Source organism: Lytechinus pictus, chromosome 10 (genome assembly GCF_037042905.1).
Source record: "Lytechinus pictus isolate F3 Inbred chromosome 10, Lp3.0, whole genome shotgun sequence".
Classification (NCBI taxonomy): Eukaryota; Metazoa; Echinodermata; class Echinoidea; order Temnopleuroida; family Toxopneustidae; genus Lytechinus; species Lytechinus pictus.
In genome coordinates, this window is record NC_087254.1 from 11,543,362 (window position 1) to 11,615,450 (window position 72,089).

General features: G+C 36.9%; 3 protein-coding genes across 3 annotated transcripts in view; all 3 read right to left on the bottom strand.

Moving 5' to 3' along the window:
• LOC129269843 (5-hydroxytryptamine receptor 7-like) overlaps positions 1 to 229 on the bottom strand; it is a 16,919-nt gene extending 16,690 nt beyond the window's left edge. The window contains exon 1 of the mRNA XM_054907309.2: positions 1 to 229. This exon is cut by the window's left edge and continues 602 nt beyond it. The gene's annotated coding sequence lies outside the window, so the exon portion shown is untranslated.
• Positions 230 to 15,881: 15,652 nt separating this feature from the next.
• Positions 15,882 to 29,705, bottom strand: LOC135155642 (uncharacterized). The gene is made up of 9 exons (XM_064105336.1): positions 29,409 to 29,705; positions 29,081 to 29,150; positions 28,049 to 28,267; positions 23,572 to 23,682; positions 22,278 to 22,523; positions 21,482 to 21,730; positions 20,404 to 20,661; positions 19,531 to 19,827; positions 15,882 to 18,519 (listed from the first exon to the last, which is right to left on the bottom strand). The coding sequence occupies exons 2-9, from the start codon at positions 29,139 to 29,141 to the stop codon at positions 18,368 to 18,370; spliced, it is 1,593 nt and encodes a 530-aa protein (XP_063961406.1). The 5' UTR covers positions 29,142 to 29,150; positions 29,409 to 29,705; the 3' UTR covers positions 15,882 to 18,367.
• Positions 29,706 to 33,728: 4,023 nt separating this feature from the next.
• On the bottom strand, positions 33,729 to 48,091 carry LOC135155844 (uncharacterized). The gene is made up of 9 exons (XM_064106125.1): positions 47,901 to 48,091; positions 47,582 to 47,651; positions 46,553 to 46,771; positions 41,900 to 42,010; positions 40,590 to 40,835; positions 39,477 to 39,725; positions 38,442 to 38,699; positions 37,562 to 37,864; positions 33,729 to 36,534 (listed from the first exon to the last, which is right to left on the bottom strand). Exons 2-9 carry the CDS (start codon positions 47,640 to 47,642, stop codon positions 36,383 to 36,385), a joined length of 1,599 nt encoding a protein of 532 aa, XP_063962195.1. The 5' UTR covers positions 47,643 to 47,651; positions 47,901 to 48,091; the 3' UTR covers positions 33,729 to 36,382.
• Between the last annotated feature and the right edge of the window lie 23,998 nt (positions 48,092 to 72,089).

The window sequence follows — 72,089 nt, forward strand, 5'->3', positions numbered from 1 at the left end:
GAACTTATGGGAAACTCAGTGAAGTACGTCATGGCCATATATATGAGGGTGTAATTCTAATTTTCGGGGAGACGAGGGCTTGCATAAATTATTGTAATCATTGTCTCACCGCAACAAGTTGCCGCGTTCACTCATTAGTTTGTTTATGGTTAACATGGTTAAGAATGCCAATCTAACTAAGATGTCAGTTCCACCAACGAAGCTACTCCAAACCGATCGATAGTCTGGCACTGGTAATAACGCTGCAGTATCTTTTGTCGGTTTGGCATTGCTTTCACCGACAGTGGCGTAACTACGGGGGGGGGGGGGGCATGGGGGGCACGTGCCCCCCCCCCCCCCCCCACCAATTGGCTGGCCAAAAAAAAACGGGGAAAAGGAGAAAGAGACGGAGAAAGGAGAAGAAACGTAGCGGGAAAGAAGAAACTATTGTTCATTATAATCATTATAGTTATGTTATATTACATAAGAAACATTTTCCATAACTTTATGAAACATAATTTGCTCAGGGCCTATGTCTTCATTGTTCCTGGTGCTCGCATTGTCTGTTTAACGAGATATATAATCCTGTTGTACTAAAACCTCCCGTTTTCAAGTCGATATTCACCAAATATATTTCCTCGCACTTCGAGTTATTATTGTTTTATGTATAGTGACATATGCTTCTTTTTCATGACTACTAAAAGTGATTGCCCCATTTAAGGTCTTAATATAAAACATTTCTTGTCCGTGCTTACGTTCGCATTATTGGTGATATACGTCTGCTCTTCATGAATTCCAAAAATCAGTCCTTAAAATGTCCCTTTTTCTAATCTGAATATCAAAAATGTTCAGCTCACGCTTTGAGTTCGCATCATTCGGTTGGTGAAATACGTATGGTCTTAGTGAATTCCTACAAACAAGCCTTAGAGCGCCCCTCTTCAGGTCTGATTTTCTTAAATTTTCAGCTCGCGCTTCGCGCTCGCAATATTTGATTTGTGAGATGCGTATTATAATCATGATTACAATGAGTACAAAAAGTGCTTCGTGTATTTAGATTTAATTCTAACAAAATCAGCAAGCGCTTGGCACTCGCATTAGATGACTATGGTGAGATATGTATACTTTTAATGGATTCCTTGAAAAATAGTCCTTAAAATGTCCCTGTTTGGGGTCAATACAAAAATTTCAGCGCATTGTTTGTTTCGCGAGACAGGTACGTATCATGATTACTAAAATTTGCTTATAATGTCCATTTTTAAGTCTGAATAACTAAAATTTTCAGCTCGCGCTTCGCGCTCGCATTATTTGATCAGTGACATACATATCCGTTTAATGGCACTGTCCTTAAAATGTCTATATTATGTCAGCATACCTGGTAATTGAGCAATTGGTAACTCAAATTTTTTGCTGGTGCCCCCCCCCCCCAATGCCGTGACCCACGGTACGCCACTGTTCACCGATATGACTGGGGCATAGTTTGATGACTTCTGCATGATACTTCCGTGTACAGTGTATATTTCCTGGTCAGCTGCGATGTCTCGTGTATCATATATCTCTTGACTTGAATGATCAGTCATGGCTATATGTAGCATAGGGGCACTTACCCCCCCCCCCCCCAGAATATTTGAAAGCTTATTTTTTACTGATTTTTTTTTTTAATTCACCAAAAGTATTCACAAAATCTGTCAATTTCACTTTAGAAAGTGCAAAAGTACTCCCACGAGGAGCTTGGTCAATTCGCTTCCTCACTGTTGATTTTTTTTTAAATTGCCCCCACAGGAAAAAAATAGCGGCGTACGGTCATTGTGTAGAGTTTTCGCTCTTAACAGGGCGTCAGTTTTCAGGATCCGGGAATCCGTTTTCAATTAAAACTTACTGTGAAACCACAACTTAAATGATATTTGATAGTCATTGTTGGGAAATATATATCGACAGAAAAGATAATGAAGCTATCGTGCTCATCCAGCATCAGCAATACCAGTTACAGAGCCACTTGTTGCAGTGGAACATTCGGTTAGAATATCTAGAATATCAAATTACTCCACCAAAAACAAGCACAAATGCAGCGATACTGATTATTCACTCGCAAATAAAATTTTAGTTTATTTCAAGCGTGATTTGATGTAACATATTTTCCCTTTGTCAATCCGAATCTAGAACACTTGCACAATTAGTATGAACAGTCACGCCTCCTGCATAATAATGTACATGTTCAATTTATTGATCGTAAAATAAATATGATAAGGATTAAGTTCATCCACTTCCTATAACCCAGGATTGAAACTTGTTTTGAGTAAGAAGTTAATGCGGGATGCAGAATAATCCGCGATATAAAGCAAACACTGAGGGACTTAATGGACAGTCGGAGATCTTGGTAATGCATTTGGAATAAAAAAAATCGATTGCTGAAGCTTCGTTTGTTATTTAGTGTAAGAAAAATCAACACTATCTGAATCACTTTGGAAACCAGAAACAATATTCTCGTTTAATAAACATTGGAGTAAAGAGTCAAAACGTTTGAGGGGGCCAGACATAGCGCAAATTTTTTTTTTTTTTAATAAAAAAAGTTTAGAGCGAGCGAAGGGAGCAAATAAGAAAATTCACTTTTTTATTACAAAATTAAGTTTTGTGATAGAATTTGATATAATATTCAGAAAATGAAATTATTTGACCATTCTTTCTTTCCTATTTTTTCCCTTTCTTCTATTTTTTTCTCCGTCATGATAAATTTTGGGATTCCATGGACCCTAAGCCCCCATCTGTACGCCATTGGCTACAAATGACATCATAATTCAAGACACATCGACTATACTGACTTCAGTGGCCCTATTCATAAAACTTGTTGTAATAACAAATTTGCAAGAACAGGGAAAAGCTACTAAAATTCTTCAATCGCATTGGCTCGTAGTATATTTGATATAGAAATTGTGCATTTGTTACTGTATAACAATTATTTGTGAAACGAAGCCCATACAGAGGGTCCGCTTCGTGTGTGCGACTGTAACGCGTTAAGGCCACCGCACACCTTACAACTGCTCGCGATCCGATTTTGGAACAGATCGCATTTTGCTCATTTTCTGAAAATGTGAATGAAACATATCATTCTAATTGAAGTTAAAATTAATTGAAATAATACTAATATACCCATTATGAAAGATTGCAAGACTTTTATTTTGGAGTAAAGGCCAAATTAGTTTCATATCGTAGCCAATCGTACGACTGCTATGACGTCATTACGACTAGATATTGAATTCGCCATTATTCTAAGAAGGATGATAGCATTGTCACAGATTTGAACATAGGTATTCGTACGATGACTTAAAACATTACACAGTAAGATATGCCAAGTCTCAATGTCAGCTAGCATCAAATTCTACTACATTTTATTCTGAAATCGGGTCGTAGACCAATCGTAAGGTGTGCGGTCGCCTTTACAGTCGTGAATTAAGATGGCGCCGGTACTCTCAATGTATTTTGAGGAAGTCAGGGGTCCGTTTCAGAAAGAGTGGCGATCAAACGGAACTCCCCCAAAAAACAATTGCATCTCAATTTTCAACCAATGAAACACGAATATTATAAGGACTTGCACTTCACGTTTTAGAGTTGGGATTAAACGCAAATCTCTCTGTAACGGGCCCTGGGGGGAGGGGGGGGGGGGGGGGTCAAAGGAAGTTGGGAAGGTACCCCTAGGAAGGCAGTCACATGACAGGTGAGTCGTAATAGACTACTGTGTTGTCGGTTGGTCCTGAAGCATATTCCTTTGATGATTTTTGTTAAAAAAAATATTGTGAAGTTTGGTTTGAAAATTTTGTTCTTTTCGTTATTCTGAAGCCTTTAACAATCCTAACTCCAACCCTGAGCGGTCGGAGATATTGAAACTGGAGCAAATGTCGCAGGAGTTTTTAAACATGAATGTTGGAAGGCATACAGAAAAAGAAAAATAAATAAAGCGACCGGGTGCAAGTTAAATTTCAACAACTGACCATATTGACATTATTCTTGTCAAATGCAACTAGGAATAAAGATGGCTGAAATACTTATGCAATCAGCAGACACTTTCATCTAGTAAACGGGGAAGTTTGTCCTCACGATAAGATGGCTTTAATAAAAGCAGTCAAACTAGAATTTAAAAAATGAAGTTGTCATGTAAATTATGCGTCAAAGAAATAAGGCTTCTACCTGTCTACAGAGTTATGAATTTCTTTTATGACGTCACAGACGAGCGACTGCTCCACAAGCCATGAGATGCATTTGTGCGGCGGATAATCACCAGACACATCATTTTATACCCGTTGTAGAGCTACTTCACATATTTTTGTATCAGGCAGAACTACATTTTTGTAAAGTACATATGAGACGCCGAATGTACCAATATTATATAGAACAATTATTTGTTATATAATCATTATTTATTAAATAATAACTATTATTTATATATAATTTACATTTTATTTGTAAATAACTACTATTATATAAAATATCATTTCTAATTATTTATATATAATTCCAAGTAATACCTCATTATTTGTAAATAATAATAGTTCGACATTCCATTATTTATAAATAATGATTATTTGTTTTTCATTATTTATAAATAATGATTATTTGTTTTTCATTATTTATAAATAATGATTATTTGTTTTTCATTATTTACAAAGAATGATTATTTGTTTTTCGTTATTTATAAATAATGATTATTTGTTTTTCATTATTTATAAATAATGATTATTTGTTTTTCATTATTTACAAATAATGATTATTTGTTTTTCATTATTTATAAATAATGATTATTTGTTTTTCATTATTTATAAATAATGATTATTTGTTTTTCATTATTTATAAATAATGATTATTTGTTTTTCATTATTTATAAATAATGATTATTTGTTTTTCATTATTTATAAATAATGATTATTTGTTTTTCATTATTTACAAATAATGATTATTTGTTTTTCATTATTTATAAATAATGATTATTTGTTTTTCATTATTTATAAATAATTTGTTGAGTTTTCCATTATTTATAAATAATGATTATTTGTTAAATAATGAAAACGTCTACTTCAGTATTTATAAATAATTTTTTCGAGTGCACCATTATTCTCATTATTTATAAATAATCATTATTTAATGTTCGAGTTTTCCATTATTTATAAATAAAGATTATTTGTTAAATAATGAAATATCTACTTCATTATTTATAAATAATAATTTTGTTTCAATATCCCATTATTTATAAATAATCATTATTTATAAACAATTTTTACAGTTTGCCATTATATACAAATAATCATTATTTATATACAAATAACCATTATTTATTAAATAATGCCATTATTTATTAAATAATGCCATTATTTATTAAATAATGCCATTATTTATTAAATAATGGAAAACTCGCTATAACATGCAAATGTGGGACCGCCCATGATATGAATATTCATGATGCGATTTCCTTTTTCGTGATTTTTCTTCACAAATTTTTGTCCATTTCCTCTTCATAATGACATTTCTTGAAGCAATTTTCTAGGGATATGGTCTGATTGTAATATTCTTCATTTTCTATATAACTTCGTCTTCGTAGAAATATCAAAAAGTGTAATTTTATACGATTTTTCCTACAGTTCACAATCCCCATAGGCGCGCGTGTATCGTAGGGACAACCGGTGAATCGACGGAGTGCTCTTCATCGAAATACTACGTTGGTTGGTCCCCGGAAGTGGCGGGCGGAATTTAGCCCGAATCCTCGATGGAAGTCGATCAAGTGCATATGAGCTGAGAGAGTGAAATATCAGTGTACTTGTACAGGCCCTTCTACTTTTTATAAATATTTCTTGTTGCTTTTTTTGTTAAGTTAATTTTTCCTGGTGTAGAGATAAGTTTCAGTTCTAATAACGCACTTCAAATACATTTTGGAGTGTCTGTTTGAGGCGTTTTCACCCTGGCCCCAAAATGCTCGCAACGACAATACGGGGACATGATGACCCCTAAATTTTTAAAAACTTATTTTTCTATTGAAAATTATCACAAAATTCACCAAAAGTGTGCACGAAAGCCTTCGTATTTCACTTTTAAAACTAAAAAAAGTGCCCAAATGACAAGCTTGGTCGCTTCGCTGTGTCGCTTTCAACTTGAGAACGTTTACGCGTCTGCTTCCCCCCCCCCCCCTCCTCCGAAAGAAATTCTGTATACGGCCATGCTCTAAAGAGCCTGGCACATTGATTTATGTATACTTCATTTTCATTATTTTTATCTCATTATCATCATGGCCTTACGCAGAATTTTTTCCAGGGGGGCCGGGGCCGGAGCATGACGCGCGTAAACTTTCTCAAAAAAATCTTGAAAGCGAGACAGCGACGCGACCAGAATTTCTTTCGGGGGGTGGGGGCAGACGCGCGTAAACGTTCTCAAGTTGAAAGCGAGACAGCGAAGCGACCAAGCTTGTCATTTGGGCTTGGTCCCGTGGCTGTCTCGCTTTCAAGAATTTTTTGAGAAACTTTACGCGCGTCCTAGCTGCTCCCCCCCCCCCCCGGTAAAAATTCTGTGTAAGGCCATGATGATAATGTGATAAAAATAATGAAAATGAAAAGTACATATAAATCAATGTGCCATATGCTCTTTTGAGCATGGCCGTTCACAGAATTTCTTTCGGAGGGTGGGGGCAGACACGCGTAAACGTTCTCAAGTTGAAAGCGAGACAGCGAAGCGACCAAGCTTGTCATTTGGGCTTGGTCCCGTGGCTGTCTCGCTTTCAAGATTTTTTTTAGAAAGTTTACGCGCGTCATGCTCCGGCCCCGGCCCCCCTGGAAAAAATTCTGCGTAAGGCCATGTTGATAATGAAAATGAGAGTATACATAAATCAATGTGCCAGGCTCTTTAGAGCATGGCCGTATACAGAATTTCTTTCGGAGGAGGGGGGGGGGGAAGCAGACGCGTAAACGTTCTCAAGTTGAAAGCGACACAGCGAAGCGACCAAGCTTGTCATTTGGGCACTTTTTGGAGTTTTAAAAGTGAAATACGAAGGCTTTCGTGCACACTTTTGGTGAATTTTGTGATAATTTTCAATAGAAAAATAAGTTTTTAAAAATTTAGGGGTCATCAGCATGCCCCCGTATTGTCGTTGCGAGCATTTTGGGGCCAGGGTGAAATCACCCCAAACGCCTCAAACAGACACTCCAAAATGTATTTGAAGTGCGTTATTAGAACTGAAACTTATCTCTACACCAGGAAAAATTAACTTAACAAAAAAAGCAACAAGAAATATTTATAAAAAGTAGAAGGGCCTGTACAAGTACACTGATATTTCACTCTCTCAGCTCATATGCACTTGATCGACTTCCATCGAGGATTCGGGCTAAATTCCGCCCGCCACTTCCGGGGACCAACCAACGTAGTATTTCGATGAATAGCACTCCGTCGATTCACCGGTTGTCCCTACGATACACGCGCGCCTATGGGGATTGTGAACTGTAGGAAAAATCGTATAAAATTACACTTTTTGATATTTCTACGAAGACGAAGTTATATAGAAAATGAAGAATATTACAATCAGACCATATCCCTAGAAAATTGCTTCAAGAAATGTCATTATGAAGAGGAAATGGACAAAAATTTGTGAAGAAAAATCACGAAAAAGGAAATCGCATCATGAATATTCATATCATGGGCGGTCCCACATTTGCATGTTATAGCGAGTTTTCCATTATTTAATAAATAATGGCATTATTTAATAAATAATGGCATTATTTAATAAATAATGGCATTATTTAATAAATAATGGTTATTTGTATATAAATAATGATTATTTGTATATAATGGCAAACTGTAAAAATTGTTTATAAATAATGATTATTTATAAATAATGGGATATTGAAACAAAATTATTATTTATAAATAATGAAGTAGATATTTCATTATTTAACAAATAATCTTTATTTATAAATAATGGAAAACTCGAACATTAAATAATGATTATTTATAAATAATGAGAATAATGGTGCACTCGAAAAAAATTATTTATAAATAATGAAGTAGACGTTTTCATTATTTAACAAATAATCATTATTTATAAATAATGGAAAACTCAACAAATTATTTATAAATAATGAAAAACAAATAATCATTATTTATAAATAATGAAAAACAAATAATCATTATTTGTAAATAATGAAAAACAAATAATCATTATTTATAAATAATGAAAAACAAATAATCATTATTTATAAATAATGAAAAACAAATAATCATTATTTATAAATAATGAAAAACAAATAATCATTATTTATAAATAATGAAAAACAAATAATCATTATTTATAAATAATGAAAAACAAATAATCATTATTTGTAAATAATGAAAAACAAATAATCATTATTTATAAATAATGAAAAACAAATAATCATTATTTATAAATAACGAAAAACAAATAATCATTCTTTGTAAATAATGAAAAACAAATAATCATTATTTATAAATAATGAAAAACAAATAATCATTATTTATAAATAATGAAAAACAAATAATCATTATTTATAAATAATGGAATGTCGAACTATTATTATTTACAAATAATGAGGTATTACTTGGAATTATATATAAATAATTAGAAATGATATTTTATATAATAGTAGTTATTTACAAATAAAATGTAAATTATATATAAATAATAGTTATTATTTAATAAATAATGATTATATAACAAATAATTGTTCTATATAATATTGGTACATTCGGCGCCTCATAAGTACATCCATCTTTCGCATATCTTTAAGCGTATAGACATCTGTTTGTGGTACTTTGCATTTACGCGCATTCAAAACCTTTCACGCCTTATCGATTTTCTGAACAACCAATTCGCATGATCAGGCTTTTGTTTACTAACTACTGACGAATGGCAGCTTTCGTTTAACCAATCATTTTATTTCAAGGCGTGGTTTGGTCGGGAAGATTTTTCGTAGAATCACTTTAGCCTTACAGGAGAAAGTCGCTCAACCTCGTTGTTTAATAACCACTCATGGAACTTGGATTTTTATATTTGGAGACAATTATACTTTGGATGTTTTATCCCTTGGATTAGCATCTGTGGACACACCTGTGGATTAATCTATTTGCTTACTGTGTGCCATAGAAAATCTTATTTTTTAAAGACAGGCTAACGCGACAAGTTTTATTTCATTGTTGGGATTGTGCAATAACTTTGGACTTTGCTTTGGCAGTGATTAATATCTGTAAAGACAACTAGAGCTCTAGTCGCGATGCGTCGTACGCCCTCACCGTCTACTTCGCTCAGTTATGATTTTTGGAAATTGCTCCAAAACTTTCATCGAGCCTTTTTTACATTTTGAACACAAGTTCCTATTTTGGATCATTGGTGTGGGTGAGTACATCTAGAAATATTAGTTTTTTTGTAACATGTAACGTATACAATTGTTGAACCACATTCAAAATGAAAAACACAATTATAATCACAATCTATTAAAAAGAATATAGAATTTATACAACGATTACATAATATAAATATGGGGGAGCTGCTCACATGGTTATGATAGCATAAGTCTATTAAAAAGTGTCTATTTCCTGATCAGTTGCGATTCTGTATAATTATGAAGAATCGTTGCCGTTCGCAGCAGCATCAGGGGCTGGGGGCAGTAGTAAAGAATTCTAAATTAATTTATCATTGCTACCTTCATTGAGCACTTTCCCCATGTTCATCGTTAAACTATCGTTAGGGTTTTATTATTATTATATATGTATATATATATATATATATATATATGTTTTTTACAAATGTATACATCAATGAATTCATACATACCAGTCACGTGTCTTGGTCTGTAAGTAGAACTATATCATAGTAGATCTAATCACTCACCGATTGTAATGTAGGGACTGAACTTGCAAATTACATATATGAAGAAATTCACTCAGACAGCCAGCAATGCTGTCGTTTGAGCAAGATTATCTGCTAAATCTCTGCACACCAAGACAAGTTCATCTCCTCGCAACTCCTTGCCAGTACTGCCATCCTTGTATAGACAGTATAGGCATACACAAAGGCTTATAAAAAAAAAGAGTACAAACCTGTTAAGCTTCGTAAACAAGTGCTAATGCCACGTTGATTTCCTTTCATCATGTTCATTGTGAGGCATGAATTTGAACGCTGTAACGCCTGTACTGACGTGTTTACTTAATTGAAGGGGAGGAATGAAAGCTCTGGAACAATTAAGTAGGCTTGTGTGGAAAGAAAAAAAATCAAAGAATAAGATCAAATAAAGTTTGAGAAAAATCAGACAAATAATGAGACAAATTATGAGCATTTGAATATTGCGATCACTACTGCTATGGGGATCCTCCCTCATGGTGATACAAACTCTTTATCCATAATATATTCTTTGAAAATCTGTATTACATGCCCTCCTATAGAAAGAATACAGTCATGATCTACTGATAGATGTGATAAAGAGGCAGTTATTATACGAAAGTAATGGGAAAGTTGTTCACATGTGATATCACACATCTTTGCCACATTGCCAATGGCAGGATCTACATTACAATAATGATCTAAATTTCATATGCTCATAACTTTCTTATCATTTATTCAATTGTTCTCAAAATTTCGTTGATCTGTTTCTTTGATTTTTCTGCTTTCACACAAGCTATCTTGTTCCAAAGGTTTCATTTTCCTTTTACAAAGTCAAAGGTACATTCCCCGCCTGACCCCTTCCCCCTTCTCTCTCTCTTTATTTATTTATTCATATTTCTCTCTTAACCTTTTACAAAATGCACATTTCATTTTATAATCCTGTGTAATTCATTTTATAATCTCTTTAAATCGTCTCTCAAATTTCAGCAGATTTGTAATTAGCTTAATTGGATGAGCCTGCGCCTATAAAATATGTTTTTAACATAATTATGGCGCAATATTAATGTTGTGGATCATCATCATCAATCCCGCCGTACATTGTTCCTTATTATCTGTTCTTGATTATTTATACTTTATACTTGTCAATACCTGTTCTATTGAATAAGCATCTGAATCTGTTGGTGCAAAGAAATAAGTATATTTGAACTTTTTCTGCATTTTCCAACCTGACCATCAGGAAACCGGCAGTGGCGTAACAGGCGGGGGGGGGGGCAGTCTACCCCCTCCCCCCGGCGGATTTCGCCGGGAAAATAAAAAAACGGGGAAAAAGAGAAAATGGAGGGAGAAAGAAAGGGAAAGCGGAAGGAAAGTTTGAAAAGAGGAAAAGGGAAAATAATTATGGAGAAAAAACACATAAAAAATGGAAAACGTAAAGGAAGCGGGAAAAGGAACGAAAGAAAACATGTGAGAAAGAACAAATCTTTCACAAATAGGCCTAATAATATATTAAAAGATGAAAAAATAACAATTTTCTTTAATGACCTCTCTTCTTTTTTCTCTAGTTCTCTTCATTTCTATATCTCACCTCCTCTCTCCATTCTTCCCTCACTCTCACTCCATCCCTCATTATATGGTTCTCTGTTTGGCACACTGCAAAAACGCCGGTGTTAATTTAACACCAGCCTTGTATCTACATCGGAAAACACCCGAGAGGTGTTGAAACAACACCAGTTTAGAATCAAACAGATATTGTTTTAGCACTAATAGGGGTGTTGCTTAAATACCTATCTGGTGTTAGCCTAACACCAAATCGATGTTGTTTCCACATCTCTCTGGTATTTTCCAATAAAGATACCAGGCTGGTGTTAAATTAACACTGGCGTTTTTTGCAGTGCACTTCCCCCTCCTTTAAATCTTTTCGACCATAAATGGAAAAGAGGATGATGATATATGAAACGAATATTTGGACGTGAAACATGAATTACAATACACAGGTTTTTTTGTCAATTTGTTAGGAGTTGGAAATGAATTTAATTTGGACTTGTGCTTAAAATATATTCGATTACAAAACTGGAAATAAATATTACATGAATGATGACGATCATGACGCTCTTCAGTGGCGCTATTGTGAAGTAGTCAGTAGATGGCGACCTTCAATCACAAACTGAAGAGCGCTGTGATGTTTGAAGCTGATCGATGATATTGATAAAAAGAAATATTACAGATTTATCTTTTTCCGTTTTTCAGTTCAGTTGGCTTATTTTCATTTCAACTTAAGTCAATTTAACAGTAAAAGAAATCATCACAAAGATATAAATGAATATGCAAATATATACAGTATGACATTATGACATTGATAAATAAATATTTACAATAGACACTAAACAATATGATGATCATATTAATAATGATATTTACAATAAACAAGATAATCATGATAATAATAGCTGTAGGATATTCATGATAAAGCATTTTGCATATAACTTATTTTATTCATCTTTTATATTTAAATAAATGTTGAGCGAATGGAGGGATCCACTAAAAAGCAGGGCTTGTTGAGTGTGGATTCATCAAAGAATACGTTAAAAGACAGATTTGTAGGTATAAGTATAAATGCAAGAACGAGAAGAAAAAATTCCTGATCTAAAAAAAAATGTGTTATATGATTTACATGTACAAAACAAGACGACGAAGAAGAATTATGAAATACATGGAATTAAATTGTGTCCTAATGCGAATTGCCACACGACCTAAATAATCATGACGTGTCTTGCTTCGAATAACTTCACGACGTAATTATTATAACAGTGTTCTAATCTGAATTACTACACAACCTTTATTATTTGATGCAGCCAATTATCTAGAGACGTTAAATATTTGGGCAGTAATTCTGTATTACGTTATTGGAATAATTCACTACGCGACGTAATTTCTAAGGTAGTATGTCTATTTGAATTAGGATGCGACGTAATTATTTAGATCAGCCATTCTCAGTTACTTTTTTTGAAGCTCCACATTTCTTGTTGAGAATCTATAATGCTCCACTATCCATTACGCGAACAAGCGAAATATTGCGGGGGGTGTCCAGGGCCATGGTGGGGGTCGAGGGGGCAGAGCCCCCGAAGCTTTGGAATATGGGCTCTAATTAATATCAATAGAAGAAATACAAATACCAACAATCTACACAATTAATTAAAAGAAAAATGATTAGCTACGTTTTCACACAGGGTTGGCATATTTCCCGCTTCGGAGGCTTATTTCCTGGACGCCGGGAAATAAGCGGTATTTACCGGTATTTACCGCTTTTTTCCGGTATTTACCACTTTTCACCGGGAAATACCGGGAAATATTATTTTCCACTCACTTTTCTATAGGGATTGTCAAATTTTGAACATAAAAGCAAAGGTGGTGAGTATGGTTGCTCTGGTGTGTACCATTTGTGTGAGTGTGTGTGTGTGTTTGTTTGTTTGTGTGTGTGTTTATTTTTGTGTTTGGGTGTTATCTATGTCTGTTATCATGAAATGCTGGAAAAAATACAATAAAATACTAAACAGATCCCAAATATACATCTAATTTAGATATGATGTTCTTCATTAAGTCAGTCAATAATTACCATATTCATGAATACCTACATGTACAGTACATGTATTAATGAGCATAAACTTGTATTAGCATTTAATGAACAAAATCAGTGCTATATCCTTCTTCGTCATACATGTATATCGGGGATATCCTTGTCTCAATGTGCATCAGACGTTCTTTTGAAATTTTGTTGATCTCACTGATTAAAAAGAGAAGCTATTGTAAAGGGAAACAATGTAGCATGCTCCAAAATTGATTTGTTTACAATAGCTTTCAATCAATATGAATATGACAAACTGTACAAGTTATTTATTTTACATTTCCCATGAAACGTTCAGTAGCTAAAGTATGTCAATTATGTTGTTATTGTATTCATTTTATTGTCTCGCCAACCTAATGACACATAACTCCACAACCGTAACTCGCTTTTCAACCAAACTTGGATGGTAGATGGACTTGGGGGACCTGCATGTTATGCTGCAGTCAGAGGTCACATGGTAAGGTTAAAGGTCATTTTCAGGTCAACGTTAAAGTTTACATGCAAGACTCTCTTATGACACCTAACTCCGCAACCGTAACTCGCTTTTCAACCAAACTTGGATGGTAGATGAACTTGGGGGACCTGCATGTTATGCTGCAGTCAGAGGTCACATGGTAAGGTCAAAGGTCATTTTCAGGTCAATGTTAAAGTTTACACGCAAGACTCTCTTACGACACCTAACTCCGCAACCGTAAGTCACTTTTCAACCAAACTTGGATGGTAGATGGACTTGGGGGACCTGCATGTTATGCTGCAGTAGGATGTCACATGGTAAGGTCAAAGGTCATTTTCAGGTCAACATTAAAGTTTACATGCAAGACTCTTATGACACCTAACTCTGCAACTGTAAGTCTCTTTTCAACCAAACTTGGATGGTAGATGAACTTGGGGGACCTGCATGTTATGCTACAGTCAGAGGTCACATGGTAAGGTCAAAGGTCATTTTCAGGTCAACATAAAAGTTTACGTGCAAGGCTCTTATTTCAAGTGTTATTCCATCCCAGTCATTTCAAAATGAAGTTTCGATACAATTCTGTTGTGTGCCATCGCAAATCACAATATTTCTGGTTATTTTCATAAGTGGGCGAGACACAAAATCGCTTTTGCCTTGTATTTCTTAAAGGAAACAACTTTTGATACCTCTTTCCACTTTTGTGTACATTTGTATAAGTTATGCTTTTTAATTTTTGTGTTTGCTTTGTTTGTTAAACTTCTTTTAAAAGTTATATTAAAAGAATTGCAACATTAAAAATGGCATAATCCGAGTTGTGTAATTATTTAGGCTACAAAAGGATCTTTTTCTGTAAGCAATATCTAAATTAAAAAACCAGCAACCACTAGTACACACTGATACATGTACACACTAAAACTCCTTACATACAGTAGAATACTGAGCTTTATTCACACTTAAAAACAAAATCATATTGTAATGAGATACAATGGCATGTAAAAAGTTAAACCCCGGGAGAAATATTTGTTTATGTTTTAATATGATTTTTCAATTTCTAGGAACATAATTTGAGTTTGTGTACGTATGTGTGGACTTAGATCCTACATGTATGTGTGTTTGGGTATGTACATGTATGCAGTATGGATTTTATCTGTTTGTGTGTTTCTACTATGAGTTTTGTGATTCTAATTATTTCAGAACACTATTTTCATTTTGTTGAGGTAAAAAAAAAACTAAAATCATAAAAAAAAAGAATTATAAATCATATTTCCCGTTTTTTACATATTTACCGGACGCCCATCTTATTTACCGGACGATATTTACCGGTATTTACCACCGGTAATTACCGCTACCGGTATTTACCGCCCAACCCTGTTTTCACAACATAGGCCTACCAGCATTGTAGAAAAATCTGTATTTTTACAGCAAATTGATGTCAGCAGAGTCGCCATAAAATGTGCGTATTTTCTTTTTACAGTATTGATGTTAATTTTCCATGAATTAGAAAGAGAAACATAATAAAATCAGAGTTTTTATAGAGTAGGCCTATATATTTAGTTAAAACAGATAAAATGTGTTAGTCCTGACCAATGTATATTTTGTTTCTCTCACTTGAATATTTCTAGGAAAAATATACAACACTTCTGTAATTTTGCACACAATTATGGAAACTTTGCTGACAGCATTTGTTGTAAAAATACAAATACTTTTTACAGTGAGTGATACCACGAGTTCAGACTGTTCTGCACCAGATCTAGTGGCTGAAGCAAGTAGCGTAATGAGTAAAAAATTGAGGGGGCCATGGCGGCTGGAGCTAAATTTCTTAAAATATGCGAGCAATCAAAAATGTTGAACTTTTCAATACCAAAATTTATATTATGGATAGATTTTGACATAATATTAAGAAAATCAATCAATGTTCCATTCTTACCCTTTCCTTTTCTTTCTTTTTCTCTTTTTTTTTTCTTGGCCGTGAAACATTTGGGGAGCCCCCAAGCCCCACCCCCATCTGTACGCCATACATTTCCTAATTTTGCAAGGGCTGAAAAAATCAGGCGTTGCACTGCACTAACGCCCCATACTGCCCCTCTCTCTCTCCAACTCACGTGCAGTATCATTCATTCATTTCATGTTAAGCAAGAATGTAGGCAATCACGGTAGAGACAATCCGCGGAGCATATTTCACTTTACCAACTTTGGAATTTAATCGGCTTCGGAAACAAAGTTTCAGTGCTTGTTAATATGTCTCAAATTCATTATCTATGAACAGGATTTTCTTTGAATATCATATTATTTGATGTTTAAAACCAAAACATATACTCTGGAAATGCAAAATTACTCGCCGTAGAAATAGCAATCCTATGAACGGGGCTTTCAAATCACTTGTGTGGCACAGAAACTTTGTACAGAATAGAATAAATATAAATAAAAACACCATATCGATCCTCCATAATAGGGGTTATCGAGTGCTAAATTATACAAAATCTTAGGAAATCAATTAGCATTTAAGTGTCAAGTAAGGATTATTTGTTTTCTCTTTGGAACAAAAAATGATCATCAAATCCCCAATTCTAGGTTAGGCCTACTGGTAGATACATTTTTGCACCCCCAATTTTTCCATATATTTTATTTATTTTTTATACCGGCTCTCACGCGCCACTCTGCAATCTGTCTGCAATGCTCGGTGCGCCACAAGTGGCGCGCGCGCCACCATTTGAAAATCCCTGATTTAGATCCTGCACTGGCGTAGAGATGGGGGCTTGGGGGCCATGCATGAACCCTCCCCCCGACCAAGAAAAGAAAGAGAAAGGGAAAGTTAAGGGAAGGGAAGGGATGAAATATGATATTATTTTTTTTTTATTATTTTAAAATCGATCAACAAATAAAAAAAAATTGGCCTCGCCTGCATAGCAAAGAGAGACTGTATATTATAGGCTTTTCCGACGGCGGCGGCGTCTTCAACAATGAAATCTTAACCAAGGTTAAAGTTTTGAAATGCCATCATAACTTTGAAAGTATATGGACATATGGGTAATCAAGTATCGGTCTTAGGTCACATGATCAGGGTCAATTGTCATTTAGGGTCGATGTACATAGTATTTCTTTTGATAATTATGAACGATGTTTTTGTGAATAATAGTTTTCCAAGTCAGCACTGTTGTTATATATTGAATCGCGTAATGTATATAGCCGAGATTGCCAGCGGAGTTCACCTGTTTATGAAAAGAATTTTACAAAAATTGCTCGTGCGCCAATGTTTGACTCATTACGCCACCGGTTTGTGTTAATCCGAATTACGACACGACGTAATTCCGAGTTCTGACGGACCCATGCTCATCCGTGAAATTTAATTAACCAATTACGCCTTTAACCACTTTTCTTTACTTCATGCTTTGTTTTTTATGATCAAAATGGCTGCATCACCAGCTTAAAGATGCAGTTTAGAAAATGAGATGTAAATTTTTACGTTGCACATGGCATTGATTAAAAGACCGAATATCAACGGACCCAATGTAGATCCTTGCAAGACGCCTGATTCCACCCAGTTGTATTCTTTTCCATTTATACCAGGGACTTTGCACGAAGGAAATAGGGTAGAATTATGTCAAACCTTTTGCCCTCTCGCATGAAATTTCAGTGGAACATACATGCAGAAGTGGAATAAGATGGCCTGAACAGTAATCAAGGGCGGTGCAAAATAGGGGAGGGCAGGGGGTGGCTGCCCAAATAATGATTTTTCGTCCAGGGAAAAGGTTTACAGCTTAATAAAGAGAATGTTGGAGATGTTTCAAATTAATGTTTATCAACACTGATTTCCTTCATCTTATGTCCTTAGTTATTAATTGCAGCTTCATGGAATAAAGGCAAAGTAATTTGAATGTACAAACAGCATGAAAGATCAGGAAAATCAGCATTCTTGTGCAAACCAATTTCTGAGAGCTTTTAAGCCCTTGAAAGGAATTGAAAAATGTATCAAATATATTCATGAATATTGTGTACGACCTATATACAAAAATGGTAAAAGATCAACCGCAGTACGGTTTTGAAATTGGGAGGGGACTGACAATGCAACAAAAAAATCACAAACAATAGAAATCATTACATTTTTGTAAACGTTTTGGAAAAAAAGTGGGGCTGAAGACCAATTTAGACAAATTGTTTTATTCGATCATGACGGATTATGAGGGCATTACTGATCACATCTTGCAAAGTCTTAACATGCGAGTATGTCGTATTATATGACCCGTCTTACAACCAGCCTTGGGTAAAACGGCCCCGCCTACAAGTTGTGAGACAATACAATATTGGATTTTTTCCCCCAGATAATAATGAATTTTAATCAATATGTGGTCACAACATATACCTCGATGAACAACTTCCTCATGACTCTAGGGTAAGAATGGCGCGGCTGGGAAGTTAAGGGGTCCATCTTATCCCCACTTTCCACCACTTTTTATTGACTGGTACCGTACGATGGGTTAAGTACTAACTGACAAACCGTGGACCTGTATAAAAGGCACATTGCATCCTCCAGCATGAATATAGAAGATTGCGTCATTACGCAATTCTCATCTGGTCCGCCATTCGGTTGATTTATTTCCCAGTCTGAAGGGAGAAATAATGATCAGTATGATCAGAGTAATTATGTATAATAAAAATAATGTATATTCAACAATTGAATTTAAAACTATTTTGTGGATAGGCTTGGAACCCTGCACATACTATATTTGGAATGAACTGGAATGCTGTCGAAGTGAAAACTTTTAGGCAATTCCAGGGGCCGCGGAACCGGGGATAGGGACTTCAGCTACCACATTTCTCGATAAACGTGCATAAAATCATCTGATAATCTGATTGTAATTTTTTATAATTCATTCTACGACTATAGGCATGGTACGGGAGTCGGTGAAAGCAAATTTGAACAAAAGATTAAAAGTAAAAAAGAAAAGTGATGCAGGTTATCTATAATTACCTTTGTAACAGATCTGTATCTCCTATACTCACTCTTTATCAAACTTCTGCTTATAGAATGTAAATAAAAGCAATACATCTAGCAAACTGCAACGGCAATTTAAAGCTAGCTAAAAAGAAAATGTGCAGGGTGCCACCCAGCCTTGTGCCCAAATCTTTTTATGTTGTCAGAAAACTATTTAAATCACCAACAATATCAAATAGAGATTAAGCTTCGAAACTTGCATGGATCCTAATGATGAGCTCTTGAGTAAAATAACAAAAGAAACGGGAAAAAATTATTTTGCTAACAACAGTGGACATCGCTGTAGAGAACAAACATATGACTGGGAAAAACGATTTGAGTCACCAGGCCCGTAACCAGGATTTTCAAAACATTATCCTGTAATCGTTGGAAATGGAATAAACGAAATGAAAAAAAATAATAATAATGTGACCGCGAAGCGCGAGCTGAAATATTTGATATACTGACCTTTTCCTGAAATGCACCTTCTCTTTCTTTTTGGCTCTTGGCCAACGGGGGGGGGGGGGGGGGGTCCGCAGGTCCTATTACTCCCCCCCCCCCCCGGCTACGAGCCTGGCCATTGTAGCGTTTATATAAATGTACATATACATATATCCTATCCCGGATAGGATCGTACTCACTTATTAGTTGCAATGGTGTTCCTGTTCCCGAGCCATCAACATCGCATACGAACACCCCTTCATCGACCTCATCGTTACAGTTAATCCAAATCCAGAAACTAAAAAACTTCAGGTCGATTAACTCTTGCATTTGTTTGAATTCGCCTTCAGAGCTTAAATGTAGGAGGGACGGCGTCTTCAATCCTGCCCGGGTGAGGACGGAATTCATTGCACTACAGCGGAGTTTGGACTCGTACCAATCAGACCAACCATTAAGTAGTTGGTAGCACTTCGACGATGAACATTTCCAGCTCGGATCTATGGTGGGAAAAGTATTTTTTTTTAATCAACGGTATAAAAAAAAAACACGCCCGTACAGCAGTCAGACATTTTTAGGGGGCAGACATGGCATTTAAGCAAAATTTGTATTTAAAAAAATAATAAAGCTATAAGCGAGCGATTTTGACATTTTTCTAATACAGAAATCAGATATTTGATAGATTTCGACAAATACCCGGGAATTATCACCCTTTGTTCTTTCATTTTTCTTTCTTTTTCTCCTTTCATTCTCTTTGTCATGAAAAATTTGAGGGTCCATGACCCCAACCTTTACGCCATTGTCCCTTACAAGTTTTTGGAATACGTTTTCTTTCCAATATCTATTCGATTTATTATTAGGTCTATTAATACAGTAATGATAACAATGGACCTTGACAACATGATGCACATGTATAATCATACAAGCATCATTGTCTTGATAAGTCAGTGTCCTCTTTGATGTCTCCAAAGGGACATTCTGCAAATGACAAATTACGACAATGATGGATTTCCATAGTTAAGTTTGACCGGATGAATCACAATTTTTTGTAAGACACGACACATATATTCACTCACCTTCTGATCGAGCAGTGAGGTTGAAGGAACAACTGGTGTTGGTTAGTCCACTGTTATCAGTAACTGTGTAGACGACTGTGATGGTATTACCAACCGTGACATCCATACCAGGCTCATGACTAGGAATAATTGATGCGATCCCTGCTTCATCCATACCTATCGGTGGTCTCCAGGTGAAAGCCTGGGTGAATTCCCCAACAGGAACCGTAATGGTCTGGTTTGCGGGACACCGCGTGACCATCGGAGGCGTGGTATCAACTATCAATGCAAGACAAGTTCCATAGTGTTTCATCATTATCATCATCATCATCATCATCATCATACTCATCATCGTCTTCATCATCATCGGTTATATCAATCAGAATTTGCTCTCTTTAGAAGGGTTATACTGGATCTCGCGCCATGACAGTCACTCTTCCACTTGTTTCTTTTCTTGACATCTTTCTTGTTCAGACCAACCTTATTGCTTTCCTTAATTTTTCACCCTTATCATTTAATACAGGCTTGTATAAATTTGGGGCACATCCACTTGTCGATTCGTGCGAAAATAGTTCTAATGTTAATAAGTAAACGAATAATTTTATTTGGCATATCTAGAAATCATAAAAAGTTACCTCCTATTGGTCGGTTTGGTAAGAGCTTTATATCCTAAGGTGTTAAAAATCACACCCCATAGTTCTAATGTTAATAAGTAAACGAATAATTTTATTTGGCATATCTAGAAATCATAAAAAGTTACCTCCTATTGGTCGGTTTGGTAAGAGCTTTATATCCTAAGGTGTTAAAAATCACACCCCAGGGATCGGACATAACACCAAAGAGTGTAAAAGCAACAACCGAGGGTGTAGCAATAACACCCATAGGCATGATAGGGTGTTGAGGTAACACCGGGATTAAAAAAATACAGTTGTCCTCTGAGTGCACCAATCAGTACCACATTTTTGACGGTGTATATATATCATTGTAATCCAAGATCTACGATTAACAAAACCCCCTGAAGGGGAGGCACCAGGATATATCGATAGGCAGGGCAAATCACCTCCTGATTCCTATCAAGAATATTTTAATGCAGTCTCACCAGCATTGACGGTCACATTGAATATGCAGGATGCATTATTCCCACTCCCATCGGTAAACACGTACTCGACGACGGTTGACCCTACTACGAATCGGTCCCCCGATTCGTGGTTGTGTGAAACAAGGGCCACGTCGCCAGATATATCTGAAGCTGCTGGCTGGGTAAATGCGACTGAGGTATTGGGAGTACCAAGCTCGACAGAAGTGATGATGTCTTCAACGCACCTTACATCTGGCGGAGTTGTGTCCACTATAGAAAAGAATGATAGAGATAATATTTTCGTCAATAGCACACATTCGGGTTTTAAGAACGGACTTCGGGATTCGAATCTTGCCATATTATTGACTTTGCGAAAAATTACGAATGTACGACATTTGTATCGGACTTTTAAACCTGTTGCACTGTTTAAGAGATTTCATCTTAAAATGTGGGGGGGGGGTTATTTAAATATAATGGCCACGTCTAGACTACAGGATACGACAAGCCGCTGGTTTTTTTTCGCTTTAAGAATCGGTTTCTGCGCAATTAGAAGATAATTTCCCGCTTCTCCTTGACACAAATTAGATGGCACACATCAGACCAAGTCCTAATTATTTGACCATTTCTTGCCTTGAATTGTTTGGGGAAAACATCTCTGAGACGTCGCTCCAACTATATAATAAAAAGGGCAATGTAATTTTGTCTAGAGACGTTTCCTTTGTGAGACCGAAGAAACTTTAAATATTGCAGACGCCTTCGTAACATGTTGTTTCTGAGAGGTTACAAAGACGTCTCTTTCAGTGAGATAGGGCTTTACCGTAATGAGTGTTGATGTTAAAGGAACAAGATTCGTCAACCCATCCACTCCCATCACTGACTGTGTAGCCGACTTTCACTGTCTCATTGGTAACCTTGAAGAAGTGTCCAGGATGGAGGTTGGCTCTCACGGTGGGTGCACCCTGTGTGTTGGTGGTGTTAGGTGGAACCCAGTACGCCACCGTACATAAACTCCCTAGTTCTACCGTATGGTTGAAGTCTGGAGGGCAGTCGAACACAACCTGGGCTGGAACGAAATCAGAGGGTGTGCAGAACTTAGACTTTGCAGTAATTAAGGATCTTCTGTTTGAAATTCTCAAAGGAATCTTTCAATGGACTCTGATTTTCTCATAATTATGCATCCTATTCAATTGGAATAATAAAATCCCAGAATGCGTCTCCCATCGTGTTCACAATCTGAAATACAGTTTGAAATAATGTTCACACTGCCGAGATCGATGGCCAGGTTTAAAATTGAGAGTCTTAATTCACAGGGTCCACTGCGTGAACGCTCCCACTCTAGAGGGGTCCAGTTGCCCATGGTGTGAAATTACCTTCGCGTTTTTTAAACTTATGTTATCACTGCATGTTAACATCCTATCATGGAATTAGAATGGTGAGGGGAAACCTGACAAACTATTTGTTTATGGTATTTTGAGATCGAAGGGTGATAACTTGTTTAGGGTCAAGTTTGAAAGCCAATCGACGAGCATGGTGTCTACCTAAACACCTCCCACCTCCCGGCCTATATTCTCTTACCTATCTGGCAGCTTGAATACTTTGTATAGCTTTAATCCCGGTCATTTCTTATTTCTACTGCCACAGTATAAATGACACCCATAATGTCTGGCAAAAATATTTCCCTTGCAAAGTAACCGTACTATTACCAGAGAACTTCTAGTAAGCAGTACAACGACTGAAAATAAATTTTCTAAGCAATAATTTCCCTTTGTGTTTGGCTTTTATTTTTACATTTTTACAGGTCCCACAAATTAATTTTGTGTAAAAGAAAGAAATGATCCATGATATCTAGGGACTATCGTATACCTGATGAGGAGGGAGGGGGTCTGGGGCTGACATATTTTGATGGCTTTTTTTTTTAGTTGTCAGGATTTTTTGACAGAAAAGTGCTTTGGGAAATGGCAATGACCTTTGTCCTCTTTTCAATTCTATTTGTAGTTGTCAGATTTTTTGTTTACTCCTCTGACGAGGTTTTTCAGGTACTTGTTCTAGGTTCCACTTATGTTAGGTACTTATCATAGACCAAAGCTTGCAGAATGAATAGAATTTCCTACTTGTTACTCTCTCTTCGCAGTAACGTCCGGTGAATAAAGGTGGACAGTGGCAGACGAAAGCTGTGATTGTCTCCTCGCACCAGCCGTTTTCACATGGATTACTTACGCAATCTGTGGATGAAATGAAACAATTATCGACTGTTTTCTAAGCCTAATTTATTTACCCGTACAGCCAATCACAGCTCGTCGTTTAACTTTCACTGTGTTTCTTATGTTCTTTTTTTATACATTGCTTCGTTCTAGCGTTCTGTTTATTCAGGCTATTTTGCTCTGTAAAGCTTTAGTAGATCCGTTTTAATGCTATTTTGCAATCTTAATTTGGGATAGAAAATAATTGGGTTTTCGTGTTGTTGTTGCTCCTTTCTACTTTTTAAACACTAAAAGCATTATGGACTAGATCGTGAAAATGTTGCAACAGAAACGAATGCATAAATAGTTATTCTTTATCTGCCATAATTGTATAAAACACGGCATAATTTAGCATTATCATGTTTCCATTATAACAAGTAAATTAAAAACGACATTGCATAATGACGGAAAGATGTTTGTACACCTATACACATATAATAAAAGAAGGTGAATAATCAACACTAAAGGTTCCTTCAGAACATCAGGTAATATAATCCAAAATATTATTCTTTAGACATGTGAGATACCAATTTACAATTTGCTCTCCTGATTTATATAAACAAATTTCCTTCTTATCTTTTTTTTAGAAAGAGTGAAGGGCGTGGGAATAGTTAAAGGTCAAGTCCACCCCAGAAAAAAAGTTGATTTAAATACATAGAGAAAAATCAAACATGAATAACGCTGAAAACTTCATCAAAATCGGATGTAAAATAAGACTAGAAATTTGACGTGTCCAAAGGACACAGACGCCCCCGCTTAACGCGATCAGAAATTCATTCGATACGATTGAACTTAATATCGTGCAGAAACCAATATGCATACATATAATGAATAAATTTATACCTTTGACCTAAAGACTCACCCTTTCCATAATAATCTCTGACAAAAGATATGACAGGTCGTTTGATATGACCTGACTGTAGTTTGGTGTCATCTATACCCAGACACCAAACATTTAATAACTGGTGAATATTTCCAAAGTTATCATGCGGAAACAAACTCGCAAATGAGCTGTTACCTTGGACTTTTGACCTGCGGACTCCAAATTCGAAGTTAGCCTGTATTTTGGTGTCATCTACCTACACACCCAAATTTGTTTAAATCCGTTGAATATTTCATAAGTTGTCATGCGGAAATCAACTCGCATATTTAATGAGCTGTGATCTTTGACCCGCGGACTCCGAATTCGAACTAAGCCTGTATTTTGGTGTCATCTACCTACACCAAATTTTTGTTAAATCCATCAAATAATTTTAGAGTTATTGCGCGGAAACCAAGTGGGGGGGGGGGGGGCAGACGGACGGACAGGGGCAACGCTTAATGCCCCCTCCGGACTTCGTCTGCGGGGGCATGAAATTTATGACATTTTAAAGTTTTGCCTATTTTTCAAAAAACAGTTCTATGCTCAACCCAGTGATAGGCAATGAGAGTGTTTATGCTGTCACTCACTCACTGTTTCTTTTGTTTTTTTATTGTTTGAATTACACAATATGTAATTTTTTTAGGACCTAAATACCTGAACCACAAAATGTTAAAATAATGGAATTCCACGTGTTCAGGGAGGAATTAAACTTCGTTTCACATGACAATGACGAGAAAATAAAAATATTTCATATAATGAAATACAAAAAGAAATAGTGAGTGGGTGATGTCATCGGTCCCCTCATTTGCATACCGAACAGGATGTGCATGTAACTGTTTTGTGAAATTAAGCGAAACTTTGAAATATTATAACTTTGTTATTTTGCATCCGATTTTTAAGGAAATTTTCAGTGTTATGCTTGTTTGAATTTTCTCTTTTTATTCAAATCAGCTTTTTGTTGAGGTGGACTTGTACTTTAAGTTTGTGTGTAAGGGTGTGGGTGTATGTAGGGGTGTGTGGTTGCGCACGTGTGTTTTGTGTGTATGTATTAAAGGGCATGTGGTTGTACGTTGAAAATCATCTGATGCCCGGGGTTTCACAAAAATAGGACTGTGGTAACTTTGTCCTAATTGTTACTACGACGGAAAGCTTGATTATGATTGGCTGGTAAGTCGTGTTACCATGGTAGTTGCAGTTTACCCTAGTTGTAACTATCTATGAAACGGGACCCTGAAAAAAGAAAGTGCCACTCACACATTCCATGTGACACACCCGTATCCACGCAAAATAATATGGAAACAATAACACAAATGTTCAATTCAATTCGCAATATACAGAATAATATTAATCAAATACAAATTCAAGGAGTGATACGTAAAGAAAAGTAGTATGTTGGATCTTTAAAAACGAGGAAATGAATTGGTATTCAACTCAGTTCAGTTCTTATCATATCTAAAACAATGAGTGCATATACACATATATCAGGTACACATCAAATACATACACTAAGAAAAACATGGAAAAAGAAACTACACACACAATATTTGAATAATAATTCGGTCCATATTATGATGACAAGAAACCACACACACACACACAACCTCACACACTTGATCTTTGAATAATAATCCGGTCAGTATTTTGATAAAGACTAAGAAATGAAATAGGATTAAAAAAAATAAAACCATTGTCCTTGTAAGAGAGTCTCTAAAAAAGAAATTATGATTTGGAGGCTATCTAGCTAATCAAAGTTGGTATGTTAATGTAAGGGACAAATAGAAAGAATGTCAGGGATATGAGCCCAATAAAAGCTTTATAATCCATTCACTGATATTTATAATGCCCGATGTTATCAAGATGATTACTTATAGATATTAATGGGTATAATTTTCGTTTTCAAATTAGACTGATTACTGCTTTGAAGGTAATTATATTAAGATATGAAGGCTATATAGGGGCACATTTAGTTTGACCATGTAGTAGTTCCATGGTTTGACTGAGTGTTTTGAACGTACACCTGGGTAGAATGGGATTGATTTTCCCTATTATAATATGTATCTTAAATGCGTGACGCTTCATATAAACGTGCTTAATACGCAAATGTACGATGTTGATTTCTCATCATCACTCAACCTTTGATGATTACACTTATTCCATATTTCAACGTGAGAAAGAAAGGGGGGAAACGAAATGAAAGGAACTTTTATATTCTGAGACAATAACCAGCAAGTATATGTAATTGAACAAGAACTCATCAGCAGTACGATTTTGCTCGGTGATGTGTCGTTTGTAATTACTGTAATTACAATTGTACCCTGAATACACAAGCCGATCTCGATACCGTCTAAATTGCGACAAATCAAACAAAATCAAAATTGGCCCCATGGTTATTTATCATGACAAATAGAGAGCAGTTAAAATAAAATCAAAAGTGATCTTCTTTTCATGATCGGAGCGTTACTAACTACAGGAAGGCTCATCTTTTGAGCTGTAACCATAACAAAACATCCGGGCCCTGTCATACAGAGTTGCAATTGATCCAAAATTGATCAAAATCAACTATATGGAAATCCATCATTGTAATTTCTATACAGAAAATTTGCAGAACGTTCTTTATAACCAAAGGGGAACACACCAAACTATCAAGACAACGATGAATGTATTAGTAGACATCAACTGTTAATATTTTTAGCAAACATGCATTATAGATGTTGGCGTTGCTGGCTTTCCATAGTTGTGGTTGATCGGATCGCAACTCTTTGTTAGACGAGACCCCGTAATATAATACGTATATCGAACCAAACCCACATACACACACCCACTCGCACCACACTTATACACACACACCCTCACGCACACAATCATTACCTTGATCCACTCGTCTCCCCCGTCACACCGGAGAAACCAACTCCAGGGGAGCGTTTCTTCAACATTTTCGTCCGACAAGTTGTCAGATCTGACATCTTTCCTCGATTCTGATTGGCTGAGAGGCAATGTTACTATGGTAACTGTCGCATAAAATGGTACTTGTCGGATAAAATGGTACTTGTCGGATAAAACGTCCGACAAATCCTTTCATGAAACGCTACCTAGGTCCCCGTCTTACAAAGAGTTACTGTATGGAAATCCATGAATGCCATAATTTTTTCTACAGAAAAATCACACAAATTCATTTGCAAACGAAATTAAAGAAGCACACTGAATTTTCAAGAAAACTTTGAATGCATAAATTATATACCATATCTAGCAAATATTTTGAACAAACGTTCATTTCAGATGTTGACGTTGCTGGCTTTCTATAGTTAAGGTTGACCGGATCAACCGTAACTATTTGTGAGACGTGATCCAGAACGACTAAATCCATTACGTCATGTCTAATGACATACCATTGGTAGATTTGGATTCGGATTCGTTAGTGTGGCTTTACCATAAGATATTAATTGCCCCCCTCCCCCTCCCAAGCTAAATGATCTATCAAAAACTCACCTGGAATTTTGCAGATACGTAACCCCGGTGAAATTTCGTTCTTTCTACCTTGGTAACAGCCAGAAACAACTGAAGAAATCGGGATCAACTTGGGGACGGTCTTCAACCTACCCGACCCAGGATGTTCTCTCTCGGGACACGCTTCAAACATTGGTAAAGTGTAGTTGATGCGATTGCCATCCTTGCACGAGTAATCCGCCGCAGCTAAAGCAAGGTAGACTGCGGGAGAGAAAAAAAAAAGGGAAGAGAAAATCGTAATGAAGACTTTTCAGGCGCGGATCCGGAATTCGACTTTCATGGGGTGCGAATCTGTCAAAAAATATGACAAGCAAAATATTAAAAAAGGGTCCCCAAAGGATCATCACTCACGAAAGATGGTCAGTCCGTCTCCGGAAAAAAATTGACAAGAGTAAAAAATATTCTCCCATCGCTCAATTAACGGGGTGCAGTATAATACAATAATCATATTCAAATTTTACGGGCCGCGCCCGCACCTTTCGCCCACCCATGGATCCGCACCAGCACTTGCTTTAGTCATGAGAGTTCTTTGTTGAAAATCAGGAATGTCAGATGATACTTAAGACAAAATAATCAAACCCTGAAATATCCATCATCTGAATTAATCCACTGACGGACACCTTGATATGTTGTTGGGTTGAAACTCATTAGAAATGAGCAACCGAAATAAAAGGAGCAAAACACTAAAACTTCAGCAAAATTGCATCATGAATAAATTCCCTTTTTAAAAGTATGCTGGGTTGGTTTATGATGCCACGTCCACTTTTCTGTATTCTATTTTTCAATATCAGGATTATGTGCTAAATAATATAATGTATATTTTTGAAATTGTTAGAAATGTATAGTTTCATTAATAATTGTATTGAAGTCATCTCTCAAAATTAGTTACAACGATGAAAATTTATAGGGCCTCTCAAGGGTGAATTCCTATTTTATACTTGGAGCAGAAAGTGAATATGCTTTGAAATACTCATACTTATCGAAACCCCTCATAAACTTGAAAATATAAAGTACCTGTTATTACATGCGGGATCAGTGGCTGAACCACAGTGATGAGCCTAAATTCTGGAACCATTTTGCTTGCCTAGTGAGAGAGAAAAAAAAAAGTTACAGTTCAAACGTTGAAGTCGTACAGAAGTGAAGTAGGTAAACTAGCTTTATTTCTCGGTGATGCCAACATACGTCAATCATAATACGCACTTATAACTTTTTTGTACTATCAAATGAATGTAAACATACAGGTATACATACATGCAATATCAAACACTGTGCATGTTGAGTAAAGAAAAAAAACACTAAATGATAGACATAAATGAATAAAGCAAAGAAGATCTGTACTCACGTTGCACACACAAGAGTTATCAAATCACCATCATATCGTTGGTACGAGGATCCTTATGGTGCTGAATTTCTGTTCACCCCCTAGATCGTGTTATAGTGATGAGGTAAACTGACGTAAACTACGGACTGAACTTGGTCGTCGATTATAAAGTATACTTGCTCTTTGTGCGCCGGATTAATTTAGACATGTTCGTCTGATAGTTCTTCGCAATCAACTTTCATCGATACATAATCATGATTATTATAAGTAGTAATCATATAGCATGCGCAATGCTAATTTGTTACTTCGGATGAAAGCGAAGAAGAACACCAACGCAATTCAAGTGCTGTCGTGCTTAAATAATTTAAGTGCAGCTCTCCATTTCATCACCATAATGGATTGCATCAGTAGATTGAGTTGCGTAATTTTGAGGGTGCCAAACGTGGCATATTGGGGAAATGAAATTTGTTTTAAAACCCTGACGTTTTTAATACAAAACTCTAATTTGGTAATATATCTTGACATGGTATTAAGAAAATGATACCCCCTCCCCTTTCATTTCCTTTATCTTTTCTATTCGAGATTTTTTAATTGGGGGAGTGGGGTGGTTCCATGGCCCCCAAGGCCAATGGATAGATTGTATTTCAGTCTGTTTAATTCGTCTATAATAGGACAATACCGTGTGTGTTATGATTATGCATATAATAATAATAATAATGATAACGGTATATTTACTCAGGGTGACCACTGTCATGACTGCAGTTCCGAAAACTGGCTTCCTAGCGGGCCCTGCTTTATTAAGATTACCTCGGCTTTGCTGCACGGCTACCTAGCTCATGTAGCTAGGCTCTCAAGCAGTTGAGGAATTTCTTCGTACCGGGTACCCATTCATCTCACCTAGGTTGAGTGCAGCACAATGTGGATGAATTTCTTGGTGAAGGAAAAAACGCCATGGCTAGGAATAGAACTCACATCCCTCACATAATTACTAGACTACTACGCCTGGACATTGACCACGTTGACAGAATAAAATGATGAAATTCCAATACTATAATTTTTTTTATATTATGAGTGTGAGACTGGTCTGATGAACAGTTCTCAATATAGGCTTCCCATGAAATATTTATATAATATTGACTGGCCTTGAGGGGAACATCAAATACTAGTTGCTGCCAGCAAAATAATCATAATGGCCCGAGTCTTTAGACGAGGGCAATATGGGTCTTTTAAGGGCAATATATTTTGATGTTCCCTGAAAGAAGAGTCAGTCAATATTGTTATATTCATCCAAATCAGATATCTAGAGCAAAAATCATGATAATGATGATATTTCTTTTAAGAATACAGATATTGTATCATCAGAGTCTATAGGCCGTGGGCCGAACGATCAAAAGTGCTTTAGTTTTTAACTTTTGCTTCAGTTGACCCTGAGGTATTTTTGATATACTAAAAAAACGAAGAAAAATACATTGATTAGGAAATAGCTTGTTCCCGCAGTAAACCCGCTGCAGTTAGAAAAATATGAAATTTAGAACTCCGGTTACATCATGCTGCCTAGTTATTGTACGAGCCGCACGCACATGCGCACTGCAATTGCACAGCGGGGAAATGTGAGCGCTATAGTACAGTCGAACTTCGAGTCGATTTGGTCAGCAATAAACAGTATTATTATTTATACTCTCAGTATATCGTGTCCCTGGAAATCTCAATAGACGTTAATCACCTATCTTTAGTTGTAAATCATCGAAATACATGAATATTTTATAATAACATCCTCAAATTTACGAAAACAGTCGAGAAAATTGTTGCTTCGCGTGTCGAACTGAAAAAAATGCGTTGCCAATTTAGCAGTATACACATATCGTTAGTAGTGCGCTGTGCTGCGGGTCTGTATTATGCATTATGATGAAAATATGTATTTAAAAACTGTTTTAATCACAACAAACACTTGGAAACGGACATATAAACTAGTCTTTATAGAATTCTGGTAAATAGCATAACATTTCGCCGTGGACTTATTTCAAGAAATGATAGCAATTCCCTTTTCAAGTGACAAAGAAGAAGGCATATTGTCCTTTGCATTTGTCTAGACCTGCCTATTGATCTTTGTGTTTCTGTGTATGTGTAGTTGAAGAGAGAGTGAAAAATGAGAGATTACATAGTGGAAAGCGAAATAGAGATAGGGAAAAATGGAAAGATAAATGTCCCTAAAATTATTCCAGGATAAAAGGGTTGGGTCATATATGTCGGGTGGTGAAACAATTTTGAATAATCATGATTATTGTGATGATCATAATGATAATAGTGATAACATTTATTAAGTTATACCATTGTGATGATACTAAAATCCTCCAAATTTAAATCAATACATATTTATCACTGTCTTTTATAACATTGGTTCGAACTATTCCCTCTCACTGGCATAGGCTTGTCCAACTAATTACCAGTACAACTCCACTGCATGTCTTCCCTCCCCCCTCTCTCCTCTTGTATCTACACCTCATACAAATTTTTCTTCCTCTTCCCATTCCCTCTCTTTTCTTCCCTCCTCTTCTCAAAGAAGCAAACATCATCATTAGTTTGTTGTCTGACAATGATATCCATCAGTACCGTCAGATAAAGAACACTTTGTCAGGAGAAACATATAAGTCTTCATCCATCCACCTTCCCCTGGTCTTCATTATTATGAATAAAGTTTTAAAATTTCTGTTCACAAAATAATAAAAGGCACACATTTTGTATTCATCAGATTCTTAAAATATTATTATAAAAAAAAATCCTTTCTTCTTTATACAATCATATCTGACAATGGAAATTATTACATTTACTAGAAGTAACATGGTTACGTTATTAGGAAAACTGAATCTTCCATCAGGGGCGGATCCAGGATTTTCCAAGGGGGAGGCAAATTTTGGAGGAAATTTTTGACATGCAAAAAAAAATATTTTCAACAAAAAATTAAGGATATTTCGTACCAGAAAAAAATTGACAAGCAAAATAAAAGGTTTTCAACAAAAAATTTAGGATATTTCGTACCAGAAAAAAATTGACAAGCAAAATAAAAGGTTTTCAACAACAAATCAAGGATATTTCGTACCCAAAAACTTGACAAGCCCCCCCAAAGTTCTTTTGTTATTTTGCTTCTCAAAAGAGGGGTGCCCCCCTTTGGATCTGCGCCTGTCTTCCAATGAACTTACCAAAATGAATATCATGCTTTTACATTAATTTTCCCTCGTTCTTCGTCTATATTTTTCTTTAGTATATCTTATTTCTCTCTCTCCTCTCATCCCTTCAATTGTTTTTTTTTCTCTCTCTCTCTCTAACTACACGCAGACACAGAAACACAAAGATCGAAAGGCAGGGCCAGAACAACTACACAACCTTTATTTTGATGCAGCCAATTATCTAGAGACGTTAAATATTTGGGCAGTAATTCTGTATTACGTTATTGGGATAATTTACTACGCGACGTAATTTCTAAGGTAGTATGTCTATTTGAATTAGGATGCGACGTAATTATTTAGATCAGCCATTCTCAATTACTTTTTTTGAAGCTCCACATTTCTTGTTGAGAATCTATAATGCTCCACTATCCATTACGCGAACAAGCGAAATATTGCGGGGGGTGTCCTGGGCCATGGTGGGGGTCGAGGGGGCAGAGCCCCCAAAGCTTTGGAATATGGGCTCTAATTGATATCAATAGAAGAAATACAAATACCAACAATCTACACAATTAAAAGAAAAATGATTAGCTACGTTTTCACAACATAGGCCTACCAGCATTGTAAAAAAAAATCTGTATTTTTACAGCAAATTGATGTCAGGAGAGTCGCCATAAAATGTGTGTATTTTTTTTTTACAGTATTGATGTTAATTTTCCATGAATTAGAAAGAGAAACATAATAAAATCAGAGTTTTTATAGAGTAGGCCTATATATTCAGTTAAAACAGATCAAATGTGTAAGTCCTGACCAATGTATATTTTGTTTATCTCACTTGAATATTTCTAGGAAAAATATACAACACTTCTGTAATTTTGCACACAATTATGGAAACTTTGCTGACAGCATTTGTTGTAAAAATACAAATACTTTTTACAGTGAGTGATACCTCTAGTTCAGACTGTTCTGCACCAGATCTAGTGGCTGAAGCAAGTGGCGTAATGAGTAAAAAAATGAGGGGGCCATGGCGGCTGGAGCTAAATTTCTTAAAATATGCGAGCGATCAAAAATGTTGAACTTTTCAATACCAAAATTTATATTTTGGATAGATTTTGACATAATGTTGAGAAAGTCAAACAATGTTCCATTCTTACCCTTTCTTTTTCTCCTTTTTTTTCTTGGCCTTGAAACATTTGGGGAGCCCCCAAGCCCCACCCCCATCTGTACGCCATACATTCCCTAATTTTACAAGGGCTGAAAAATCAGGCGTTGCACTGCACTAACGCCCCATACTGCCCCTCTCTCTCTACAACTCACGTGCAGTATCATTCATTCAGTTCATGTAAAGCAAGAATGTAGGCAATCACGGTAGAGACAACCGCGGAGCATATTTCACTTTACCAACATTGGAATTTAATCGGCGTCGGAAACGAAGTTTCAGTACTTGTTAATATGTCTCAAATTCATTATTATCTATTAACAGGATTTTCTTTGAATATCATATTATTTGATGTTTAAAACTTAACCAAAACATATACTCTGGAAATGCAAAGTTACTCGCCGTAGAAATAGCAATCCTATGAACGGGGCTTTCAAATCACTAGTGTGGCACAGAAACTTTGTACAGAATAGAATAAATATAAATAAAAACACAATATCGATCTTCCATAATAGGGGTTATCGAGTGCTAAATTAGACAAAATCTTAGGAAATCAATTAGCATTTAAGTGTCAAGTAAGGATTATTTATTTTCTCTTTGGAACAAAAATGATCATCAAATCCCCATTTCTAGGTTAGGCCTACTGGTAGATACATTTTTTGCACCCCCCCCCCCCCATTTTTCCATATATTTTATTTATTTTTATACCGGCTCCCACGCGCCACTCTGCAATGCTCGGTGCGCCACCATTTGAAAATCCCTGATTTAGATCCTGCACTGGCGTAAAGATGGGGGCTTCGGGGCCATGCATGAACCCCCCGATCAAGAAAAGAAAGAGAAAAGGAAAGTAAAGGGAAGGGATGAAATATGATATTATGTTTTTTATATCATGTTAAAATCGATCAACAAATAAAAAAAATTGGCCTCGCCTGCATAGCAACGAGCAAAGAGAGACTGTATATTATAGGCTTCTCCGACGGCGGCGGCGTCTTCAACAATGAAATCTTAACCAAGGTGAAGGTTTTGAAATGTCATCATAACTTTGAAAGTATATGGACATATGGGTAATCAAGTATCGGTCTTAGGTCACATGATCACTTTCAGGGTCAATGGTCATTTAGGGTCGATGTACATAGTATTTCATTATGATAATTATGAACGATGTTTTTGTGAATAATAGTTTTCCAAGTCAGCACTGTTGTTATATATTGAATCGCGTAATGTATATAGCCGAGATTGCCAGCGGAGTTCACCTGTTTATGAAAAGAATTTTACAAAAATTGCTACATGCGCCAATGTTTGACTCATTACGCCACCGGTTTGTTTTAATCCTAATTACGACACGACGTAATTCCGAGTTCTGACGGACCCATGCTCATCCGTGAAATTTAATTAACCAATTACGCCTTTAACCACTTTTCTTTACTTCATGCTTGGTTTTTTATGATCAAAATGGCTGCATCACCAGCTTAAAAAAGCAGTTTAGAAAATGAGATGTAAATTTTTACGTTGCACATGGCATTGATTAAAAGACCGAATATCAACGGACCCAATGTAGATCCTTGCAAGACGCCTGATTCCACCCAGTTGTATTCTTTTCCATTTATACCAGGGACTTTGCACGAAGGAAATAGGGTAGAATCATGTCAAACGTTATGCCCTCTCGCACGAAATTTCAGTGGAACATACATGCAGAAGTGGAATAAAATGGCCTGAACAGTTATCAAGGGCGGTGCAAATTAGGGGAGGGCAGGGGGTGGCTGCCCAAATAATGATTGTTCGTCCAGGGAAAAGGTTTACAGCTTAATAAAGAAAATGTTGGAGATGTTTCAAATTATTTTTTATCAACACTTATTTCCTTCATTTTATGTCCTTAGTTGTTAATTGCAGCTTCATGGAATTAAGGCAAAGTAATTTGAATGTACAAACAGCATGAAAGATCAGGAAAATCAGCATTCTTGTGCAAACCAATTTCTGAGAGCTTTTACACCCTTGAAAGGAATAGAAAAATGTATCAAATATATTCATGAATATTGTGTACGACCTACAAAAATGGTAAAAGATCAACCGCAGAACGGTTTTGAAATTTGGAGGAGACTGACAATGCAACAAAAAAATCACGAACAATGGAAATCATTACATTTTTGTAAACGTTTTGGAAAAAAAGAGGGGCTGAAGACTAATTTAAACAAATTGTTTTATTCGATCATGACGGATTATGAGTAGTCTGCTGGGCAAACCCTTCGCTCGAGTTAAGGGTCTGAATGTGCAGCCTACTCGTGCCTTGTGTACTGAAGGCTCTCTCTGTATTGGAACAGCAAGTTTTGTATGTGCTAGTCTTTGCGTGGAGGCACACTTGTTGATCAAAGTTCCAATGAGGGTCTGTGCCTGCAGACTAGATTATGAGGGCATTACTGATCACATCTTGCAAAATCTTAACACACGAGTATGTCGTATTATATGACCCGTCTTACAATCAGCCTTGGGTAAAACGGCCCCGCCTACAAGTTGTGAGACTATACAATATTGGATTTTTTTCCCCAGATAATAATGAATTTTAATCAATATGTGGTCACAACATATACCTCGATGAACAACTTCCTCATGACTCTAGGGTAAGAGTGGCGCGGCTGGGAAGTTAAGGGGTCCATCTTATCCCCACGTTCCACCACTTTTTATTGACTGGTACCGTACGATGGGTTAAGTACTAACTGACAAACCGTGGACCTGTTGAAATGGCACGTTTCATCGTCCAGCATGAATATAAAAGAATTCGTCATTACGCAATTCTCATCTGGTCCGCCATTCGGTTGATTTATTCCCCAGTCTGAAGGGAGAAATAATGATCAGTATGATCAGAGTAATTATGTATAATGAAAATAATGTATATTCAACAATTGAATTTAAAACTATTTTGTGGATAGGCTTGGAACCCTGCACATACTATATTTGGAATGAACTGGAATGCTGTCGAAGTGAAAACTTTTAGGCAATTCCAGGGGCCGCGGAACCGGGGATAGGGACTTCAGCTACCACATTTCTCGATAAACGTGCATAAAAGCATAAAATCATCTGATAATCTGATTGTAATTTTTTTATAATTCATTCTACGACTATAGGCGTGGTACGGGAGTCGGTGAAATCATGTCCGCAAATTTGAACAAAAGATTAAAAGTAAAAAAGAAAAGTGATGCAGGTTATCTATAATTACCTTTGTAACAGATCTGTATCTCCTATACTCACTCTTTATCAAACTTCTGCTTATAGAATGTAAATAAAAGCAATACATCTAGCAAACTGCAACGGCAATTTAAAGTTAGCTGAAAAGAAAATGTGCAGGGTGCCACCCAGCCTGGTGCCCAAATCTTTTTATGTTTTCAGAAAACTATTTAAATCACCAACAATATCAAATAGAGATTAAGCTTCGAAACTTGCATGGATCCTAATGATGAGCTTTTGAGTAAAATAACAAAAGAAACGGGAAAAAATTATTTTGCTAACAACAGTGGACATCGCTGTAGAGAACAAACATATGACTGGGAAAAACGATTTGAGTCACCAGGCCCGTAACCAGGATTTTCAAAACATTGTCCTGTAATCGTTGGAAATGGAATAAACGAAATGAAAATTAAAAAAAATAATGTGACCGCGAAGCGCGAGCTGAAATATTTGATATACTGACCTTTTCCTGAAATGCACCTTCTCTTTCTTTTTGGCTCTTGGCCAACGGGGGGGAGGGGGAGGGGTCCGTAGGTCCTATTACCCCCCCCCCCCCCGGCTACGAGCCTGGTCATTGTAGCGTTTATATAAATGTACATATACATATATCCTATCCCGGATAGGATCGTACTCACTTATTAGTTGCAATGGTGTTCCTGTTCCCGAGCCATCAACATCGCATACGAACACCCCTTCATCGACCTCATCGTTACAGTTAATCCAAATCAAGATCCAGTAATAAACAAGCTTCAGGTCGATTAACTCTCGCATTTGTTTGAATTCGCCTTCAGAGCTTAAATGTAGGAGGGACGGCGTCTTCAATCCTGCCCGGGTGAGGACGGAATTCATTGCACTACAGCGGAGTTTGGACTCGTACCAATCAGACAGACCATTAAGTAGTTGGTAGCACTTCGACGATGAACATTTCCAGCTCGGATCTATGGTTGGAAATGTATTTTTTTTTAAATCAACGGTATAACAAAAAAAACCGCCCGTACAGCAGTCAGACATTTTGAGGGGGCAGACATGGCATTTAAGCAAAATTTGTATTAAAAAAAATAATAAAGCTATAAGCGAGCGATTTTGACATTTTTCTAATACAGAAATCAGATATTTGATAGATTTCGACAAATACCCGGGAAGTATCACCCTTTGTTCTTTAATTTTTCTTTCTTTTTCTCCTTTCATTCTCTTTGTCATGAAAAATTTGAGGGTCCATGACCACAACCTTTACGCCATTGTCCCTTACAAGTTTTTGGAATACGTTTTCTTTCCAATATCTATTCGATTTATTATTAGGTCTATTAATACAGTAATGATAACAATGGACCTTGACAGCACGATGCACATGTATAATCATACAAGCATCATTGTCTTGATAAGTCAGTGTCCTCTTTGATGTCTCCAAAGGGACATTTTGCAAATGACAAATTAAGACAATGATGGATTTCCATAGTTAAGTTTGACCGGATGAATCACACATTTTTGTAAGACACGACCCAGATATTCACTCACCTTCTGATCGAGCAGTGAGGTTGAAGGAACAACTGATGTTGGTTAGTCCACTGTTATCAGTAACTGTGTAGACGACTGTGATGGTATTACCAACCGTGACATCCATACCAGGCTCATGACTAGGAATAATTGATGCAATCCCTGCTTCATCCATACCTATCGGTGTGCTCCAGGTGAAAGCCTGGGTGAATTCCCCAACAGGAACCGTAATGGTCTGGTTTGCAGGACACCACGTGACCATCGGAGGCGTGGTATCAACTATCAATGCAAGACAAGTTCCATAGTGTTTCATCATTATCATCATCATCATCATCATCATCATACTCATCGTCTTCATCATCATAATCATCATCGGTTATATCAATCAGAATTTGCCCTCTTTAGAAGGGTTACTGGCTCTCGCGCCATGACAGTCACCCTTCCACTTGTTTCTTTTCTTGACATCTTCCTCGTTCAGACCAACCTTATTGCTTTCCTTAATTTTTCACCCTTATCGTTCATTAAAGGCTTGTATAAATTTTGGGCACATCCACTTGTCGATTCGTGCGAAAATAGTTCTAATGTTAATAAGTAAACGAATAATTGTACAGTAACATGCCCCTGACGACGGTTATGATACTCAGAGTGCAATGAGCACCAAGGATAGATTATGCAACATAGTTTTATTTGGCATATCTAGAAATCATAAAAAGTTATCTCCTATTGGTCGGTTTGGTAAGAGCTTTATATCCTAAGGTGTTAAAAATCACACCCCAGGGATCGGACATAACACCAAAGAGTGTAAAAGCAACAACCGAGGGTGTAGCAATAACACCCATAGGCATGATAGGGTGTTGAGGTAACACCGGGATTAAAAGAAAACAGTTGTCCTCTGAGTGCACCAATCAGCACCACATTTTTGACGGTGTATATATATCATTGTAATCAAAGATCTACGATTAACAAAACCCCCTGAAGGGGAGGCGCCAGGATATATCGATAGGCAGGGCAAATAACCCCCTGGTTCCTATCAAGAATATTTTAATGCAATCTCACTAGCATTGACGGTCACATTGAATATGCAGGATGCATTATTCCCACTCCCATCGGTAAACACGTACTCGACGACGGTTGACCCTACTACGAATCGGTCCCCCGATTCGTGGTTGTGTGAAACAAGGGCCACGTCGCCAGATATATCTGAAGCTGCTGGCTGGGTAAATGCGACTGAGGTATTGGGAGTACCAAGCTCGACAGAAGTGTTGATGTCTTCAACGCACCTCACAACTGGCGGAGTTGTGTCCACTATATAGAAAAGAATGATAGAAATAATATCTTCGTCAATAGCACACATTCGGGTTTTAAGAACGGACTTCGGGACTCGAATCTTGCCATATTATTGACTTTGCGAAAAATTACGAATGTACAACATTTGTATCGGACTTGTAAACCTGTTGCCCTGTTTAAGAGATTTCATCTTAAAATGTGGGGGGGGGGGTTATTTAAATATAATGGTCACGTCTAGACTACAGGATACCACAAGCCGCTGTTTTTTTTTTCGCTTTAAGAATCGGTTTCTGCGCAATTAGAACATAATTTCCCGCTTCTCCTTGACACAAATTAGATGGCACACATCAGACAAAGTCCTAATTATTTGACCATTTCTTGCCTTGAATTGTTTGGGGGAAACATTTTTGAGACGTCGCTCCAACTATATATATATATAGAGTGCGCGCTTTAGTGTTGTGGTTCATGACGCATTTTTAAAGTTGATCTTAATCAATAAATCACTTGACAAAGCCCTATGGGCGAAAATTCGTAAAATACTTTTCATTTGTTTATTTGTTTATGATTGTTTATTGGACCATCTCCGAGCAGAACATTTCCATTTTGTTTATATATATATATATATATATATATATATATATATATATATATATATATATATATATATATATATATATACATGTAAGTCTCCGAGACGTCGCAGCGACTACTAGGAGACATTTTCAGCAATATCCACGCAACAACAGGGCAGTGTAACTTTCATGACTTCTAGAGACGTTTCCTTGGTGAGACCGAACAAACTTTAGATATTGCAGACGTCTCCGTGACATGTTGTTTCTGAGAGGTTACAAAGACGTCTCTTTCAGTGAGATAGGGCTTTACCATAATGAGTGTTGATGTTAAAGGAACAAGATTCGTCAACCCATCCACTCCCATCACTGACTGTGTAGCCGACTTTCACTGTCTCATTGGTAACCTTGAAGAAGTGTCCAGGATGGAGGTTGGCTCTCACGGTGGGTGCACCCTGTGTGTTGGTGGTGTTAGGTGGAACCCAGTACGCCACCGTACATAAACTCCCTAGTTCTACCGTATGGTTGAAGTCTGGAGGGCAGTCGAACACAACCTGGGCTGGAACGAAATCAGAGGGTGTGCAGAACTTAGACTTTGCAGTAATTAAAGATCTTCTGTTTGAAATTCTCAAAGGAATCTTTCAATGGACTCTGATTTTCTCATAAATATGCATCCTTTTCAATTGGAATAATACAATCCCAGAATGCGTCTCCCATCGTGTTCACAATCTGAAATACAGTTTGAAATAATTTTCACACTTCCGAAATGGCCAGTATTAAAATTGTGAGTCTTAATTCACAGGGTCCACTGCGTGAACGCTCCCACTCTAGAGGGGTCCAGTTGCCCATGGTGTGAAATTACCTTCGCGTTTTTTAAACTTATGTTATCACTGCATGTTAACATCCTATCATGGAAGTAGAATAGTGAGGGGAAAAGTGACAAACTATTTGTTTATGGTATTTTGAGGTCGAAGGGTGATAACTTGTTTAGGGTCAAGTTTGAAAGCCAAATAGACGAGCATGGTGTCTACCTAAGCACCACAGCCCCGCCCTCCCACCTCCCGGCCTATATTCTCTTCCCTATCTGGCAGCTTGAATACTTCGTATAGCTTTAATCCCGGTCATTTCTTATTTCTACTGTCACAGTACCTGTATAAATGATATTCCCATAATGTCTAGCAAAAATATTTCCCTTGCAAAATAACCGTACTATTACCAGAGAACTTCTAGTGAGCAATACAACGACTGAAAATAAATTTTCTAAGCAATAATTTCCCTTTGTGTTTGGCTTTTATTTTTACATTTTTACAGGTCCCACAAATTAATTTTGTGTAAAAGAAAGAAATGATCCATGATATCTAGGGACTGTCGTATACCTAAGGAGGAGGGAGTGGGTCTGGGGCTGACATATTTTGATGGCTTTTTTTTTAGTTGTCAGGATTTTTTTGACAGAAAAGTGCTTGGGAAATGGCAATGACCTTTGTCCTCTTTTCAATTCTATTTGTAGTTGTCAGATTTTTTGTTTACTCCTCTGACGAGGTTTTTCTGGTACTTGTTCAAGGTTCCACTTATGTTAGGTACTTATCATAGACCAAAGCTTGCAGAATGAATATAATTTCCTACTTGTTACTCTCTCTTCGCAGTAACGTCCGGTGAATAAAGGTGGACAGTGGCAGACGAAAGCTGTGATTGTCTCCTCGCACCAGCCGTTTTCACATGGATTACTTACGCAATCTGTGGATGAAATGAAACAATTATCGACTGTTTTCTAAGCCTAATTTATTTACCCTTACAGCCAATCACAGCTCGTCGTTAAACTTTCACTGGGTTTCTTATGTTCTTTTTTATACATTGCTTCGTTCTAGCGTTCTGTTTATTCAGGCTATTTTGCTCTGTAAAGCTTTAGTAGATCCGTTTTAATGCTATTTTGCAATCTTAATTTGGGATAGAAAATAATTGGTTTTTCGTGTTGTTGTTGCTCCTTTCTACTTTTTAAACACTAAAAGCATTATGGACTAGATCGTGAAAATGTTGCAACAGAAACGAATGCATAAATAGTTATTCTTTATCTGCCATAATTGTATACAACACGGCATAATTTAGCATTAACATTATTCCATTATAACAAGTAAATTAAAAACGACATTGCATAATGACGGAAATATGTTTGTACACCTATACACAATTAATAAAAGAAGGTGAATAATCAACACTAAAGGTTCCTTCAGAACATCAGGTAATATAATCCAAAATATTATTCTTTAGACATGTGAGATACCAATTTACAATTTGCTCTCCTGATTTATATAAACAAATACCCTTCTTATCTTTTTTTAGAAAGAGTGAAGGGCGTGGGAATAGTTAAAGGTCAAGTCCACCCCACAAAACAGTTGATTTAAAAACATAGAGAAAAATCAAACATGAATAACGCTGAAAACTTCATCAAAATCGGATGTAAAATAAGACTAGAAATTTGACGTGTCCAAAGGACACAGACGCCCCCGCTTAACGCGATCAGAAATTCATTCGATATGATTGAACTTAATATCGTGCAGGAACCAATATGCATACATATAATGAACAAATTAAGACTTTTCACCTAAACACTCACCCTTTCCATAAAAATCTCTGACAAAAGATATGACAGGTCATTTGATATGACCTGACTGTAGTTTGGTGTCATCTATACCCAGACACCAAACATTTTTAATATCTGGTGAATATTTCCAAAGTTATCATACGGAAACCAACTCGCAAATGAGCTGTGACCTTGGACTTTTGACCTGAGGACTCCAATTTCGAACTTAGCCTGTATTTTGGTGTTATCTACCTACACACCCAAATTTGTTTAAATCCGTTGAATATCTCATGCGGAAACCAACTCGCATATATATAATGAGCTGTGACCTTGGACTTTTGACCTGCGGACTCAGAATTCAAACTTAGCCTGTACTTTGGTGTCATATACCTATACACCAATTTTTTTAAAAATCCGTTGAATATTTCATACGTTATCATGCGGAAATCAACTCGCATATTTAATGAGCTGTGATCTTTGACCTGCGGACTCCGAATTCGAACCAAGCCTGTATTTTGGTGTCATCTACCTACACACCAAATTTTTGTTAAATCCATCAAATAATTTTCGAGTTATTGCGCGGAAACCAAGTTGGGGGGAAGGGGCGGACGGACGGACGGACAGGGGGAACGCTTAATGTCCCCTCCGGACTTCGTCTGCAGGGGCATGAAATTTATGACATTTTAAAGTTTTGCCTATTTTTCACAAAACAGTTCTATGCTCAACTCAGTGATAGGCAATGAGAGTGTCGATGCTGTCACTCACTCACTGTTTCTTTTGTTTTTTATTGTTTGAATTACACAATATGTAAATTTTTACGAATTTGACAATTAGGACCTAAATACCTGAACCACAAAATGTTAAAATAATGGAATTCCACGTGTTCAGGGAGGAATGAAACTTCGTTTCACATGACAATGACGAGAAAATAAAAATATTTCATATAATTAAATACAAAAAGAAATAGTGAGTGGGTGATGTCATCAGTCCCCTCATTTGCATACTGAACAGGATGTGCATGTAACTGTTTTGTGAAATTAAGCGAAACTTTGAAATATTATAACTTTGTTATTTTACATCCAATTTTTAAGGAAATTTTCAGTTTTATGCTTGTTTGAATTTTCTCTTTTTATTCAAATCAGCTTTTTGTTGAGGTGGACTTGTACTTTAAGGTTGTGTGTAAGGGTGTGGGTGTGTGTAGGGGTGTGTGGTTGCGCGCGTGTGTTTTGTGTGTATGTATTAAAGGGCATGTGGTTGTACGTTGAAAATCATCTGATGCCCGGGGTTTCACAAAAAAATAGGACTGTGGTAACTTTGTCCTTATTGTTACTACGACAGAAAGCTTGATTATGATTGGCTGGTAAGTCATGTTACCATGGTAGTTGCCAGTTACCCTAGTTGTAACTATTTATGAAAACGGGACCCTGAAAAAAAGAAAGTGCCACTCACACATTCCATGTGGCACACCCGTATCCACGCAAAATAATATGGAAAAAATAACACAAATGTTCAATTCAATTCGCAACATATAAAACTAATATTAATCAAATACTAATTCAACGAGTGATACGTAAAGAAAAGTAGTATGTTGGATCTTTAAAAACGAGGAAATGATTTGGTATTCAACTCAACTCAGTTCAGTTCTTATCATATCTAAAACAATGAGTGCATATACACATATATCAGGTACACATCAAATACATACACTAAGAAAAACATGGAAAAAGAAACTACACACACAATATTTGAATAATAATTCGGTCCATATTATGATGACAAGAAACTACACACACACACACACACACAACCTCACACACTTGATCTTTGAATAATAATTCGGTCTGTATTATGATAAAGACTAAGAAATGAAATAGGATTAAAAAAATAAAACCATTGTCCTTGTGAGAGAGTCTCTAAAAAGAAATTATGATTTGGAGGCTATCTAGCTAATCAAAGTTGGTATGTTAATGTAAGGGACAAATAGAAAGAACGTAAGGGATATGAGCCCAATAAAAGCTTTATAATCCATTCACTGATCTTTATAAAGCCCGATGTTATCAAGATGATTACTTATAGATATTAATGGGTATAATTTTCATTTTCAAATTAGACTGATTACTGCTTTGAAGGTCATTTTATTAAGATATGAAGGCTATATAGGGGCATATTTAGTTTGACCATGTAGTAGTTCCATGGTTTGACTGAGTGTTTTGAACGTACACCTGGGTAGAATGGGATTGATTTTCCCTATTATAATATGTATCTTAAATGCGTGACGCTTCATATCAACGTGCTTAATACGCAAATGTACAAGGCTGATTTCTCATCATCACTCAACCTTTGATGATTACACTTATTCCATATTTCAACATGAGAAAGAAAGGGGGAAAATGAAATGAAAGGAACTTTTATATTCTGAGACAATAACCAGCAAGTATATGTATTTGAACAAGAACTCATCAGCAGTACGATTTTGCTCGATGATGTGTCGTTTGTGATTACTGTAATTACAATTTTACCCTGAATACACAAGCCGATCTCGATACCGTCTAAATTGCGACAAATCAAACAAAATTAAAATTGGCCCTATGGTTATTTATCATGACAAATAGAGAGCAGTTAAAATAAAATTAAAAGTGATCTTCTTTTCATGATCGGAGCGTTACTAACAACAGGAAGGCTCATCTTTTGAGCTGTAACCATAACAAACATCCGGGCCCTGTCTTACAGAGTTGCAATTGATCCAATCAAAATCAACTATATGGAAATCCATCATTGCATGTAATTTCTATACAGAAAATTTGCAGAACGTTCTTTATAACCAAAGGGGAACACACCAAACTATCAAGACAACGATGAATGTATTAGTAGACATCAGCTGTTAATATTTTGAGCAAACATGCATTATAGATGTTGGCGTTGCTGGCTTTCCATAGTTGTGGTTGATCGGATCAATCGCAACTCTTTGTAAGACGAGACCCCGTAATATAATACGTATATCGAACCAAACCCACATATACACACCCACTCGCACCACACTCACCCTCACACACCCTCACGCACACACACACACATACACCCTCACGCACACAATCATTACCTTGATCCACTCGTCTCCCCCGTCACACCGGAGAAACCAACTCCAGGGGAGCGTTTCTTCAACATTTTCGTCCGACAAGTTGTCAGATCTGACATCTTTCCTCGATTCTGATTGGCTGAGAGGCAATGTTACTATGGTAACTGTCGGATAAAATGGTACTTGTCGGATAAAACGTCCGACAAATCCTTTCATGAAACGCTACCTAGGTCCCCGTCTTACAAAGAGTTACTGTATGGAAATCCATGAATGCCATAATTTTTTCTACAGAAAAATCACACAAATTCATTTGCAAACGAAATTAAAGAAGCACACTGAATTTTCAAGAAAACTTTGGATGCATAAATTATATACCATATCTAGCAAATATTTTGAACAAACGTTCATTTTAGATGTTGACGTTGCTGGCTTTCTATAGTTAAGGTTGACCGGATCAACCGTAACTATTTGTGAGACGTGGTCCAGAACGACTAAATCCATTACGTCATGTCTATGACATACCATTGGTAGATTTGGATTCGGATTCGTTAGTGTGGCTTTACCATAAGATATTAATTGCCCCCCTCCCCCTCCCAAGGTAAATGATCTATCAAAAACTCACCTGGAATTTTGCAGATACGTAACCCCGGTGAAATTTCGTTCTTTCTACCTTGGTGACAGCCAGAAACAACTGAAGAAATCGGGATCAACTTGGGGACGGTCTTCAACCTACCCGACCCAGGATGTTCTCTCTCGGGACACGCTTCAAACATTGGTAAAGTGTAGTTGATGCGATTGTTATCCTTGCACGAGTAATCGGCCGCAGCTAAAGCAAGGTAGACTGCGGGAGAGAAAAAAGGGAAGAGAAAATCATAATGAAGACACTTCAGGCGCGGATCCAGAATTCGACTTTCATGGGGTGCGAATCTGTCCAAAAATATGACAAGCAAAATATTAAAAAAGGATCCCCAAAGGATCATCACTCACAAAAGATGGTCAGTCCGTCTCCGGAAAAAAAATTGGCAAGAGTAAAAAATATTCTCCCATCGCTCAATTAACGGGGTGCAGTATAATACAATAATCATATTCAAATTTTACGGGCCGCGCCCGCACCTTTCCGCCCACCCATGGATCCGCGCCAGCACTTGCTATGGTCATGAGAGTTCTTTGTTGAAAATCAGGAATGTCAGATGATACTTAAGACAAAATAATCAAACCCTGAAATATCCATCATCTGAATTAATCCACTGACGGACACCTTGATATGTTGTTGGGTTGAAACTCATTAGAAATGAGCAACCGAAATAAAAGGAGCAAAACACTAAAACTTCAGCAAAATTGCATCATGAATAAATTCCCTTTTTAAAAGTATGCTGGGTTGGTTTATGATGCCACGTCCACTTTTCTGTATTCTATTTTGCAATATCAGGATTATGTGCTGAATAATATAATATATATTTTTGAAATTGTAAGAAATTTATAGTTTCATTAATGATTGTATTGAAGTCATCTCTCCAAATTAGTTACAACGATGAAAATTTATAGGGCCTCTCAAGGGTGAATTCCTATTTTATACTTGGAGCAGAAAGTGAATATGCTTTGAAATACTCATACTCGCGAAACCCCTCATAAACTTGAAAATATAAAGTACCTGTTATTACATGCGGGATCAGTGGCTGAACCACAGTGATGAGCCTAAATTCTGGAACCATTTTGCATGCCTAGTGAGAGAGAAAAAAAAAGAAAGTTACAGTTCAAACGTTGAAGTCGTACAGAAGTGAAGTAGGTAAACTAGCTGAATTTCTCGGTGATGCCAACATACGTCTATCATAATACGCACTTATATTTTTTGTTTACTATGTAAACATACAGGTATACAAACATGCAATATAAAACACTGTGCTTGATGAGTAAAAAAAAACACGAAATGATAGACATAAATGAATAAAGCAAAGAAGATCTGTACTCACGTTGCACACACAAGAGTTATCAAATCACCATCATCTCGTTGGTACAAGGATCCTTATGATGCTGAATTTCTTTTCACCCCCTAGATCGTGTTATAGTGATGAGGTAAACTGACGTAAACTACGGACTGAACTTGGTCGTCGATTATAAAGTATACTTGCTCTTTGTGCGCCGGATTAATTTAGACATGTTCGTCTGATAGTTCTTCGCAATCAACTTTCATCGATACATAATCATGATTATTATAAGTAGTAATCAAATAGCATGCGCAATGCTAATTCGTTACTTCGGATAAAAGCGAAGAAGAACACCAACGCAATTCAAGTGCTGTCGTGCTTAAATAATTAAAGTGCAGCTCTCCATTTCATCACCATAATGGATTGCATCAATAGATTGAGTTGCGTAATGAACCAAAATTTTGAGGGTGCCAAACGTGGCATATTGGGGAAATGATTTTTTTTAAAACCCTGACGCTTTTAATACAAAACTCTAATTTGGTAATATATCTTGACATGATATAAAAAAATGATACCCCCCTTTTTTTCATTTCCTTTATCTTTTCTATTCGAGATTTTTTTAATGGGGGAGTGGGAAGGTTCCATGGCACCCAAGGCCAATGGATGGATTGTATTTCAGTCTGTTTAATTCGTCTATAATATGACAATACCGTGTGTGTTATGATTATGCATATAATAATAATAATAATAATGATAACGGTATATACTCAGGGTGACCACTGCCATGACTCCAGTTCCGAAAACTGGCTTCCTAGCGGGCCCTGCTATTATGATTACCTCGGCTTTAGCACGGCTACCTAGCTAGGCGCTCAAGCAGTTGAGGAATTTCTTCGTACCGGGTACCCATTCACCTCACCTAGGTTGAGTGCAGCACAATGTTGATGAATTTCTTGGTGAAGGAAAAAACGCCATGGCTAGGAATAGAACTCACATCCCTCACATAATTACTAGACTACTACGCCTGGACATTGACCACGTTGACAGAATAAAATGATGAAATTCCAATACTATACTTTTTTTTTATATTATGAGTGTGAGACTGGTCTGATGAACAGTTCTCAATATAGGCTTCCCATGAAATATTTATATAATATTGACTGGCCTTGAGGGGAACATCAAATACTAGTTGCTGCCAGCAAAAGAATCATAATGGCCCGAGTCTTTAGACGAGGGCAATATAGGTCTTTTAAGGGCAATATATCTGATGTTCCCTGAAAGAAGAGTCAGTCAATATTTTTATATTCATCCAAATCAGATATCTAGAGCAAAAATCATGATAATGATGATATTTCTTTTAAGAATACAGATATTGTGTCATCAGGGTCTATAGGCCGTGGGCCGAACGATTAAAAGTGCTTTAGTTTTTAACTTTTGCTTCAGTTGACCCTGAGGTATTTTTGATATACTAAAAAAAACGAAGAAAAATACATTTGTTTGTTTGTTTTTATTTCCGAATCAGATAAAAAAATACACAATATACAAGAGAGATACATACAATAACGGAGGATCACCCAATTCAGCTGTATTTTCAAAATACTGCTGTTCTTCCTTGGGGTCCTACATTTACCATACAAAGTAATATACACCATTAAAAAAAAAAAAAAAAAAAAAAAAAAAAAAAAAAAAATTACTAAGACAAAAAGAAAAAAGAAATACAAATGCTCAATCTAAATAATCATATAATAGAGTATGAAAGGAACTTAAAGTTGGTGCATTACGAATTTCATTGGGCAATTGATTATAAATTGATATGCCCCTATAGAAAAATGTCTTTTTACAATTGTTAGAATTTGGTTTGGGAAAATTAAGGTTTTGGTTCGAACGAAGCGAATAATTTAAAGTTCTTCTAGAAATGTTATCAGACATATAGTTTGGAAAAAGATTGTGCAATATTTTATAAATCATTGTACATATATGCTTTTTATAGCGGCATTCAAGAAATTCCCAATTCAAAGTCTCATGAATATGTTGATTGGAGACAAAAGAGTAGGGATTTATTTTCATAATTATACGGCCAGCTCTATTCTGGAGTTTTTGAAGGGCTGACAGAGAACCTTGTGGAGCGGAATACCAAATGACGTTAGCGTAATCAAAATGTGGCAAAATGGCGGATTTGTATATCAAATTTAAGCTTGATTCGTTAACAACATGTCTTAACCGTCCAAGAAAACTAACCAGTTTACTGATTTTCTGACACATGTTATGTATATGAATATCCCATTTCAATTCAGCGTCAATGTGAATTCCGAGATATTTCGTAGTATTAACTTTTTGGATGTTGGTATTGTTTATTTTTACATCTAGTGCATTACACTTGGACAACATATATCTCGTACCAAAGAGCATACTGACAGTCTTCGTATAGTTAACCAATAACTTGTTTTGAGACATCCACTTATCTAAAACTTGCATATCTGCGTTTAAAGTGGATTCCACAACTTTAACATTAAATAGGAAATAGCTTGTCCCCGCAGTAAACCCGCTGCAGTTAGAAAAATATGTAATTTAGAACTCCGGTTTCATCATGCTGCCTAATTATTGTACGAGCCGCACATTTAGACATGCGCACTGCAATTGCACAGCGGGGAAATGTGAGCGCTATACAGTCGAACTTCAAGTCGATTTGGTCAGTAATAAACAGTATCATTATTTCTACTCTCAGTATATCGTGTCACTGGAAATCTCAATAGACGTTAATCACCTATCTTTAGTTATAAATCATCGAAATACATGAACATTTTATAATAACATCCTCAAATTTACGAAAACAGTCGAGAAAATTGTTGCTTCGCGCTTCGCGTGTCGAACTGAAACTGAATAATATACAAGCAGAAAAATTGCGTTGCCAATTTAGCTGTATACACATATCGTTAGTAGTGCCCTGTGCTGCGGGTCTGTATTATGCATTATGATGAAAATATGTATTTATAAACTGTTTTAATCACAACAAACACTTGGAAACGGAAATATAAACTAGTCTTTATAGAATTCTGGTATATAGCATAACATTTCGCCGTGGACTTATTTCAAGATATGATAGCAATTCCCTTTTCAAGTGACAAAGAAGAAGGCATATTGTCCTTTGCATTAATTTTGTCTAGACCTGCCTATTGATCTTTGTGTTTCTGTGTATGTGTAGTTGAAGAGAGAGTGAAAAATGAGAGATTACATAGTGGAAAGCGAAATAGAGATAGGGAAAAATGGAAAGATAAATGTCCCTAAAATTATTCCAGGATAAAAGGGTTGGGTCATATATGTCGGGTGGTGAAACAATTTTGAATAATCATGATTATTGTGATGATCATAATGATAATAGTGATAACATTTATTAAGTTATACCATTGTGATGATACTAAAATCCTCCAAATTTTAATCAATACATATTTATCACTGTCTTTTATAACATTGGTTCGAACTATTCCCTCTCACTGGCATATGCCTGTCCAACCAATTACCAGTACAACTCTACTGCATGTCTTCCCTCCCCCTCTCTCTCTCTTCTTGTATCTACACCTCATACAAATTTTTCTCCCTCTTCCCATTCCCTCTCTACTATTCCCTCCTCTTCTCAAAGAAGCAAACATTTTCATCATCATTAGTTTGTTGTCTGACAATGATATCCATCAGTACCGTTAGATAAAGAACACTTTGTCAGGAGAAACATATAAGTCTTCATCCATCCACCTTCCCCTGGTCTTCATTATTATGAATAAAGTTTTAAAATTTCTGTTCACAAAATAAAACAAGGCGAAATATTATGCTATTATGCCATAATTCCATCAAGACTAGTCTATATGTTCATTTACAAGTGTTTGTTGTGAATAAAATAGTTTATAAATACATATTTTCACCATATTAACGGCCCGGATTAACGCAGTTTGAATTAACAAACGGCCCACTACGTACGATCTGTGTATACAGCTAAATTGGCAACGCAAAATTTTCTGCTTGTATATTCAGTTTCAGTCCGACACGTGAGTCTACATTTTTCTCGACTGTTTCGATAAATTTGAGGATATTATTATGGAATATTCATATATTGCGATGATTTGCATCTAAAGGTAGGTTGTTGACATCTAAACAAATTTTCAAAGATACTTTACATTGAGTCTACGAATAATAATAAGGCTCAATCCTGACCGATTTAGACTCGAAGTTCGAATGTCGAGCGCGCATTTCTCTGCTGTGCTCATGGCAGTGCGTATGGCTAAATGCGGCTCGTACAATTGTTGGGCAGCTTGATGAAATCGGAGTTCCGAATTACATATTTCACTAACTGCAGCGATATGACTGCGGGAACAAGCAATTTCACAATCAATGTACTTTTCTTCTTTTTTCAATGTATAATAAAAACCTCAGGCTCCAACTGAAACGTTTTGACACGATAAACTAGGCCCACGGCCTACTAGGCTCTGCGTTTTACCATTATGACGTACTTGCAAGCGCCCAGGGGGGCATTTCATCAATATTTTCGTCCGACAAGTTGTCAGATCTGACAACTTTCCTGGATTCTGATTGGTTGAGAAGCACTGTTACTATAGTAACTGTCGGATAAAATAGGACTTGCCGGATAAAACGTCCGACAAGTCCTTTCATGAAACGCTCCCCAGATCCAGCGTTGTCTTTATTATGACGTAGATTGTTGGTGCGCGGATCATTATTACCGTGTTTACACTTGATCGGCTTTTGGTTCAGAACCGCGAGCCGATGCAAAAGCCGATTAGGTGTTATAAAGCGTATCTCTTCATACGCACCCTCAAATGCCCGGATGTGAGAACAGGGAAAATACAAAGGTTTACTAGTATTTTGCGTCGTATTTGCATACAAAGTCAACACGCGCATTTACAAACAATAAACCTATCTCTTCCCGATGTTCAGAAAATGTAGGGCAATACAGGTTTTGTAAATGACCAGCTCAGATGTCTGATACGGGTGATAATATTCGTTACCACATGAGTTTCTAAGCAACGTGACAAATAATGCATCAAAACATATACGTAAACACACACACACTCACCCACACATACCCTCACAAACAAACACAAAACATGCTCCGCCTTCCATATCCTCTATGTCGCTATTCTAGTAATCAGTTCAACATACACCCAACCCACGTTGCGCTGGGTGGGGGGAGGGGGGTACGGGTAATTTTTCAAGTCACGAAAAAGAGGGGGATATGGAAACTACAGTATTCTCCCGCAAGTGTCGCAATAATTTCATAGCTAAATATCCTTTTCAATGCATCGATAATCCATCCAATTATAATCATTATTGTGTTTTATTCTTGGTTTCCCCCTTTTTCAAGCCTTTGAGGCTTTTGGGGAAAACTTTTCCTGTCATAACTTTTTTTCCAAATCTCATCTTTTTGTTTCATGAATATATTTGTATATTTATGTTCAAATGTATGATATTTGTATGTTTTTACATGTATACATTATTGAAATAAATAAATGAGAGTATTTTCACACTCCCTCAAATATGTATTAGGATTATGACGTCATGGGACGCCTGCATTCATTCATTTGCAGGTATGCGGGTTTTTTTTTACTAAATTTCCGATTATAAGGTATTGGGCGACTCACTCGGTATATTTTATTCGAAATGAAAACACAATACATATAACAACAAATTATGATAGGGGGTGGGCCTCCAAAGCGCCCCCTCCCCGAACCCCACTTGACTAAGAACTATTACGAATGTACACCGTGCGTGATTTTTTTAACTAATAAATGCCCTCCATGATGTGTATTATTCGTATTATAGTCACATCGACCATTACACCTCACACACCCACGCACACTCCCACACAAATAACTGTAAATCAGGTAATTTTGTCAAGTTCACATAGAGACGTTTAGGTCTGAAGTTCAGTCTTAAGTCTTCTTAATTCTGAATATATTGAAAATGTGCTTCATGTAACAGAAAGCGTTAATTGGTGATTTTCTCTTATTAAACTTGGTCTATCATTTGAAGTTTGCAGTCAATTGAAAATAAAGCGCTAGAGACATTTATCATTATCATTGATTATTGATTTATTCATTTCAACTAGGATGACATAATGAATCTAGTGTAAGATGAAAAGTAGCAAAAGCACCCTGACAGGATTAGCCGAGATGGCTTGAACCATACCAACAAACTTAGAGGGTTGTGTTGTCTAGTGGTTAGAGCATTGGACTCATAATGTCAAGGTTGTGAGTCCGAATCTCCGTTCTGCCATTGTCTCCACTTTTATTAAAAGACCCGAGAGTAACATCTGTCGTCTAGAAGGTCAGCCACTATGACTGATTAACCTACACCTGTACACGTAAAATGTTTAACCCTAGGTAATTGACTACATACCAACTTGGCGTTTATCAGCAAAAGGCTGTTCCGCCGAGTTCTTGCGGGAGTGACCATAAACAGAAACATATTTTTTTTGCAAACAGATTGCAAAGTTTTGACGCCCTCTGCGTTCGTTGATCTAAACCTTAGTAACATGATAAAATACACTTATCAAACATACATACAATAAGCTATAGATTACGTAAACCACTGCTAGAGCACTGAAATCACAAGAGACATCGTAAAACTAATACTAAAAATGAAAAATACAAATAGGTTTGAAATGAAAATGTACAAGCTACGAGCAAAATACTAAACTCTATTGATTTATATGAAAAAATACATAACACGTATTATTAATAATATAGGAATATATATATATATATTGGTCATACAGTTCATAACTTCGTAGTTAAAGGATAGCCCCTGAGAATAGAATTCAAACCATGTCAATGAATACATGTTTTAAAACATAGATGATTCAACCTCTTTTGAAATATTAATGGAATTACCCGTTGACACTTAGATTTTAATATGAAATCCTACAATACAAGCAAAAGAAAACACCAAACGTAATACATAGAAACAGTGGATTTTTTAATACAAATAAAAGTTATTTTCCATAAGTCAAAAACTAGTCGTGGGTCCAGGGTTGCATCCTCCCGAAAGATCCGCCAGATCAACGTTCGAAAAAAGTGTAATATTTCAATGAAAAAAATTCTCGCTATTGACACAAGCCAAAAGTTCCCAAAATGTAGCTCACGCATTCAATAATAATGTTCCATTGTGTGACACATTAACCAAGGAATTGTTAGTACAATTTCATGCAGTAACCTCTGGTAGCTTGAAGGTAAGAACAGTATTCAGTAAGAAGGATAACACTGTCTGTACACAGGTAAGTTTTACGATTATTTCTCCTCGAAATGTAAAGCTAGGCTGACACTTGCACGATTCCGTGGCACGTATTAGCACGACTCGAGCCTGTACGCAAACTAGTCGTAAACTGGCGTGAAGTGTGCGTAAACCCGTTGGGACTGCGTGCCATGTCGAGACGAGAATTTTGAAATGTTCAAAATTTTGGTCACGACCAAATTTAGCTAACTGTTCGTGAACTCGTCGGGACGATGAGGGAGGATGTGTGGCAGTGCGCGCCATGCTACGACTGTCACGAACTGCCACGAATGGTTCACGAACAGCTCGCGTCGAGTAAATGCTAAGTTCACACCAACGGCGCTTTGATGGCGCTTTAAAGCGGCGTGCAAAGCGGTGGCAAAGCGTAACAAAGCTTAATTAAAGCGTAAAGACCGTAATAGAGCATGAGGAAGCTTTGAGCAATTCGGGACATTCGGCAAGAGCGCCAAATTTTTTTAAACTGTTTAAAAATTTGAAGCGATCTGTCACGGATTGCGTAAAGCGGGGAGAGCGTATTAAAGCTCATCAAAGCGTCACAAAGCTTAACAAAGTCGTAGGAAAGCTTAACAGTGTTTAAGAGAGCTTGGTTCAAAGCGGTGACCCCACTTAGAAGAGAAAAAAAAATAGAAAAACTTTGTTAAAAACTCTGAGTTTTTCACAAAGTTATTTCTATTTATTTTTATTATATTTCATTTATTAATTTTATAATGTTTTATATTTTATATCCTTTGTTTTATTTTCTCTGTTACAATGAGGGTTATTTATCTCACATATAAAATTGATTTTCTTACTAATTTTTTAATTTAGTAATAATTTGTAATAATCAATTTAACAAAACAATTGCATATTTTAAAGATCTTTTTTCGCACATATCTAAATTTCAAATTCTGCAACTTGATTCCTTTAAATTTTCACTCCTGATTTACAATAGTAGTATTATCTGATTTTTCCTGGGTAAAAAATCAATAAAGTATGTATTTATTTTTTTACAAGCAGATGAAATACATAACAACAATAACATCAATAATAATAATAACATCTTCACAAGTACACATAATACAACAATTATTTCAAACCTATATTAAAAATAAACATAGTGTACATATGAAAGTCTTTATCTTCATCATCTGCATCTGACGATATCTGAGCCACTCCTTTCTTAACTCAATCAGGAAGTAACGCCCCAGCCATTCTTTGTTGTCAGTCAACAGCACCCACTGGAGAGACGAAATATTCTTTGAGATGATCTCTCTGATGTCTGGCATCCACAGTGGCGAGGTTCCCCCTTGCAGGTGGTTGCGGAACATCTTCCCAGTGAGGTCCATCTCTCCAGGCACCTGGTGCGAAATTGTGCTCTTCATCTTCGTGGTCCACCGCATTGGCTGCCAGCGCCAGCCTATTCCTCAGCAGGTTGTGGAGCACCACAGCAGTCTCCACCAAATCTCTGACGTTATCTACCTTCTGTTCCAGTGTTCCCAACAGGAACCGGAACCTGTTGGCCATGATGCCAAAGGCATTCTCCACCACTCTTCTCCCCCTTGAAATCCTGTAGTTGCAGATCCTCTGCTCATCGGTCATTCCTCTTCTACTGTATGGCTTCATCATGTAGCTTTTCAGGGCAAAATCATCGTCACCCAGGATGAAGTAGGGAATATCAGGATGATTTTCTCCAGGGAGAGGGCATGGTGGGGGCAGCCCTATGGACCCATCTTCTAGGCATTCGAAGAGCTCAGCGTCTGTGAATATCTGGGAGTCAGACATGTGTCCTTTACCTCCCAGGTTAATCCAGATGAACTTGTACTCTGCATCTACCGATGCCAGCAGTGGTATAGAGAAGAACCCCTTGTAGTTGTGGTAGAGACTGCATGCCTGTGTTTGCTGGCTTCTTAATGGCTATGTGCTTTCCATCCAAGGCACCAATTGCATGGGGGATATTCCATCTCTGTTCAAGCTGCTGGGCAAGGGTGCTCCATGCTTCAGGGGTGGTAGGTTTGTTAAAGACCTCATCTTTATACGCCTCTACAATGGCCCTGCACACTCCTGGAATCAACTCTGATATGGTTGAGATACCACATCTGAAACCATATGCCAGTGATATGTAGTTGTCCCCAGTGGCCAGATGTCTCAAGGTGATTGCCAGTTTGAGGCCAGCTGACAAAGGGTGCCTGTAGTTAGTCTCTTGCTTCTGGATGACTGGTGCCACTCTCGCAAGGATCTCATCGAAAACCTCAGGGGTCACTCTAGTGAAGTTTGTGAAGGCAACAGTGTCCTCTAACCTCAGTTGTGTGTCCAAGAGGATAGTGTACTGGCCATACTGATGTCTTCTTTCTTCAGTGAGCCATGGACTGGTCCAGCAGCACCTGATGAATGGTCTTCTCCCTCCTACTGGTAGTTCAATCTCCTCTTGTCTTTGCTGTTCTTCCTCTCTCTCCTCTGCCTCGAGGGCTAGGATGTAGTTATATAGCAGGGAGACAAAGGTCATGTCTACATCATAAGATGGTTCACGCTGGTACAAATTGAACTTCCATATCTTGTTTTTCTGCCAAAGATGCAATTATTTCGTGTATCTGCTGCATCTTTATATATACTCTGGATCAGAGGCAGGATGCAATCAGAATCTCGAATTTTGTCATTGCGTAACAGAGCTTAACAGAGCCTATCAACGCACAAGAGAGCTTGATAATCGTATCAGAGCGTTATTTAAAGCGTTATAAGCGCATCAAAGCTTATCAAAGAGTAATAAAGCATATCAAAGCGTGATTTAAAGCGTAATAAATCCTGATCAATCGGCATCAAAGCGTGAGAAGCCGTAGCGATTCGGGAAATAATTTGTCGCCCAAAGCGGGAACGAACTTCGTATCACAGCATATCAGAGCATAACATATCTGAGGAGATCGTGAGATTTTTTGAAAAGTAAACAAAATGACGCCGAATTGATCGCCGATTTAAAGCGCGGCATTCGCCGTTGGTGTGAACGTAGCATAACGACATGTTCACGAATTGGTGTGCGGCGCAGCATGACCGTGCCTTCCCACTGATAAGTGTTCTTCACGCACTACTCGCAAATCCAGAAACGAAAAAATAAAGGACAACGAAAATGAACCGAAAAAGAGAAAAAGTAACCCCCAAAAAGCGGGAGAAGAAACGCAACAAAGTCCCCTCATCCAACCCCCCAAAAAAAACCGAATTCCATCTGTTCTTTCTTTCCTTTTCCGTTTCTTTTTCTTCATTTCTCTTTTCGTTTACTTCCATTTTTTTTTGGTGAAGGGTATTTCTTTTCTTTTACTATTTATTTGTCATTATCCCTCCTTTCTTTTCCGGTTCTTTTTCCTTGCCTTTTTTCGTTTCCTTTTTTAAAGTTTCTTTTTCTCTCAATTATTTCTTTGGCGGGGTTAACTTCTCAACCATCTTTTTGAAATGGTCAGTAGACTGCCATACTGTCCAAACTCGTGCCTTCTGGTCATTTATACCCTGATCCACACTTTCCTTTGTGGATTTCTTCAAGGTGGGGTTGCCTTTCCTTGCTCTTCTGCCTCTTCCAGCACTCCTGCTGCTTTTCAACAGTGGCTAAAGCAGCGGCCAGGTATAGGTATCTTCTCTTTCCTGCAATGATTGTGTCTCTGACATGCAGCATGTTGTCTCTTCCACAAAGCCAATCACAAAATGACCAGGGGTCGGCACGACACCGTCTGAATTGCGCAAACTCGTCGTGCCAATGCGGGGAGTGCGTAAACTATGCGCAAACTATGCGTGAACTCGTCGAGTCAATTACCGTGTTTACACTTAATCGGCTTTTGCATCGGCTTTTTCATAGCGCGATTAACGCGATAAACGCGATTAACTTGCATCGGCTCGCGGTTCAGAACCAAAGTAGTAGGTTCAGAACCGCGAGCCGATGCAGAATAGGCAATTGGTGCGCATTTCATTTACTTTACCATTGTGACGTAATTGTAAACGAACGGATCCAGCGTTGTCTTTATTACGACGTGTCTTGTTGGTGTGCGTATCATTTCAGGTTTTTGCATCGGCTCGCGGTTCTTAACCGCGAGCTGTAACAGCGTGTAAACGCAGTGCAAAATAAACCAAAAGCCGATTCTGCATCGGCTTTTGGTTCAGAACCAAAAGCCGATCAAGTGTAAACACGGTAATAGTGGACACTGATGGGCACGCATTCGTGAACTAGTCGTGAACAGTGCGGAAGCCTCCCAGTTCGTGCCCCCAAATGGCACGAATTGCCAGACAAAATCGTGGCCACAAGTCGTGCAAATGTCAGCCTGGCTTACGAGATAAATCCTATGAACGACTAAATTTAGGTTTCATCGTGATTCAGTAACAGTCATTACAATTTACAGAATGTAATGATGATAGGACGATACAACTCGCACTGTTGAACATTATTTGGACGGGCTATATAAACCCTAATCACAGGGGTAAAAAGTGCACATAATCAAACAAAACTTACTCAGAATCATATGATAAAAACTATAAATGAATTCCATCCGTCTAGTAGTTTCTCAGGAAAAGTTATAATCATAGAGTAATGGCTAATGAGTGAATGAAGATAATAAAAACAATCTAGCATCAGTAGAATAAACATGGTATAGAAATCAGACATGGCATATTGTTGTTCTAAATAATCATTCTGGCGTATGATAAATACTTGATAATTCATACCAACCATTTCCTGTCGAAATTAGATTTCTACACCAGATATCGAACTTAGATTTGATCCCGACGTTTAATTCACAAGGTACTTCCCGATGGTGCTTGTTTCCATGGTAACTGTACCGTTATTCTGGTTCACTTCGGCCGTGGATTGGACTGCAAGGTATGCAACGACCATGTACAAAGTTTGAAACATAACAAGACACCAACCAAAAAAGGTCTCCCACGTGCAAAATCCACACCTTTCCTTCTCCCAACAATATAATCTATCTTCATCTTCTTCACAACACCAACGACATACCTGTACAATGAGGGAAATAGAAGGGTTGAAATGAGGTGTTACGTAGCCTTACGGCAAGTCCTCGCGCGCTGCTTGTCTGCCGAACAGGATTAACAACCAACTCCTTCCCACTGCCGAGCGATCCGTTTTTATACCCCCATCTCACTAGATGGCGATTCCACTGCGATCGTCAAAAATCGACAAAGCGTGGTATAACGTAGCTTGATCGTGCCTTGATCTTATCAATCTTCTCCGTCGTACCTTGATCTTTTCTGAAGCGGCAAGGATCGCCACCATCTTTATGGTCGCCACAAAATTTTGAACATGTTCAAAACTTACGTAGCGAGATCGCGGAGGTGCTAAAGCGCATCACAATCGAGTCATGAGCGTATTACAAACGACATATTCGTAGCTGTAACGGAGCCCCAACGCATAAAGCGTAGTATAAGCGCATTAAAAGCGGCACCGATCGCCCGTGGTTTTCAGGCCCGTTCCCAAGACAATTCTGCTACGCTGCTTCCGTTTACAAGGCGACTGCCTTGCGCTCGACACGCTTCACACAGCTTCCACCACGACGCTTCCTTCTTTGGGTGGCATGTGGCACACGTTCTCAGCCCGCTACAGGCGTTCGCGTTGCGCTTTTGCTGCGCCGCCGATGACTGGGCAGCGATTGCGCAACAACCGTCCGCGCTGCTATAAAACGCCGTGCCGATGGTGGCGGATTATCATATTTGCAACAGATTACGAGGCGATACCACGGCGTTTTCAAACATACCTCCCAGAAAAAGGACCAGAAAAGGGAAAGCTACCCCTCTTAGGCCGGCGGTCGAAGAGGAAGATCAAGGGGTTATGGTGGTGGTAGAGGAGGAGGAGGTAGAGGAGGAAGAGGAGGGGGTACAGGAGGAGGATGAAAATCTTACTGCTGAGCCAGCTGGAAAGAGAAAAAAGACGCTCACATGTCTTGATGACGAAATGGATTACCTCTGCAGAAATAAATAAATTGATTATGTTTTGAAAACAAATTTAATTCTAACCACAGTGACAGTAGACAACATCAAATTTTGTTAATGATTCGATCACTAATGTATTGATTGGGAAAGGCAATCTTTAGGGAGATTCTGGCATTGTGCCCCCCTCCCCCTCCCTTTTTATGAGTGCTCTCACATCAGTAGACTACTTCTTGTCAGCAAATTTGAAAGGAATTTACCAAATATTTTTGAGTGACAAACTTTGTGGAAAAAAATAAACAGAATATCAAAGATTTTTATGCTCTTTTATGAAATTCTGGATGCATCCCTCATATTAACTATTAGGCTCATCGACATCGGAATGACATTTTAAAAATATTGTATATTATGACTTAGGTGACAGCCAGGATCGGACCCTGTATCTTTTGGGCCTCCTCCTTCTCCTGTCCTCGCATTCAACTTTTAACTGATGTTCTTTTAGAATGCCAAGATGTATAAGTCCAACCAAATTCTGGACATCCATGTTGGTCGGAGGTTGGCAATCGACTGAAAAATGTGTCATGTGCCGCGATTAGTATGCCGATTGCTTGAAATCGTTTCAAGAGCCCATCATGAACGTAACATAATCGCTTCATTCGTAGCACCACCGTACCGAGGTCCTAATTAGCGTATGAGCCTCGTTGTACGATCGCTTTGATCGCAGAAGCAGCGCATCACATCTGCCTCGAATCGTCGGAAGAAATCGGCATCGTCGTACTTTCAGCGTATTACCATCGCCTTCAGCGCAGGTCGGTCGCATAGAAGTTGCAGTGCAATCGTCTCGCAGGCTAAAAATAGAATTCGAGGAAGATTCTGCTACGATTTGCGGGATTTACACAGATCGCCATGGTCGCCACGATCGCCTTCCTAGTGAGATGGGGGTATTAAGGACCCCACGACTGTCCTTGCCTAACAGATCGTGAAAATTTTTGGACCATTCAACATTTTTCTACGATCAATATGATTGCCTCAGCTGATCTCATAATGACCGCAATCGTCTGTATCAGTAACTATTAGAAGAAATACTAAATTTGATGCACAATATTGTGATTTATTTAAAATTATCATTTAAACTGTGATAATGACATTGGGGCTAACTTCGATTAGCATCATGTTATGTTATCTCGAATTACCAATTTTTTTTATCGCATGTGATATTTCATGTAAATGTACCTGATAGTGAGATTTGGTAACACATGTGAATTCAATTCAATACCTCCACTATTTCTTTTGTTATTTATTATATGAAATTATGTTAATTTAAGCTTTTTTCTCCAAGAATAACAAGAGAAAATATGGATTGAAAACTGATTTAATGCATTAGATCATAGGCGGCGGAAGCGGGGGGGGGGGGCCCCCCCCCTAAATTTTTTGTTGATAACCTTTTTTTTAATTTTTTTTGCTTGTCAATATTTCAATTTTTTTTCCTGCGTCCCCCCTAAAATTTTTGGTTGATAACCCTTTTTTTTTTTTTTTTTGCTTGTCAACATTTTTTTTTTGGTCCCCCCTAAAAGTTTTGGCTTCCGCCGCCAATGATAGTCATTGCTGCAAGCTATTTCATTTTGAGGGAGACATATTATATAGACACGTATGAAAATATGAAATATTATGATGTCTTGTAATACATATGAAAAAGAAAAATTGAAACATGAATTCATCAGCCTACCGAATGAATATTCATGACGACGTGCATATCACTGTTTTTCACAAAATATTGTTAAACTTTGAAATTCAATAACTTTGTTATCTTTAATTAGGTTTTGAAGAAATCTTCAACATTTTGCTCGGAGAACTTATTTTTTTAGATTTAATTATTTTTAGCCTCGAGTGCCCCTTTAAGGCTGTCGCAAGGAACTCACTCCAAAATCAATCGTAATGCGGAGTTGCAAGAGAGTTATGTTGCACTCGAATGCGAAATAACACATTTGCTTTCTTGCGAATCCCCAAGAGAAAATTATTTTTTTGAAACAACATTATCATAATTATCATATCATTATAATCATGCTGGGATTACTGACGATGTGTTCATTTTTGTAGCATACAAATTACACTTATGTAATGAGACTCTCATTCTATACTCTAAATTCCAAGGTTTTGAAATTAATCCGGATCGGCTATGACTAGCCGCATATTGTATTTATTTTCGATCTTAGGGATTGTCTTTCAAATCTCAAAATATTTCAATTCAAATTTTAAAAGCTTTATATATCAATCAAAATGATTAATTCTAACACCTGGCTGGTCACTATTAAAAAAGCCAATCTGGATTTTTTTTATCCTTGGAATTTAGAGTGTACATATTGTTATATCTTAAGCCAACAATTTATTAACATGCAATGGAAATACCTTGAGCACAAAGATAACCAGGACCACGGCGGCAAAGAAGTCCATCAAGCCACCCAAAGCCCGCAATGGTATTTTCCAAGCTTCAAACTCAGTCATGATCATCATGTGAGAAAACAGCACAGATACAGCAGTCATACTGAGTTTTGATGTAGTGTACATCATGCTTTTATCTTTGAGTGTAGCTTTGAGTTTAGCTAATATACCTTGGGGCTATAAAAAGAATCATACAAATGAATTATGTTTTAAAAATGATATAAAATAATAGCTTCAAGATACGTTAGGTTAAAAAAGAAACTGTCAAAGAATATAACACCCTTTTTCCAAAATGATAAAATTTGGCTTATGATAGCGATATCAGGAAGTTAACCCCTTTTCGAGCTCAGCGACTCAGATTCCCGAATTCACAAAATATGACTCTTAATGGCAGCGTGGCGTCAGCTGAGATCGAAATTACTATATTCCGAGTCAAAGTAACTGAGACGCGAATCACTTTGACGAGGGGCACGAGTAGACCCCCATTCGACGTGCCATTCTTAGTCAAATCTTACTCCTCAGAAACTAAGAGTGAATGAAAAAGATTGCAAAGAAGCTTCCCCTGATAGATAAGAATATTCAAGCAGTTGACAATTTAGAGAAAATATCATGCATTGATTTGGAAAACCCCGGTTAAAAAGATTCCCGGTGCTGTTGGACCTTTTTGTACTCGCCGCCACCTTCCTTATGAAGATCATCAAAATAGCTTGCACGTAGTTTTCAATCACCCATGTGTCGATCGATGTTCGTGAAGATTGGGGGGGGGGGGTGACTGATATAATAATAATAATAATAATGCAACATATTTTATATTGCGCTTTACACCGATTAATACATATCCTTCTCAGCGCTGCATACTATTACCCCGGCTTTAGCACGGATATCACGATTGGACGCTTGAGCATTTACCAATTTACTACACCTGGGTGGAGAGTGGCAAATGTATGTAAACGTCTTGCCAAAGGACGCGAGTGCTGCTTTGGTATTTGAACCCCCAGACCTTGTGGTTCAAAGTCCGGAGACTTATCCACTGAGTCACAACATCTCTACAAATTACATATTCAAATTAAATGTGTTTAAATTATTATGTTCAAAATTTTCAACTTAAATTATTATTATTACATTATAACAGATCAACATTGGCTTAGTGTCAAAATAGAGTATCGAACTGTCACTTTATGTGAAACGGTAGACCTAGTATTTAAGTGATCTCTCTTTGCATCTTAATCAGTTGCCTGACGATCGCTCTAATTAGGCCTATAGCATGGAAGTGGAAATAGCCATGATGATCTTAAGTACAACTATACTTCCATCCTTACACTAAATATATATTTGCTCCTTGACTCCTTCATTTCTGATGCAGAGCACACTGGATATCCCTCCGGTTATATCAGGGAGTTGGGAGGAGATGGAGATGCAACTCGATAAAAGCATGGCCTTATGGCCAGGGTGAAATTCACCCTTAATCCACGCTTCACCGCGAAGGCAGTCCGCTAAGGCAAAAGAGGGCGGCCCTGCTTGCTCCGCCAGCCATCCCTGGCATCCTCTCACAATTCTGTACTACGATATCAGACTTTCCATCCAAGGTACTTTTGACACACACAACTTCAGGCTCTCAATACAGGCAGCGCTCAAGCGGTGTAATAAACACTGGCGTAAATCCGTGTTGATGGGTGGGGGGGATGACTGAAATATTTTTGCATTTTTTTGCAATCATGTTTTAGATATGCAAGGAATTGTCATTGATATGTCCACAGTGGCGTACCGTGGGTCACGGCATGGGGGGGGGGGCACCAGCAAAATTTTTGAATCACTGAGTGAGTGCGCTAGTGAACGCGTGAAGCGTGGCAAATAAAGTCCAATAATTCAAAATAAACACTGTTTCTTAATGGGTGACCTTAATGCCAATTTGTTGCAGTGCAATGCTCAAGGATTTCCTCACGATTTTCTTGAAATAATTATTTTGGCTTCTTTTTTACCTACCATCACTATACGAGAGTAACAGACCGATCTGCCACATTTATTGATAATATTTTTACTAATATGCAAGATATGCCTTTAGAATCAGGAATCGTTATTTCTGATATATCTGAACATTACCCTATTTTTGTAGAACTACTCTTTTAAACACAAGAGATGAAAGTCGTAATTCTGAAATAAAAAGTCGATGTTTAAATGCCAGAAATTAAGAACGCCTCATTGAAAATTTAAGTACAGTTGACTGGCAACAAATTTATAATTCTGAAGATGTGAATGAGGCTTACGATAATTTCATTGGTATTTAAAGGATAAATTTGATATTTGTATACCATTTAGAGAGCGAGTGAGTAACTATAAAAATACCCTAGATCTCCATAGGTAACTAAATCTATCTTAAGATCGATAAACCGGAAAAATAATCTGTTTTATAAATACAAAACTAATCCAAATAATAAGACTCGTGAAAAATGCACTCGATATAAAGATATTTTGACCAATTTACTACAAGCGAAAAACATTATTATGCTATGCAAATTGAGCTTAAAGGAGAATGAAACCCTTGAAACCAGCTGAATCCATATCAAAGAGAAAAATCAAAGAAACATATTGTTGAAAGTTTGAGGAAGATTGAATGAATAATAAGAAAGTTATGAGCATTCGAATATTGAGATCACTAGTGCCATGTAGATCCTCCCAACGGCAATGCGACCAAGATCTGTGATATCACACACGTACAACTCCCTCATTACTTTAGTACTTATTTCACTTATATTCTCACTTTTATAGAGTCTATCACAAGGTGAGGTGTTCTCTCTATGAGATGACAAGTACAGAGGTTTCACAACATTATATCATTGATGAATCGTTTGTCATATGATTAGAATGAGCAAAAAGAGATGTTTTGGGGTATATTTACAGTGTCCAAATGGGAGAGTTGTACGTGTGTGACATCACAGATCTTGGTCGCATTGCCAATGGGAGGATCTCCATAGCATTAGTGATCTCGACATTCAAATGCTCATAACTCTTTTATTGCTAGTCCTATTTTTCTCAAAGTTTTGTTGATCTTATTCTTTGATTTTTCTGCTTTCACAAAAGCTAACTTGCTCCAAGAGTTTCATTCTCCTTTAATAAAAATAACATGAGAAACACATGGAATTTTTTAACAGAACACTAAACAGAAACAGTAAAACGCAAAAAAAATTATCAAAATTACATTAGAGACTAACGATCTTATTGAAGAACCTCAAGCAATAGCTGAGACTTTTAACTCGTACTTCTCTCAAATTGGAGAAAAACTTGCAGAAAATATTCCGACAACAGGCAGTAAATTTGATAATTATCTGGGGAATAACAACCCATCTTCTTTGTTCTTTGTCCCTACCAACCGTGAGGAAATTGTCGGTAGGCCGATAGTGAATAGATTAGAAGGAAAGAAAAGTTCAGGACACGACGAGATTGATAACTGTCTCCTCAAATCCATAATCTTAACAATAGCGACTCCGCTTGCCCACATTTTTAATTTATCACTCACTAGTGGCATTGTACCTAATAACATTAACATTATAAGTAATGCCAATATTTAAAAAAGGAGACACATCTGAAACAAAACAATTACAGACCAATATCACTATTACCATCAATATCAAAAGTTTTTGGAAAGGATCGTATTTATTAGAGTGACAGACTTCTTTAACTGTGAATCGCAGTTTGGCTTTCGAGGAAATCACAATACAACTCAAGCGGTATTGAAATGCATCAATACATTATCACATGCCGTTGATCAACATTTATATACTATTGCAATACTCCTGGACTTTTCCAAGGTTTTCGATACAATTAACCATGATATCATATTAGTAAAGCTGTCACACTATGGTGTTAGAGGGAAAGCCTTGGAATAGTTCAGGAACTATTTATCAAATAGAAAACAATTTGTACAAATAGATAATCATAGTAACTATGATTATCTATTTGTACAAATTGTTTTCTATTTGATAACTGTTCTGCATTGCGACCAATAAATTGTGGAGTTCCACAGGGTAGTATATTGAGTCCCTTGTTATTTATTATATACATATGACTTGTATAAATCTTCAGGGGAGCGTTTCATCAATATTTTCTTCCGACAAGTTGTCAGATCTGACATCTTTCCTTGATTCTGATTGGCTGAGAGGCACTGTTCCCATGGTAACTGTCGGATAAACTGGTACTTGTCGGATAAAATGTCCGACAAGTCCCTTCATGAAACGCCCCCCAGATGTTCTATTTTTCATTTTATTTACGGACGGTTCGACCTTATTTTATCCTCATGCTAATCAAAATACACTGTTATCTAGTATAAATCTTGAACTCAGTCATGTAGTTGAATGGGTTAAAGCTAACAAATTATCCCTTGACATCCTGAAGACAAACTTTAGGTAATATTTTACAAAATCTACCTGGAGACATCATTTTGAACGACACTCTCTAAATATGGTCTCTTCAACCAAATTCTTAGGGCTCATGAATGACAATAAATTGAAATGGAACATTCATATTCAAAATATATACAAAACTATATCCAGGAATACTGGTGTAATGAATAAACTTAGACACTTTTTTTTCCAAAATCAACAGTATATTCCTCCCTAATACTTCCGTATCTGAATAATGGAAAAATTACATGGGGTAACGCCAACAAATATCTTACAGTCAAAATTTTCATCCTACAAAAGAACATTATAAGAATTATACACAATGCTCCTCCTCGTTCTCATACTATCAATTTATTTTACAAGTCAAATATTTTAAAACTTCCAGATCTATTTCTTTTTCAAACAGGGCAATTCATGTACAAATTGAATTTAAACGAACAACTGCTTTAGAATCAAGCTAAAAAAGCACTTTCTCGAATCTTATAGAGTAAGCCCCAAATTGAGCGCTCAGGACCCAACCTCTCTCTTTCTCTCTCTTTCTCTTCCATCCTCTTCGTCCTTCCCTTTCATCTGCCATCACCCTTATTACATTTCTTTTCACTTTCCATCCATCATTTCCGTACTCCCTCCATCACAATAGCATTTTAGGATTTTTTTTCTCGTTCTTGCATTTATACTTATACCTACAAATTTGTCTTTTAACTTATTCTTTGAGGAATCCACACTCAACAAGCCCTGCTTTTTATTGGATCCCTCCATTTCCACAACATTTATTTATATAAATAGTAAAGATGAATAAAAGAAGTAATATGCAAAATGCTTTATCGTGAATAGTCTACAGTTATTATTATCATGATTATCTAGTTCATTGTAAATATTTATTCATCTATGTCATATTGTCATACTATATATACTTGTATATTCATTTATATCTTTGTAATGATTTCTTTTACTGTTAAATTGACTTGAGTTAAAATGAAAATAAACCACACTGAAACTGATTACGGTATCCGATATCGCTCTTGACGGCAAATATTGAATGTGACACACAAAATTGAGATGAATAACGACTCAGAATTTCGGTCTAGATTCTTTTAATGTCATAATTTACTTAGAAAAAAAAAAAAACCCTGGAAAACAATAGAAAATAAAGAATCATAAACTTTCATATACATCAAGAGTTTCAATACAAACAATCAGTAATAAAAGTAGTAAACTGGTAGCTCGACTGTTTTATCACCACATTACATGTTTCACTCAACTAAAATGCAAGAACACGACAATATAAGGCGTTATACAGTCAGACCGCAGGTCCCTATGCTAATGAGCAAAAAGGCCAGATTCATCCAAATCATCTCGTGGCTGAATCTTCCTCCTTGCAAAATCTCGTGATTCGTGAGATTTTCTTTCTCTAAGAATTTACCTGTTTTAACCTCAAGTTAAATGAAATATTATTGCACCATCAGATAGAGTAAATGTTACTCTTTCATATTGGTCATTTATTTTGTATACAATATTTTGTTAAATAAGTAAATTTCTGGCCTGAAAATGTGCCTCAAAACTGAATTTTCTTCCTCTGTTTTCTTTTGCAAATTGTGCAAAACTTTTTATTTTGAGCCTCAATGATATCTATATCACCATAACGCTGAACTTCTGTACTTTCTCACAATGCCACTCTTGATATGCGGCACCTTTTAATCGGGTCAAGATCACACTTTTCCCACCAAGGTACAAGACGAGATTTCTGAAACTTTGTACTTGCATGAAATCTAGAGTTCTGATTGGCTGGATAAGGTTCACAGAACAACAAGCGCGGAGTATTTGAGGAGATTACCACATGGGAAGTGTGACCTTCCCATGAACCCAGGCACTGGAACCGTTGGAATTTGCCAATGGGTGGTCTCTTTGACCAATCAGAGTGCAGTATTCTTGTTTTCAAGCTGCTTTATGTACTTGGCAAATGAAAAGTGTGATCTTGACCCGATTAAACCAATTTTTATCTTGAAACCTATATCATTTTAAAGCATACATATTCAGCTTTATCATGATCTAAAAATCATTTGGGCTCAAACAAAAATAAAGTGTGAAAATAGCAGCTTTTGTCAGGTGAAAATAATTATTTTGTAGCATATTTTAGATCAAAATTTTAACCTATATTACAAAATCTTTGAATAAATTCAAACACATGACCTGAAAGAATTATTCTTTTTCTTTACAATGGTATCAAATTCATGAAATTCGATGCACAATAAGAGCAGCAATGACCGAATGAAAAGAGGTGTTTTGGTCCGCATCAAGCTCATTAAATATGCAAAACATATCAAGTCATGAATATCACTTGGATGAAAGAAGCCACTTTCTTGGGACCTGCCGTCTGACTGTATATAAAAATAATAAACATCAAAGAAATTATATATTAACATGAATGATTAAATAAAATATATGGAATGATAAATAAAACGTGATATTGTCAAAAAGAATTTCATTAAAATAAGCTCAAATAGTTCCAGCTAATATCAATAATATCATTGAATAATAATGAATTATGAAAAACAAAAACCTAACTTGAAATGCAAGTAAAATGTTAAAGTTAAACCAGACTTAATTTAAATCAGATTATATCATATTAAATCTCAAGTATGAGCAGACCCTATTACGACTCAAAGTACCGCGCAACTATAGATAACAAGATGTTCCAATGTGAACAGGGTTAAACCTTAGACAATAAAACTACATTCATGAGTGACCCTATCATGCAACCCTAACCTAAACAATGACCATAAAGCTCCGCGTCAGACCGCAGGTCCCTCTGCTAATGAGCAAATAGGCAGGATTCATCCAAGGGCCTTTTCACACGTGAATCTTGAATCATCATTGTAATGATGATCGCTATTGTTATCTTGACTGTGATTAGCGTTTAGTCTGCAGGTGTAGACCCTGATTGCACTTTGATCAACAAGTGTGCCTCCACGCAAAGACTAGCACATACAAAACTTGCTGAACGAGAGGGCCTTCAGTACACAAGGCATGAGTAGGCTGCACATTCAGACCCTTAACTCGAGTGAAGGGTTTGCCCATCAGACTAAATAGCGTTTGTGATTCTCATCATGTTCTAGTTTGGTTTCACACGTGCTAAATATTCGTCATTAGCCGTATTTTTCACTGGAATCATCATTCAAACTACGATTTTTCTTACCGTGTTTCGGATGTAAATCCTAAATACAGTGACACTCCAGAAATTATTAGATGAAACCAACATTATTTAGTACAATAATATATACTGATAAAATAACAAATGTTACTTTAACACAACGATAATATCATTTCTTCTCCAAGAAATACGAACAAAGAAGTTTATGAAGCATGATTTGATTATAATCAACGGAATTATGTATTTTGATTACTTTATTTTGACATGCAGTGGGTGATTTCAAGTTGCCTTTTGGTGTTGGTACACTTTTTAGATCAGCTGAGTACCAAAACAAATGTAATACTGATCTTAAAGGCTTCACTTGGTGTTGAGCTATAAGGTAAATTCGAATGTTGGGTAATCTTTTGCTTCCAACACCGACACCAAAATCAAACTTGAAATCACCCAATGTATAAATCCCATATTTGTCATAGAAGGCCTTTGGCACACATTTGCCGCCCCCATCAAAATGGTGGAATGGTGCCGCCCCTGTAAATGGACATTAAAATAAAAATGTAGAACCATAGAGGGCAGAACTTTTTTTAGGGGAAGGGTGGGGTCGGTAAGATACGGGGGAAAGAGATTTGTACAAAACACAACTACAATAATAAAGACCAGAGTATGAAAATAAAATAGACTAATACAAAATATCCACGCGAATCATGTTCAATAAAACACTTCTAGACCTTTGTCTAACCATGGACCCTACTACGAATGGTAAATGTAAAGCACCAAATTCAAACCATAGGTACATGTTTCAAATTTCAAATTCTTACAGTATATGACACACTGCTTTTAGGAAAATTCTTGATAAACATGCTCCCCTAAAACGCAGTCGCGTTAAGTAGAAAGGTGCTCCTTGGATGAATGATGAACTTAATTAAAATGCTCTTGAGCAGTTGAGAGAAAGTGATAAACATAAAGCAAAAGCTCGCGTGACTGAACAACAGAGTCCAGCACGATGTGGGTTAAGTTTTTGGTGAAAGAAAAACGCCATGGCTAGGAATAGACTTGAACCCACAT

Coding starts and splice junctions, on each gene's coding strand:
- LOC135155642 (XM_064105336.1), bottom strand. CDS start 29,141: ATGGTTCCAGAATTTAGGCTCATCACTGTGGTTCAGCCACTGATCCCG. Junction 19,828..20,403: donor CCTCACTGCTCGATCAGAAG/GTGAGTGAATAT, acceptor TTCCCACCATAG/ATCCGAGCTGGAAATGTTCA. Junction 18,520..19,530: donor AACACCATTGCAACTAATAA/GTGAGTACGATC, acceptor TTCTCCCTTCAG/ACTGGGAAATAAATCAACCG.
- LOC135155844 (XM_064106125.1), bottom strand. CDS start 47,642: ATGGTTCCAGAATTTAGGCTCATCACTGTGGTTCAGCCACTGATCCCG. Junction 40,836..41,899: donor CTGCGAAGAGAGAGTAACAA/GTAGGAAATTAT, acceptor ATTTCGTTCCAG/CCCAGGTTGTGTTCGACTGC. Junction 39,726..40,589: donor TAACATCAACACTCATTATG/GTAAAGCCCTAT, acceptor TTTTCTATATAG/TGGACACAACTCCGCCAGTT.